The sequence below is a fragment of the Nicrophorus vespilloides genome, unplaced genomic scaffold (genome assembly GCF_001412225.1).
Source record: "Nicrophorus vespilloides isolate i.1.1-1 unplaced genomic scaffold, Nicve_v1.0, whole genome shotgun sequence".
Lineage (NCBI taxonomy): Eukaryota > Metazoa > Arthropoda > Insecta > Coleoptera > Silphidae > Nicrophorus > Nicrophorus vespilloides.
The window spans coordinates 16891-79699 of NW_017099077.1; the positions used below are offsets into that span (position 1 = coordinate 16891).

At 31.6% G+C, this 62809-nt stretch overlaps 7 protein-coding genes and 1 long non-coding RNA gene across 9 annotated transcripts; 6 read left to right on the plus strand and 2 right to left on the minus strand.

The window, feature by feature from the left end:
• The first annotated feature begins 11660 nt into the window (after positions 1-11660).
• LOC108563961 (vesicle-associated membrane protein-associated protein B) lies at positions 11661-19523 on the plus strand. The gene is made up of 4 exons (XM_017922805.1): positions 11661-12185; positions 18398-18550; positions 18633-18937; positions 19160-19523. Exons 1-4 carry the CDS (start codon positions 12125-12127, stop codon positions 19379-19381), a joined length of 741 nt encoding a protein of 246 aa, XP_017778294.1. The 5' UTR covers positions 11661-12124; the 3' UTR covers positions 19382-19523.
• A 4608-nt stretch (positions 19524-24131) lies between these two features.
• Positions 24132-25381, plus strand: LOC108563960 (type 2 phosphatidylinositol 4,5-bisphosphate 4-phosphatase). The gene is made up of 4 exons (XM_017922804.1): positions 24132-24370; positions 24484-24662; positions 24723-24932; positions 24991-25381. Exons 1-4 carry the CDS (start codon positions 24295-24297, stop codon positions 25270-25272), a joined length of 747 nt encoding a protein of 248 aa, XP_017778293.1. The 5' UTR covers positions 24132-24294; the 3' UTR covers positions 25273-25381.
• A 3659-nt stretch (positions 25382-29040) lies between these two features.
• LOC108563963 (TPPP family protein CG45057-like) lies at positions 29041-29612 on the plus strand. The gene is made up of 2 exons (XM_017922809.1): positions 29041-29326; positions 29398-29612. Exons 1-2 carry the CDS (start codon positions 29142-29144, stop codon positions 29570-29572), a joined length of 360 nt encoding a protein of 119 aa, XP_017778298.1. The 5' UTR covers positions 29041-29141; the 3' UTR covers positions 29573-29612.
• Positions 29613-29695: 83 nt separating this feature from the next.
• On the plus strand, positions 29696-38763 carry LOC108563962 (TPPP family protein CG45057-like). Of its 2 annotated transcripts, none has more exons than XM_017922806.1 (3): positions 29696-29794; positions 37574-37895; positions 38321-38758. In XM_017922806.1, the coding sequence occupies exons 2-3, from the start codon at positions 37578-37580 to the stop codon at positions 38498-38500; spliced, it is 498 nt and encodes a 165-aa protein (XP_017778295.1). In that variant the 5' UTR covers positions 29696-29794; positions 37574-37577; the 3' UTR covers positions 38501-38758. The 2 variants fall into 2 exon arrangements, with proteins under 2 accessions (XP_017778295.1, XP_017778297.1); XM_017922808.1 differs by lacking the exon at positions 29696-29794 and adding an exon at positions 32387-32478 and having other exon boundaries at positions 38321-38763.
• A 1402-nt stretch (positions 38764-40165) lies between these two features.
• LOC108563958 lies at positions 40166-41344 on the plus strand. Its single transcript, XR_001891116.1, has 4 exons — positions 40166-40329; positions 40618-40666; positions 40865-40913; positions 41109-41344. It is a non-coding gene; the product is annotated as an uncharacterized LOC108563958 (long non-coding RNA).
• A 380-nt stretch (positions 41345-41724) lies between these two features.
• LOC108563956 lies at positions 41725-43563 on the minus strand. Its single transcript, XM_017922802.1, has 2 exons — positions 42467-43563; positions 41725-42245 (listed from the first exon to the last, which is right to left on the minus strand). Exons 1-2 carry the CDS (start codon positions 43475-43477, stop codon positions 41805-41807), a joined length of 1452 nt encoding a protein of 483 aa, XP_017778291.1. The 5' UTR covers positions 43478-43563; the 3' UTR covers positions 41725-41804.
• A 2639-nt stretch (positions 43564-46202) lies between these two features.
• On the plus strand, positions 46203-47286 carry LOC108563957 (cleavage and polyadenylation specificity factor subunit 4). The gene is made up of 2 exons (XM_017922803.1): positions 46203-46402; positions 46474-47286. The coding sequence occupies exons 1-2, from the start codon at positions 46300-46302 to the stop codon at positions 47220-47222; spliced, it is 852 nt and encodes a 283-aa protein (XP_017778292.1). The 5' UTR covers positions 46203-46299; the 3' UTR covers positions 47223-47286.
• Positions 47287-50374: 3088 nt separating this feature from the next.
• LOC108563955 (regulating synaptic membrane exocytosis protein 1-like) lies at positions 50375-58315 on the minus strand (the record flags this gene model as incomplete). The annotated part of the gene is made up of 5 exons (XM_017922801.1): positions 50375-52060; positions 53381-54060; positions 54715-54896; positions 57840-57898; positions 57989-58315. Coding segments are annotated over 5 exons (1799 nt in total), but the record flags the coding sequence as incomplete, so codon positions are not given.
• Positions 58316-62809: the final 4494 nt, after the last annotated feature.

The window sequence follows — 62809 nt, forward strand, 5'->3', positions numbered from 1 at the left end:
CAAAAAAACACGTGTACATCAAGTTTAGTACTTTAAAAATGCACACATTTCAACGAGTCTATTCAGATTTTACGTAATATTTACGCGGTATAGCTTCAATAAAGTTCGAACGAAATTGTAATTCTGTTTTCAACGACTATATTAAAATTTACGAATATCCAAACAAATTCATTTAAACATAAATATTATAAAACATACCAAATTATATAATAATCGTGACGTATTACAACTCAATTTATGTGATGAATTTCACTGTTTTTGGTCAAAAAATTTTAATAGTTAATTTGGTAAAATTTTGACTAATTTTGTTGGAAATTTGGATATAAAAAAATAAGTTTATAAAATTGATTTTTTTTTCATACAACAATAAAAATATTCATGTTAATTATGAAAATTCTAAACTACAAAGACGTATTTTTGCAATTAAGTTATTATTCTATATACACATCTTTTAAAAACTAAGTTTAAAACAAAAATCATTAATATATATTTATTTATTTTAAACACCCGTACTTAATTATACGGCTATTTCTGTTCTAATTACTTTCAACTAACCGTAATTACTTTGAAACTTGCAACAATTACTTAAATTGCGTTTCTTGTCCTCGAAAAGTACAAGAAAGAAGAGAGAGAGAGAACAAAATAATTCGGGAAAAAAGAAAACGAAATGGAAATTTCGTGTCTGAATTTTTAAACAATTATTATTCCGTTAATGTGTATACGCTTCGTCTCGTTTTCCGTTTTAATTCTCCTTTATTTTTTTGAACCTCCTCGAAAGGGCTCGAAGTAAATCATGAAACCATAAAACCTATGACCAGTTAGCATTTGCCAAGGAAAAATGTTGCGTGCCTTCCAATCGGATCGCACAATCAGCTGACTCCATCCGCTGTTTTGCACAATAAATATTAATAAAGAAAAAAAGAAAGAAATGTGTATATTTTTTTCATACACTGGGGGGAGGTGGGTAGAAAACGCATACGATTATCGGTGTAATACCTTAAATCGAGAAAACGAGAAATTAATATGTTTAATTTCGAAGTTTTTAATTCCTTGCAAAATATTTGTATAGATCGAAAGTTTATATAATTCCAACTCATTGAATAACTGATTTCAATTGATTTTTGTTACTGTTTCTCAATAAATCCGAAAAATAAAGGAATTTAATTAAATTTAACTTAACACTTTGTATACTTTTTTTATATGATGTTAATAATCAAAAAACACTGAATCATTTTTAACAAACTTTTCATTTCTATTTTCGTTTTCTTATTAACAAATTGCAATTATATGGCTTCTAAAGTAATCAATATTAGTTTTCTTTTTGCTAGTTAAATCAACTTCATTTATGCCTCAAATGGAGAAAACGAGAAAATAATAGATTTAATTTCTCAGTTTTTGCTTCCATGCAAAATATTTGTAAGATCAAAAGTTTACTTAATTACAACTCATTTAATAACTGATTTTAATTCATTTTAATAAATCCAAAAAATAACGTAATTTAATTAAGTTTAACTTAATTTAAATCGAAACATTATGTATAATTTTCGTTTATGCTATGAAAATATAAATTGTTATTGATTATTTTCAATGTATTTTCAAAGGAATTCAAAAAGTTAACTTGTAAAAATTAGTTATGTGTACATTTTCTATCTGATTAATCAACTAACTAACTAACTTAACTAACTTTAATTTACTTTTTCTTATTAACAAATTGCAATTATATTGATTTCAACACTTCAAATATAACAATGATATTCTTTGATTTCTTTTTACTTCTAATATAATCAATATATGTTTTCTTTTTTGCTAGTTAAGTCAACTTCATATATTGTCTTTATTGACAAATAATAAGTCTTATTATGAAACAGTTTCGCATTTTAACATTGAATTATTTAACAATTATTATTATTTATTTGATTTTATTAAACATTACAAATTAATTTAGAAAAATTACCTTTAATTATTCAAATTTGAATGATTTTATAGTAATAACTAAACACGATTTTTTTTATTTGGTTATTTTGAACAAGAACAAGAAAATTGAATAAGACTCATTCATCAAATTAATAACTTTCTAGTTTATTGCTTCTCTCCAAAAAAATCGATAACAGGAAGTTATGATTATATAACCTGTTTATACCAATTTTAGTTAATTTAATTCTGCGAGAAGAATCACAGAATTCATTGAAAAGTATTTTTTTATTTAATTGATTGTAAATAATTCAATCACTCATATTTTAATTCAATTTGTATCTAAAATAAACTTTCAATCTTTATTAGCTTTTTTCTTCACTTTTTCTGATTGTATACACACAATTTAAGGACCAATTTTTATTAATGTTATTGAAAAAACAGTATGTTTATTGTGGTTCTTTTTAAGACTTTCAAGAATTTGTAACTCATTAAAGTTTTTAATAAGTTGCATTTCCTTTTTTAACTGTTTTAAAAATAATTATCAGTATAAAGGTCAAGATTTTACTTCAGATTAAACATTCTATAATCAAAATAATAATTTGTTCAACAGTAAGAAATTTCAGTAATTTCTTTTATAAATAATTTAACTTCAGATTATAAAGAATATTGGACTTACTGGCTGAGGTTCTTGTCGGTGGAGCCTGGAATTTCGTGGTGCCTCCTCTCCTTGTGGACGATGCCCATGAGCTTCATCCAGGCGTTGTTCTTCCCCCCGTGCCCCCCCATCCCGCTCTGCCACATCGTCATGGCTGAAGAGCATCACCTTAAGACCCAGACCGATGGAGAAAACGGACGGGACCGGTTCAGGGTCCCCTTTATTAATTTACTTCCTCTCCTTCTACTTCCTTTCTTATTATATTCTTCTTTTTTTTTTTCGTTACTTTCACTCCCTCTCGTCTAACGAAATCCCCCACGTCAGAAAGGCATTCTCGCGATCACTAGGCACACTCTCCACGAACACTTTGGAATTACTTAACTGTTCTCTATTAAATAAATGTTGGTTTTCTTTTGTTAAATTCAATTAAATTTTCCGATCGATTATATATATATACAGTGTAAAAAAGTTAAAGCATTTTTTATTCCGAAATTCTCGCGACGCTTTTATAATAACACTACTCGGTACGTATGTATATATTTATTTATAGATATTGGTATTAATAGGCTTTTGCTTTTACTTTAAATTATTATTTTGTTGTTGTTGTTATTAGTTTTTTAATAATTATTATTATTATAGGTAAAATTGCGCTGTTTATTTATTTATTTATTTACTTTCAATAACCTAAGACTAGTAAAATCTTTTCGCTCTTCTCGTTTTCGTTTTAATAGTCTAAAAATTTGTAAATTCTAAATGGCCTTCGTTCTTACTTTAGTAATTATTTGTTTATTTTATTTATTATATATTATATAAAATGGAAGATTGGTAAATTAGCAAAATCTAACTACGTTTATTTATTTATATTATTATTTGTTGAGCAAAAATGGGAAATGACTTTTATTTACTTTACGGTTAATATATAATTTCACTATTATGTTTTAGTGGTTCCGATTAAATTGACTATAACTCTATTAATAAATTGCGGACTTTTTTTTTATTTGTTTACTATTGTTGTTTTTCTTCTTCGGAATATGGAGTGGAATTCGTGTGATTAATGCGGTGTTTTTTGGTGTCGGTTTGTGTTTCTGGCTGCGGTTTATAAATTTTTATTATAATTATTGTTATTATTATTATTAATGTTTAGATGTTGTTGTTTTTTTCTTTCTTTTTGGTGTTGTTTCTCGAGTTTTAGTTATTGTTTCGTGAGGAGTAGTTGATGAGTAGTTAGTATCACTTGGAGCCACAGATCCATTTTGGTGTGTCGAAGCACTCGCCGAGGATGATGTAGCCGGGCCGTGGTGGAGTCATCGTCCAACAGGTTGGATAGCGTTGGCGCGCGTAGCACTGAGTGGGGCACTGAGCGGGGCCGGAGGGCCGCCGGTTTTGCGGGGGCGGCGGTGCGCAAACTCGGCCACACTGCGGATCACCTGGACGGGGGTCCCGCGACTCACTCGGCTCCGGGTCCGACCCGGTCGACGGAGATCCAACGCACTGCAGGGCGCATCCACCAACCGCCACCGGCCGATTATCTGCAATACCAGCTTTCGGGTCGGCTGGCCCTTCCTTCCTTCCGTCCTTCCTTGCCTCTCCGTCTCCTCCTCCACCACCTCTTCCTACTGCCTCTGGACGCGACGGCGAAGACGCGACGCCGACGACACGCGCTATGCGGCTTCTGCTGCCGCCTCCATAGTCAAAGCCATCGCCATCCCCAATAAGGGTACGCGCCCTGCCGCAGCGCTCTGACGCACGAGACACACGGATGCGCGATGCTTCATTAACAACAATTACCCATAATTATATCAATCACATAGACACCTACATTTCCTCCGCATCTTTTTATTTCAACCACCCAGCCCCGCAACATATCAAACACGCTACATCATTTCACACACATATTACCTATGCAGGTAAAGTCTTTCACTTGGTAGCATCAATGCTATATTTTAACAGAATTTCTACTCACTCAATCAAATAATTCTGGATTGTATAAGGCTCAATTAGTTGTAATCTCCTCATAAACAAAATTTAAGATATAAAAGCAATAATTCTAGAAAAAATAAATTAATTAGCACATTAACCCTTTGTCGTCTGACTGTACATATAAGTAATTTAAATAAAGACATAAATGTGGCGGTATTTATGTCTTTATTTAAATTACAAAAAGTCTTACAACAGATCTAAATATTTGTTGGTATTTTAATGTAATCTTTATATTCTATACAAACATGATTTGTTTTGCAAGTGGGTACAAACTTACATTCAAGTAATACTTAACTGTATTGGTTATTTTTTTATGTTGTAATGAAAAGAAAAATTGTATAGCAGAATACCATGAAATAAGTTTATAAAATAATATTGTTACTAAATATATACACTCGGTCCTCTTTTTATGAGTACTCTTTTGAAGTTATGCGGTTTTTATTTTAAGAAGGCCATTTTACACGTTTTGACACAAATTGGCAAACCATTTTATCGAAAAAGATCAAGTTTCAACTCGAGCTTCAGAATTGCATTTCTGGATATCAGGAATTGTACAAAAAAATAGCAAAGCCATCGCAAAGTTTAATCACTGATTATATTGTCAAAGGGAAAAAATCAACATGCGAAGTTGAGACTAATTTTACTTGTGAAGAATCATTATCTTCAGGACATAGATCTGATATGCTGACTATCTCTTCTAGTGATGAAAGTGATGTCGAACCAGTTAGCAAATTATGCCGAACACTTTCATATAGCGACGATAATTCTAAAGAAAAAAATGTGTATAAATTTAGAAGGAATATGTTAAGATTATATTTTTGTGAAATTTAATAAACTTGTCTATGATTGTTAACGTTTTTATAAAATTATGAATAAACATTTCAGAAAGAATATAGTAAGACTAATTATTTTTCTGAAATTTAATAAACCCTTTTTTATGCGATTTTCGGTATATTGTAACTCATTGATTTAGTTTTATGTGGTTTTAAACAAATTATGGAACGTATCCTTTATTTTTATACGTGTGTCTAGTTCTTTTTTGTGCAATATATTTTTATGCGTTTTCCTGTGTATCTACCGCATAAAAAGTGAACCAAGTGCATATGAAAATTGATCAGCTTAAAATTGCTCGACTTTAACAAAAATAGCACTTTTTTTTTTCATTGAAAATATTTCTGAAATTTAATAAACATTTATAGGCAACTTAATTTTAATGTGTTTTAAAAGAAAACCAAAGAAAACTTCAGGTAAATTTTGATGTTGTAAATATAAAACCATATATTATAATGAGAGAAAATTTCACGAAAACCTACTTTTTTTGTATAATTAAAATGAAAATCTTTAATTGATATTCATTTACATAAAATTAATTTCTCACTATTTGACTACACTAAGTTATATGTATATATTAATTCAGTGTGCGGCAGAAGTAAATCTCGAATATGAAAAGAGAATAGACAAAAATGGTACGAAGTATAACCAAAAACTTTGTAATTCCCAAATGTAGATATAAAAAAGTTTTTTTTTACTTCATAATTATATTCAAAATTTTACTAAAATTGTTCCATTAGCTAAGTCTTTCTGCTATCAATAACTCATTTGTTAATCTGTTTTTTTTTTATTTCATACTTTTTGTTTGCATTATTTTATATAAGTAAATGATTAAAATAAATATTGTCATATTATAACAGTTAATATTAATATAAAATTGAATTAAATACTTAGCGGATCGTCTGATGCACACTTTTGCACTATGCTCGTTGACTTTTATTGTAAATACAATTTATAGTCGCACGTTTTTAAGTGATTTACAGTTGCGAACTCGGACTACGAGTACGAACGTCAATAAACGAAATAAACGTCAGTAATTTATCGGAAACATCATGTATTATTCCATCAAAATAATTGCGAGCAGTGAAGGGATGTGTAAAGGGGGGTGATTGAAGGGTCGAGGATCTGGTAACTGGCTGAAATTGCAAAGAAAATCATGATCTAAATTTATGAAATATTCATGGACGCCCAGTAATATTGGAAATCCGCGGTGGATGCGCCGGGCTAAGCCCCATTGATTGACACTAGAATTTCCACATTCATAATTTTATTTGTCGTCGGGATTAGCTTCGATTACGACACGGAATAATCGTTAATGAATTAACAGGATTAATTTAAACATCGTGAAGCAAAGATTATATTAAATTTATAAAAAAAAATGACCATATAAAATGGATTGATTTAATGGTACAAAAAGGATTACCGTTGATTCAATTGTATGCATTAGCTGCACATATAGTGTGCAATGCACTAACTATTGGCAGGGTCTTATCTGATTGTCTAAACACAAGACTATCCATGGGATAAGCACGTTTGCACGCCAAATTTTCCAAGCACGTCCCTCTTTATTTACAAAGACACAATATGGTCAGATAATTCTCCAATTTGCTCACATTAGCCGAAATAACACGGAAAAAACAAATATGATAAAATAATCATTACATACTAATTACATTATTTTCTGCTGCATCCGCTAATACGTGACAGTATTATCATCTGTAGTTGATGACAAAATCCAATGAGAATCTGTCACTCACATGTAATATGCTGTTATGTGCACCAACTTAAATAAATGTATGTTACTATATAAAGTTACTGCCGTTTTGGGGAATTATTTTTTTTATGTTATATCAAGGCAGCATTCAAATAACATTATTCTAAACATGTTTCTCTCATAACAAACATTTTTATACCTTTAGATAAAAGAACAGATAAAAGGTGAGAGTCTAAAAATAAATACGTCTTGTGTCTGTCGGAAAACTTGAGCAATTTGAAGTTTCCGTTTGTAACAACTATTCGCTTTGGTAAGAAACTACAGAACATTTTAAGTAACGCGGCGATACCGGATGGAAACTATTGGGAAAAGGACGCAACTTTGCTGTTTAAATATTCAAGTTTTAATCCAGTGTCCGACCCTTTTTCAGACACCCTTCAGGTGTATCAGATTTCAGGACAAAACACGATTTTCCAATTATATTCAGGTATTATGGTAAATTATGCAATGTAGGATGACAAAAATATAGTATTATACTCATAATGTATTAAATATTGGCAGATGAATCTACCATCATTTGTATATTTAATGTAGTTTTTGTTTTCTTAATATTAATTTTTTTTATAAATATTTATTTATTAACGACTAGTGACGTCTTTCAATTACTTGATGTTTAACAGTTTATGAAAGTTAAGCGACGTTGCTTGACAGATGAATCTACCATCATGTCAATTACTTGATGTTTGACAGCTTATGAAAGTTAAGCAGCGTTGCTTGGCATGTGACAGATGAATCTTCCATAATTTCTTTATTTGGTATAATTTTTGTTTTCTTAATATTAAAATGTTCTATAAGGATTTGTTTATTAACGCCAAGTGACGTCTTGTAATTACTTCATATTTGACAGCTTATGAAAGTTAAGCAGCGTTGCTTAACAGATGAATCTACCATAATTTCTTTATTTGGTGTAATTTTTGTTTTCTTAATATTAAAATGTTATATAAGTATTTGTTTATTAACGCCAAGTGACATCTTTCAATTACTTGATGTTTGACAGCTTATGAAAGTTAACCAACGTTGATGGACAGATGACAGATGAATCTACCATCATTTGTTTATTTCTTGTAGTTTTTGTTTTATTAATATCAAAAATATTATATAAATATTTGTTTGTTAGGGTCAAGTGATGTCATTCAATTACTTAATGTTTGACAGCTTATAAAAGTTAAGCAGCTTTGCTTAACAGGTGAATCTATCATAATTTCTTTATTTGGTATAATTTTTGTTTTCTTAATATTAAAATGTTATATAAGTATTTGTTTATTAACGCCAAGTGACATCTTTCAATTACTTGACGTTTGACAGCTTATGAAATTTATGCAGCGTTGATTAACAGATGATATAATTTCTTCATTTCGTATAGTTTTTGTTTTCTTAATATTAAAATGCTCTATAAGTATTTGTTTATTAATGTCAAATGACGTTTTGTAATTACTTCATATTTGACAGTTTATGAAAGTTAAGCAGCGTTGTTTACAAATGAATCTACCATAATTTCATTATTTGGTGTAATTTTTGTTCTCTTAATATCAAAAATGTTATATAAGTATTTGTTTATTAACGCCAAGTGACATCTTTCAATTACTTGATGTTTGACAGCTTATGAATCTTCCATAATTTCTTTATTTCGTATAATTTTTGTTTTCTTAATATTAAAATGCTCTATAAGTATTTGTTTATTAACGTCAAGTGACGTTTTGTAATTACTTCATATTTGACAGCTTATGAAAGTTAAGCAGCGTTGCTTAACAGGTGAATCTACCATAATTTCTTTATTTGGTGTAATTTGACAGTTTATGAAACTTAAGCAACGTTGCTCGACAGATGAATCTACCATCATTTGTTTATTTCGTGTAGTTTTTGTTTTCTTAATATAGAAATTTTTGATTGAAATATGAGAACAAATCTGGAAGATGAATTACAGTTGCTTTGCTTTATCACTTTTGAAGATACATAATGCATCTTGGTAACTTCGCTGCACGATGAAGAGGGAGACTCCTACTTCCCGGAAAATCCCCCGGAAATGAGTTGAGGACACCCTCATCCTTCGCAGCACGCCAATTTCGCGTACCCAGAAATATTGCGGCAAGAAAAAAGCAAATAAACGAGACAGGCCTAAAGGAAGGACGATGATGCGCAGAGCGAAAGCAGTAAATCGGATAATTTATTACCGCCGCAGATTTTTGCCTCTCGAAAAAACAAATATTCTTGTAATCCCGACGATAGTTTACCCGTCGTTTATAGATTACGACCTATTCAATGGCCCCTATCTTCAATGGCGACGTTGTTTATGCAACTTCGGATTTACAGTTGGCAACGAGCCATCAGAATTTCACCTACTTTCCTCGCGGGAACTGAACCTGCACCACTCATTGTTGGATGCCACTAGGATTGAAGGATAATTCCAAACACGACAACAACTCATACTCTCTTCTATTTTTTGTTTTGTATTATTTTTTAATTCAACGACCGCGTTACCTCACCTCCTTCATATTTCCCACATTTTTTTTACTCAATGTCTGTTTTTTTAATCATTACTATAAACGTATATATTTTATAACCAATCCATATTGATATATTTACACTAACAAATGTATGTACAAACTATATATTAAATTACGCCAAAAGCGTAAAATTTAGTTAAATGTTTACATTTACTTTATTTTTGAACAAATATATACAAATTTCTATGTTGGATAATATCTAACATTTATATAATTATAAAGTAAATTTATCAATAATTAAACATTTACTAATGAATCTGGTAATAAACTAAAACTAAAGCAGGTTTCCAATTAAATTTATTTATATTAGTAACATTTATAATTTCATTGTTTATTTTCATAACTTACTTGACGCATTTACAGAACAGATCAATTTGTTTCCTATCATAAGTTATGTTTAATTTCTATAATATATGAATAAAATTATTGAAAATATCTGAATAATTGAATATAATATTGAGTGTAATAATTTTCTATTTTCTTTATAAATATTATTTATGAAGAATGAACATTTTTGTAGAACAAATTTCCTTATATATTTTCAGTAGATTTAACGTCGACTTTTCAGTTTATCATATGGTGGAAATGTTGCCAAGCAGGTCCACATTTAAGATGATTAATTCATTCCAGTTACGACCGTATTTATTTGTCAGCCTTTTTTGGGTCAACGATTCCAAACTTCAGTTTATTCTTCGCTGAATCTTCAATACTTTGCCAAAGTTCGTGCACTTGGAAAATTGCAATTATTTCCAATTTTTGTATAAGAGATTTCGAGTTAACCTATTTATCCCCTACAATTTATATGTTTATTAATTGTAATGCTTTAAATTAGTTTAAATTATCTTTGTTTAATTATTACCTAAGTTTATTTATATGATAATATAAAATTGCTTTGTTATATGTATTTATTTTCAATTTTAAATAAAATTTATAAAAATGTTTACAAAAAAATTAAATAAAAAAAAAATTCTAATTATTAATAATAACTATTACTAGATAGACTAAAGGTCTTTTTTTGCTTAATTTTGTACAAATTATATTGCAATACAAAAGTTTATGTTTTAACAGTAAGATTTGTAGATTTTATTTATTTGTATTAAAATGTCATACAAATAAATTTTATAAATATTTTGTATAATAAAATAATTTCTAATAGTTAAAATTCTATTAAATCTAATTAGCAAGTCGAGAATATTGCACTTCTTAAGTTTCCATGGTAACATATAGTTTCAAGTTTCGATTTCTCTTCATGTAAAAGTCTTAAATTTTATATTAGACAGTTAATGACAGAAAATATGTTTGATATTACGTTTAATAAATAATTATGTCAATGTCTCAATTCACAAATAATCTTCCAATAAATTTGTAAAGTTATAGCACGTTACTTTTTGTTAAGCTTTTAATAATGTATGTTTAGGGGAACTGCGGATCGATACATTTGGAAACGCAACCAAACAAACATTTTGGTTGAAAATGATTAGTTTATATTTAGTAGAAGATTTTAATAAAATTATAAAATGTTATGTCTATATTGTAATAATATTGTTTGTTATATAATATTGCTAAAATTGAAATATTATAATTAAATTTGAAGTAGAAAAGTAGGGAATTTATAAAATATGTTAATATGTACCAATTGATTTGATTATTGAACGTGAATTAGATTTAATTAATAATTAAATGAATATTAATATTTTTATGTAATTATTTAGAAATAGTGTTATTAAGTGTGATTGGGAGATGGCGTATTAATCGATTGATTATAGAAACTTTAGAAAACGTTACGTTATAGGTTGTTAAACTTTAATGGTATTATTATCTTAACGTTTTGGAAAGTTTCAATGGTTTATTGTAAATCGTATTGGATCGTGTGTTGTTACCAACGTGGAAGGAAATTCGTGGTGCCACCTGTTGATGAATCGCCGGATTTCAGACAATAGTTCGTGCTGTCATTGTTTGGTGTCGCCTCTGTGACAGGATTAGGGCCATTTTGGTTTCGGGAGTTTGCGCAGTCGGTGGTGTCTCATAATCCGGGAACTGTCATTGTGCAAAAGCTAAAAATTTACTCTTTTTTTTTCCGCACATTGGAAGGAAAAAAAACCCGCAACGCCAGGCGTCTGTAGTGAACGGTGTCACATCGCACGTTGCCCTTTTGTTGCCGTATAAAATTTGCGTGTCATTTTGGTCGGACCTTCTGCGGGAAGCGAGGCAAACAACTGCGAATCGCACCGGGGCCCGACGACCGGAAGAAGACTTCCATGAGAATCGACGGAATACCATAATAATAATAAAACAACAGCGAGAAAAAGGAAGAAGGAAAGAGAATAAGTAAAACAACAGCAGCTCGGCTTCTGTTCATCCACGACGAAGACGCATCCGTCGCCGTCTCCTCCTACACCCGTCTTGTGTTATTAGTGAGTGATTAGCATCGATAAAGTGGAGTCGTCTCCAAGCAAACCCACCGAAATGGCTAGTAAAAACGAGCAAGTGTTGATCATCGAGCCCGAGGCTGAGCTCAAATTCATAGGTGAGTCTCTCCAATTTTGATCCAAAAGAATTTCGAAAAGAGATCTATCATCTGATGCTGCTGCTGGTTGCTTGTCCATCCACCCGCTGCCGTCCATCCTGAGGACCCATCCAAGGACGGGAGTGGGGCTTAACCTTAAAACGATATTATTGAACGTATTATTAGCTCGGAGGCTGATTCATCGCAACCCCGACGATTCGCAATTGATGTTCCCGACCACTTGACGTTTTCGCTGCAATCGTTGTTAGCATTGCCAACTTGGCTTATCAAACATACACGAAATATCCTGAAGCCTCCTACCAAAAAAAAACAGATGCCCCCCGGTTTCCTCAACAGAAATGTGCATTGTCATTACTGTCACTGCGTGGACAGAACCACCCTCGATCGTTCCACATTGATCATAATCTGTAACCCACCTTTCTTTTTAACCCTTGTACTGACCTATATATTATTACAAAGCCATCTTGTTTCGTTCCAATAATATCAAATTATTGCGGGGCCCCTTTCTCAAAATTACCATTGCATGTGCAGTACTCCTCTGGGAGTAATTTCTCCAAATGTTCCTTCCTAAATGTCAGTTTTAGTTCATTGTCCTTGCTGACCCACTTACTATTTGCTTAGTAATGGTGTGAATTTTATAAAATCATTATTTAATTATCCTCCACTGAAATTTCCTACACCGCATTTTTACGTGTCATTCTATTGATTCCAATCGCTCGTTGCATTTACTTGGACATTTTTATTGGAACGCAAATTAGAAACAAAACATATGTTCCTTGTTTTGTACTTTAATACAAAGTGCATTATACAGACTGAATATTCTAGAAACTGCTAATAAACTATTCAACATAGGACGTCAAGTGTTATGCAATCATGATATATTTATTTACCATCATATCTAAAACTACACATGACAATTTCGTTTATAGTTTAATACCTTATTAAATATTTATTCATGTAACTATACTTATGTTATTCATATAAAATATGGTAAATCATCTTCAAATATAGAAATATGAAATTTAATAACTATAAAAAAATCAAAACTTATTTTTCTAAATTTTATTAGCAACAATGATAAACTGATTGTATTAAATTTATTGTAGTGACAGTTTTTTTTTCTGTTGGTTCATTGCGATTAAAGTATTTCTATTTGATTAAGACCAGGGGTGTCCAACTTTTTAGCTTCCCTAGGCCACACATATAATACATAAACACTAACCATAGCTGATAAGCAAAAAAATGGTATTTTTAGTGGTAAGGTTACGATTTTGTATTGTGTCACATTCATCGCCGACCTGGGCTAAAAGAGGCCCGCGGATTGTCCAAGTCTGCCTTAATCCTTTCGCCATTTAATAACTTATTGCAATTGATTAGGATTACTTTCAAATTGATTGCGTTGAAGCTTCTTTACTTCAAATTAAAACAATCTCTAAGCATACTTATTTAATTATATAATTAATATAAACTATGTAATATTAATTCTTAATAAACGATATGAATCAGGAAGTAATTGATTGGATTGTTCTAAAAACGTTGAATTGCTTCATTAATTTTTTGTAATTACTTGAAATATGCTTTGATGTAATTGTTAATCAAATTCTCGAAATATGATTATATTGTTGCTTTCGAGTCCATTCTGTTTCAATTCAATTGTTGCGAAATCTTATCTGTACGATATCGTCATATGATCGATATGTTAAAGGGTTCGAAGATTAAAGCACTAATGAATCATTATTGATTCCAGTTTATTGATGTCACATAATTATTGATTTAATTGATAGCAATGCATCATTATAATCTACAAATTAAAATAAAATTATATTTAAAAAACAATAAATTATCTTAAGTATAGGTAAACAAATGAACTGAATTTCTTATCGATAATCCCAGTTTGATTTCATTCCTATAAGTTTTAATATGTTTGAAAAGTAAACTTGATTGGTATTTTTAATTCGTGTTGTAACAGCTTGTACATTATAAACATGTTTTCGTGAAATCTTTAAAAAAAATGCATATTACTACATTATAAAATGTGTTTGTAGAATCAAAATGAAAAATAAGGTCTCATCTATCTTCATACATAATTCTTGTGAGAACTGTTTTGATCAATGGGACGCACTTAAGATGAATTGATTTATCGTTGGAGATTTATCTATGTCTACGATGTTATTTGTTTTCCTGTTTGTTTTAATCTATCTGCTTAAGAAAATATTTGCAAAGTTTAACTGATTCTGTAATCTAAACTGCATATAAAGAGAATTGTAACGTTCCAAGTATAAGCTAAATGAAATTTCATGCATTTTTAGAAATTTACATATTTTCAACTTATAACAATTTTTATTGAATTATATAGACTTTTTTATAATTATATTTTCTATAAAGGTATGCAATTATAAATATAAATTAAAGTTTTATCATTAAAACACAGATGTGTATAATTTAACTATCGTATAAAATGATAATTATTTTCATAAACAATTATAATTAGTTTTTTTTTCTAATTGATACTATTGAATAATACAGTATTATGTAAAATTATAATTTAAACAGTTTTCTACTAGTTTACTTTCTTTTGATGCCAGTTCTATTCAAATATGTAAATTCTAAAAACTTGTATTTAAATTGCTTCCACTATGATATTACGTCATCTTCATCATTATACCAATCTGACATCAGAACAGGTCTACTTTCGATGTTACATTAAATCTGTTCTTAAGTTACTTTTTTTTATTGGATTTTTGTTTATTCATTACAAGTCCGAGATGCGGTAAATATTGTTGCGAATGCTTTAAATTCTCGAACGTTGCAGAAAATTAAACGGTTTTTCTCAATCATTAACTTATCAGTTACAGCAATAACTTTTTTGCATCATTACTTTTTCTAGGAACTATATTTATCTTCTTGGCAAGTACGCGGAGAAATGAAATGTGCAAACTTATTTCAATGTAAACTTAATAACAATCTTTTGAATTATGGTTAAAATTAAGTTACTTTTTACTATTATGTAAGAATAACAGTTATATAATTCCATAAGATAATATTTACCACGGTTGTCATAAATATTTGAAATACACACTCACTTTTTGACAATTCACCGGTTTCTGTTAAACAAATAAATTTGTGGTTTTTCACTACATTTTTAATATTTATTTGAATTTATTATGAATTGTTCAAATATAAATCTGCTACTTCCTTATTTGTATTTAAAAAAAACTGTTTTATCATTATTTAAAACAAATTAAGCTATGCATTCTGTTATTAATACATTTATTGCAGCGCATTGTGTTTTGTTCAATTATATAGACAATCTTCTAAGTAACTTAAGTTATCTACGTGAGTCTTTACTCACCGAATAACAATTGTATTGTCGCATTTGCATTGTAGCAAAACAATTGTTGATTGTTATTTGAACCTCGGACATTTGAACAAATTAAATGTGTATTTCCTACATTAATCAGTAAACTTGTTTTGTTAGTTTGTAGCATAATTGTGTTTTTCTTTATATTTTTACAATCATATTTTTGAAAATCATGTTTAGGCTTCTAAAACATTTCACACGACAGAAATTAAAAAGTGATTTTGAAAAAAAAAACGGTTTCCGCATTTATCAAATATTATCACGATTATCACTCAAAGCACATTTTTTCTCTATTTCTGCATAACAAAGTTTCTCCACGTAGCCTCAAACACTTTATTGGCTGGCAATTATGCATGGTTTTAATACAATTTTAATTAATGTGCTATATTGGAAAGGTATCCTATTAACTTTGTCTTCTTTTAATTATTATATTTTAATTAGTATTTTCATACTTGAGTCGCTTCAATTACTGTTAAATAAGTTTCTAATCCTAACTTTTAGTTCCTAGATTATGGAAATTCATTTTTATTCATGTTTCAAATTAAATAATAATGAATTAGATTAGAAACAATATTATTTCAACTATAATTTTCTTTGATTATTAGTTTGCACTTTTGTGTTAATACTTGAAATAAAAACTTAATGAAGCCGATTACGTACCAGTAATTGGGATCATTAAATGCTAAAAATAATCTTTGATAGTGAAAAGTACAATAGAATTAAGCTATAAAATAAAATCTTATCTAAATTGCTGTAATGATAAATGAACAAATATTTCATTGAAATGGTCATGTATTTTGCTTTGTATAGTCCACCTTTAAGGATTATAATTTGATAATGAGAACATGCATGGAAAACTGTATAATATCTGATTATTATTTTATACTTTTTTTTCTTAACCTATCGACAATTCTTATAATTAAACGTAAATAATATTCAATTTGTTACTGAATTGATTAGTAAATGAAATGACTATTTAAATTTACAAATACAAAAATTTGTGAAAGTTGTACGTTAGTTAGTACGTTGAAGTTTTAGTGTTAAATGTCTTTAAAACACCAATAGTGTTATATACTTAGAATTTAATGCACATAGAAAATGTGTATGGTGTGTTATGCGTTCAAAGTCGACGCTGTCTTCAATTCGATGGAATTTTAATGTAAATATTTTCGTTCCGATGAGGTCAGAACGTCAATATTTCACCCGGAGAGAAAAAAAACGTGGGCCCGGTATGGATCTGACATAACACCCTATTCGTGACTTCCTTTCCTCGCTCGGGGTGTATTTATTAGGTTAGTGCAGGTGAAAATGCTGAGGGATGGACGAGTCACATTCGGTTCACGTTCCGCAATCGCGTGACTCCCCCCATTCCGAGATGCATGTATTCATAATGAAGTCGGACAGTGGAGCATTCTTAATATACCGGCGTGTAGAATGTATAACAATTAAATCCAACATTCCCATCAATTACATACGCGGCCGATGGATGGTCAGCTTTACAATTTATTTATACCATCGAGCACTGGGATTCGCACTGGTTTCCTTACTCCGCGACCATACAATGGTCGATGGTATTATTATTGACTTTCGTGCGTGTTACATAACGACACCGCCGCCGCGGTCCTAGGCAGTGGCTTAGGATCAGAATTGCAAGTTGCGCGTGTATTTATAAATGGGAACTATTTATAAAGTCTGCTTTACACGATCGAAGCCGCCGCCGTCTTCTAGCCTCTATCTCTCTCGCTCCCTCTCGATGCATATTTCTGATAAGAGCCTTCCTATAACGGCGACGCGACAGTAAACGGGGTTACCGTCAATTGGCTTATGTAGATTCACACCAAGGACGACGCTTTAATAAGAAATGTTTATTTCCTTGTCATCCTTAATGTTAGGCATTCGCACTTCGTCATCTTTCTCGAAATAACATAGAACAGCATCATCATCATCTATGTTCATTTCAGCTCTATATCAATAGCTTTCTTTATACTAGTATAATCATCATCAGACAAAAAAAGAACAATCGTTTAAAGATTTCTTATATTTCCTGGTAATTTAAATAAACGTTTCAATTTATCAACGTAGGAATGTTGCGATTGTTCAAAAAATCTTATCCTAATTTTCAATGTGAACTGCTTGAACGTGCCTACTAATTAAATATCGCTTTGAATAATAGTTTTTCATAAAATGGAAATGTATTGCATCTACAAATATGCCACAATTTGAGCAACAACAAATTGTAGTGATACAAAATAATGTTGTTATTAACATCTATGAATAGTTTTGTATATTTTTAAAAATTGTACGGATCAATGTCAAAAATAACGCATTATTTACAACAAACAAAAATAAGTATTGTTTAGACTGCAGACGTACGTTAAAGAATTTGGCGCATTTCGTGTTCTCTTATGATATATAGCTTGACACATCATTAGGATACATTACCACTATTCGCAAATTATATTTATAGAACATTACTAATGAAAAAAAAAAACTTGATTTTTCTTGAATCGTTCAAGTTAAAATAATGGTTTTTAAGTTCTACTTGATGTGGTTAAGAGTAATTGTGGATTGAATTGAGATCAAAATTATTTTCTTTTATAGCCCAATAGGTTCGAGTTTGTTACACAATTGGAGGTTATTCAAAGAATTAAATATAGTTTATACTAAATAAGTGGTCTGGAAACAAATTAAAATCTCTATCATTAAATACTTTTCAGTTTTTGTATTTCTAGGATATTACGTTTTTAATATTGTATTGCATATATACTTTGCATTAATAAGTTCATATAGAACTGATCAATTACTTGAAATATTCCGTTTTCTTTACATTAATATAATTTGTTTTTTGCAGGACCTTTCACTACTTCGAACACAATCAAAATGACGCTTACGAACCCCTCCAAAAAGACGGTCGTATTCAAAATAAAAACTACGGCACCCAAGAAGTACTGCGTCAGGCCGAATTCCGGTCTTCTGCTACCGAGCGCGAGCGTCGAATTGGGGAGTAAGTCTCATCAATAGATTTTTTTTGTTGTATTTTTCGTACTTTAATGTTCACAATTAACCAATTTCTTCTATGTATCCAGTCTGTTTGCAGCCATTCTATTATGATCCTGCCGAGAAGAACAAGCACAAGTTCATGGTGCAGAGCATGTTCGTACCCGATGGCCAAGTCAACTTGGAACAGGTATGGAAGGAATGCACACCGGAACAGCTGATGGACTCCAAGTTGAGGTGCGTCTTCGAGCTTCCGGAACCGGCAAATGCAACCGAAGAGAGCGAGACTCGTTTCAACACGTTCACCCCAACCAAGGTTCCAGCACTCGCAGCTTCAAATGAACCTGCCGTCACGCAGAATGAAGAAGGCGAACTTCAGGAAGCTGAACATGAAGTAATTACATTAAGCTAATCAATATGATATATTAGAAATTCTCACATGATGGATGACGCAATTTAGGATGCGAATAACTTAATTAAATAATACTTATTAATAGTATATCAGTCACGAAATCGATTTGCAAAACCTTTAAGTAATTAGAAATGACCACCTGGTGTATGACATCTTTATTTTAGCTCAAAAACTGAGTTTAATTTGTTATTTTCTGTGTTTTAGATCCAGAGGTTGGAGAATCACTCTCTGAAACTGGTGACCGAAAATCTGCGACTGAAAGAGATGTTGCTGAAATGCACGTGCAACAACGCGCCCGACGCGAAAAAGGCCTCATCCAAGTATGCTCCGCCTGCCGTGGAGGAGACCGAGATCCCGATGATGCGTTTCATTTTTAGTCTACTCATAGTTATCTTTGGAATCGTGATCGGCAAATACGTGCTCTGAACCCTTTCCGAAAGCCACAATCCACAGCAAAGCAGCAAAGAAAACACACAATATCCACTACTGAAAAAATTTACCATGACAGCCTGCATAACGGAAAAAATATTATTATTAAACTAGTAAAAAACGAGAATATTACAAATAAAAAAAAAGGTATAATAATATTACAAAAAAAAATAATAATATATATAAATAAATAAAACAGGAATTTCAAACGCAAAATCTGTATATTAAATAACATTTGAGTATAAATAAACAAGAAGTATATTGTATGTAAAAATAATATAATAATATTTTAAAGAAAATAATAATAACGGAATTCACTTAACAGAAGAAGAAAAACTATATGTTCATGTGCTACTCGTGTGTTAATTTCTTCTTCTCTTTATTATTTAACAATTGTATTTCATCGCGTTTCGTTTCTTTAACCGACTGGATCTTCGCTTGGTTTCGCCGTACTCTGTAGATCAGTCAAGGATCGAGCGAACGTCCGTATTTATTTGAAGATTTTATTTGGAAAATACTTGAAACGAAAGCGAGAGAATTAGTTTCCTTTTTCTTTAGTGTGCATTGAATTAGTTATGGATATGAAAAAAAAAACGAAGAACAGTGTATATTTTATTTTTTAAATTTTTCTTTGTGTAGCTCTGTATTCTTAATTTTTTGTTGTTGTTTTAATTATCTATAATTATTAATTTCTGTTTATTTTTTTTTTTTTTCGTTCAAAGGATGTGCATTTTTTCTTATTATTTTTTTTTAAATTTTAAAGTTTATGGTGTATTTAAATGAATAATAAACAATACAGAAAATTCAACAAAAAAAAACACGTATATATATATAAAATAATAATGATATAAATGATACTGTTTAAGTAGGAAGACGCACTCGCCAAGGTTAAACTAGTTTTACTATGATGAATATTTTTTTTTTATCGAACCTGAAAATATATAGATTTAACAAAGTAATAACGATTGTTGTTTTCTGTGTCGGTTTGTTCGTACGATTGCTTTTCTTTTTCTTTTAAATGTCCGAAATCTGTTGATTTAGATTTAGTACAGTTTTCTTTTATTTCATGTAGAGTTTAAGGTAAGAGTACCGAGGGGATTTAGCTGATGATAATCTGAGCTGTAAACGTGGTGAGAGGAGAAGATTGTCGTCCTCTTCCGCTTTATGGTCGGCCGCTCTTGAGGAATAATCGAGAGTGCGAAATAAAAAATAAACGGGGGGTGATAAGAGGATGATACAAAGAGGAGAGAATTATTTGACTAAGAAATCTGCGTTGTTTATGTAAATAAAGGAGGAAAAACGAGCGAATTGAAATATGAACGACTAAACGCGGTTGCAGAATTGTATTTGAAATATATTAGTGTCTCAGTCTTCTTATGCCGAACGAAGAAGTAAAATGTTTTTTTTTGCTCGCTGTGTTTGTGTGTGTATGTAATAACTTTGGTTTGTTCCTCTCTCATTATTATTTTTAATTAATTAATTTTTAAATAAAATGCATTTTCCTTTTACTATTTAATACTTCTATACAATACAAACGGAACTTGGCTTGGTGCGATTGTTTATATGTATATTATTATTATTTAACACTTAATATGTTATATGCTGTTTAGGTACTAAGTGTAATTTCATTGAATAAACTACATACATATAACAAGCAAATGACTCTTATTGATTGATTCTGTTTAATTGTATATGTAATCAATAGCACCAAAATCCATATTACCCATGTTTTTTTTTTGTTTTCCAATACCTCGCATAGTGCGGTTCCGTCAATATGTTTGTAACCTGACTAATGGAGAAACTAAATAAAATAAACCGCACTGTATAAAGTTTTACAATTTATTTTTATTTATCTCAATTAAAATATGTGATTTGAAATTTTCGAACTGAAATGTATCGAATCCGGACTATTCGAAACCGCACTTGCGAGGTATTGCTGTACAAGAAACCTTTTCCTTGTCGATTTTATTCCATTTAATTCGTAACTACCAATGGTCAAAATGACCCGTTTATTAAATGTTTAAATAAAAATAGAACAAAATATAAATGTTTACAAAAAACACTAATTATTTAATGAATTTGATATTATTTAAAACTTATTTTATTGCCCAAAACAGTCTGGACAATCTCGTTTTTGAGTAAGTGATACAAATTGGTCTTTCCTATATGTTACAAAACGTTGCTGTTTTATTGTCGCTCTTGCTTGGACAAAAACAAACTCCCATAATTAAATTACAATAAAATGTGAATGAAAACAAATATCATGTGGGTCATTCAGACCCATTCGTAGTACCTAAATTATCCGAAAATTGTAATTAATATGAATTTATTTTTGTTCTTTGTAAACAGTACAAAATTCATTTCGTACTTTCCACCTTTGATACATATTAGGGCCAATAAAATAAGGCTGGACAATCTCTTTTTTGAGTAAGTGATACAAATTGGTCTTTTGTGTATGTCACAAAACGTTGCTGTTTTATTGTTGTTTATGCTTGGACAAAAACAAACTCCCATAATTAAATTACAATATAATGCGAATGAAGACAAATATTAGGTGGGTCATTCTGACCCATCCGTAGTACTTAAACTATCCAGAAATTGTAATCTACAATAATGATTGATTCTATTTGTTAGTTTTTACTAATATAATTTCTTTTAAACAAGTTCATGAAATGTCTTTGTACAGTTTTCTCTGATTGGATCAACTAACTTTGTAAATATGATGTGATTGTATATATATATATAATTGATCGTACTGCGTATAAAATAGCACGGATCGATGTGTGCTATGAAGGCCGGAAATAATGGAGACGTATTCCCCTTAATATCTGTGAAACATGGATTTCCACCGAAAGAAATAAAACAGTGTGATTTATGATGTCAAATCATCATCAAATTTTAACAAGCCATAATTCCTAACATTTCAGTAATATTGTTGTTATTATTAATATAGTGTATTAACGAACTAGAGACATCCACGGCGTCTCTTAGTCGGCTTATAAACATATACATCAGCATAAAGGAATTTCCACTGTGATCCCAATTCGATACACTTAATATAAATAAAGGGGACCAAGCGTAAACATTCCCATTGATACTCCTATACCTTTACTCCGAATTCAAGTTCTTATTATAAACACATAATAATCATTACACGTACAATCGTAATCAATCATCTCTTACATATATACAAATACATAGGATTTTGTCCCGGTCTTATAATAAACAAAACCATCAACGCTAAATCCCGTGGGAACACTTAATCATCAATATATACAAACCCTACTCCCGATCACAACTCCCACACCGTATTAATAAGAATTAACTTTGTAAGTAGAATTAGTATTTAGAATTAGTCTCATAAAAACCTAAGACGACAATAGTCTCAGTAAAACCTTCAAAGACGAATATATTTTCAACGGATAACCAAGTAAGGAATAAAGTTATGTAAAACCAAACGAATTTCATTAGATTCCCAACAACTGAGATTCCACAACGACAACACCAAACAATATTCCACTGTGTCCAGAATTCCATCCCTGGGACACGACAATATTAACTTTAATTCTTATATTAAATTGCTACATCAACAATCTATGGTTCAAAAATCCAATGTATTTGTATGAAAATATACATTTACTCTATGTTATTTGTCTTATTACCTTTGTTAAATATAATAATTTTGTATTCTAATATAACATATTTATTATTTTTAAGTACATGATAACAATTGACCAATTACACTGTGTCTACTATGTCGTGTCCCAGGGATGGAATTCTGGACACAGTAGAATATTGTCTGGTGTTGTCGTTGTGGAGTCTCAGTAGTTGGGAATTAAATAATTCAATTGGTTTAAAACAAATTTATTATAATTGGTACTCTTGGGGTCCTTTTCCAAGACAAGGTAATTACTTCAATAGGTTGACTAAAACTCTATCTGTTTTTGAAGGTTTTACTGAGACTAATTCTAAATAGTTATTCTACTTCCAAAGTTAATTCTTATTAATACAGGGTGGGAGTTGTGATCGGGAGTAGGGTTTCATTATATTGATGACTAAGCGTTCCCACGGGAATCGGCCTCGGTGGTTTTGTTTATTATAAGACCGGGACAAATTCCTATGCATTTCTTTATATGAAAAAGATGATCAATTACGATTGTACATGTAACGATCTTTATGTGTTTATAATAAGGACTTGAATTCGGTATAAGGGTATAGGAGTATCGATGAGAACGTTTATATTAAAGTGTATCGAACTGGAATCAACGTAGAGATTCGTTTATGCTAATGTTTATATAATAATGCGACTAAGAGACGCTTTGGATGTCTCTAGTTCGTTAATACACTATGCTAATAATAACAATTACAATAATAATGGTTGGACACAACAACTAATTCATGATAATTTAAACATTAAATATGAAATAAAAAAAATAGTCTTAATGATTGATGATAAATGTATTCATATAAATTTCATATAAATGTATTACACATTTTAAGGGCGCAAAGACAGCGCCTTTTGTATGTATGCAGAAAGATTTAGGATTTATGTGTGTTTTGAATATAAATAATAATTTCATGACAACTAGATTATAATAATTTGATAATTAGGTTTTAATTGGAGAGTTAAAAATAGTATAGAATTCGGTTGCATATATGATTGTATCTCTCTCTATATATATATATATTAATAGAGACAATTATAGAACATATTTTGTTTGTTGTTTTCTGTTGACAGCTGATTTATGAGTGGTGGCAGCACTGGCTATTAAAAACACCGCAGAAACTGTCAAAGTTGGACGAAATCTGCGGCGAAAGAATCTTCTCAGCGGTAGAGGAAGGAATTTTTTGGTTGGTGCCGTTCGTGTTTGTGCAAGTTTTACAAGGAAGGATTTTTCTGGATCATCATCATGGGAGACGGCAACGAAGGCGAGAAGCAGCCGCTCCTGAAGGACAAGAAGGCCAAACACAACGGGGACACCGATAGTACGTGATACATCTTTGTCTCTAACAAAACTGTGACTCATCTCCACTGCATCACATACTATTATCAATAAATGAACTAATAATGTTTAATATTCACTAACATTTTTCAACAGCCAACCAGACTACGACTGTCTCACCAATCGGTCCAGATGAACTGCCACCAGCCTTTTACCAGAGTCCTCCTGGTGCTGGTACCCCTATGGTCACTTGCAGAGTGTGCCAGGCCATGATTGATATATCCGGCAAGAGGGATCAGCATGTCGTTAAATGCTGCCAATGCAATGAAGCAACTGTAAGTGGTGATGAAATATGCATATTTTTTTTAATTGATAATACTAATTTCAATTTGCAGCCAATCAGAAATGCTCCACCTGGAAAGAAATATGTTAGGTGTCCATGCAATTGCCTCTTGATTTGCAAGAGCTCTTCTCAGAGGATTGCTTGCCCCAGGCCCAATTGCAAGAGGATCATCAATTTGGCCCCATCACCTGTTACACCTCCAGTTCCATCTATGCCAGGCATGTGCAGAGTGACTTGTGGCCATTGTCATGACACTTTCTTGGTAATTATCTTTTGGCCACTGATACTGACATTATCTTAATGTATCTCTCTTTTTGCAGTTTAATACATTAAATAACGCCCTAGCTAGATGTCCGCACTGCCGAAAGGTGTCGAGCGTGGGTCCGGATTACTCGAAGGGACGTGGTAATGTTTTTATAACTTTGAGTTTAATTTTCTTGGCCATCGGCGTCGGCGTGACGGCCGGGACGTACATGTACGCCCGCAATCACAGCGGAATCTACGTTGCGTACGTCGGTGCTTTCATAATTGCCATACTTCTTTTCTTGCGAAGTATCTACTATTACACTATGAAAGTGAGCGCTATAGATGGACCAATGTAAGTGGTGCAGTGCAGACAAATACGGGGCAAAGATATATTGTGTTAAAAGATTAAAAAAAAAAAACTTAGGTGTAGCTTGTAGAATTTTATATTTACTACCTAAATGTAAGGATAAAAAAATATGCTATGCGGAAAGCCTTCATATATATATTCACTAGGTGATTTTTTTATTCAATTAATTAGTTTATGTTTACTACATATAAGCTTTACAACTTCCTTTTCCCCAATTTACAAACAACTCATATTATTATTTTTTAATTTGCACATATCTATATATTTTTTTATCGGATTCGCTTTTAAATAAATTATTATTATTATTACTATTATTTTCTAGTGATTGTATAGCAAAGAAATATATGTTTATCGATTGAGAATTTATGTTGTTATTTTCTTTCGCCGCAAAAGTAAAATTCTACAAGCGACCACCGATGGCTGTGTGCACTCTATGCTAATACTTGGTTTAATGTTGGACGCGTCTCCCGAAGTGCACGAATTTCTATTATAATATTATTATTTTTTTTTGCTATTACGATTTACTATACTATCTTCATCATTAGAAAATACTATATATACATACACATGCGAGGTGATTGATTTGGAAACGCAATTCGATCAAAACCCGAAGAATGGTATATTTTTATTATCTGCATCGGAAATGAATGATTTTGGACAAAGTACAGTATGTGATAAAAACCATTGGCATGGAGGAGGAGAGAAGCAACTATAATTGAAAATATAACCAACTAATCGAATCTTGACTCGTACAATATTCTAAAAGAATGAATTAAATAATAATTGGCAATTAGGCAACTGAAAGTGCATTGTATTCTAATTAAGCGAGAAAACACGAATCAAAGCAACAGTAACTTTTATATACTCGATAAAATTACTAAGACTTGATTCCTCGTATAGAAAACGAACAATAAATGTGCTTTAATTAAACAAAATTGTAGCGTTTCATTACTATTATTATATTTAATTGAAAGCATTGAATTTCGTTGCTGAACCGATAATAATGATGAAAGTATCAAATTTTGCGATGTTTATTATTAAAACCATGACACACAACAAAACCAAATGTACGAGCTTAGCAGATTTTTTACACCTCGTCGGTGATGATGATTATTAATATTCGTTTTCTTATGATATATTATATTAATCTTTGCGTTTAGTTATAACATGAAATTATATATGCCACATTCCGTAAATGGAAATTTCTTTCTTAATTTTTTTTTTGTAGTTTGACTGATTTTTTTTTAATTATCACTTGTGTTGTTTCTGTTTCGTTCTTTTTTTTTTTTGATCTTAAGATTGGAACCACTTTTGTGATTTGTATATAAGAATAAATAAACCAAAAAAAAAAAACATAAATTAATAAATAAATAAAATGTAACAAATTTGTATGGACAGATTCTATATGTATAATATCGTGCGGGGGAGTTTAGTATTGTGTATTCAAACAACATTTTTTTTTGTAACATTACTCTGTATAACTATGTAAGATCAAATGTGATCGATGAAATATATTGTACAATATTTTTCATGACTTCATTTCATTTTTTACTCATTTAAAAGTTAAGAAAAAATATGGGACATATAGTGGTCAGTTAACGAACTATTCGGATTACGATCGCTTTTTCAAAACACGCTAAAGATTTTTTGTGTTCAAACAATATAATCCATATATACAGGGTGACCCAATTGAACTGCAATCAACTTAAAACTGCTATAACTTTCGAACCGCTGGCAACGCTGTGTCCATATTTCGCCTAATGATAGCTGATTTTGTTGTTTACAAGCCTGGGGAAGCATTTGCATCTCAGTTTTTTTAGAAAAAAAATATCCGTGATAGAATTCAAACGTAATAGTGTGATAGCCCAATATTTGAGCAGAAAACCGAAAGTGGCTATTGTTAGAGCCCTCGGAATAGTTTAATGTGAATAAATCTTTTGTGTCTCGAACCATAACAAGTAATTGTATTGAACTTTCTACTTCTGGAAGCTAACGCTAGTGGTGTTATGAAACTTAAAACACTTCTTAAATCGATGATAGGTTAACGAACAATTCATGTAGTTTTTGAATGTATTTTGTTAACTGTATATCGTACACTTTTCGACTTTGTACTATGAAACAGTATTCATATTTGATCAGTATATTTTCAAATAAGTTAGATCCAGATCCAGGTAAGTATGATGATTATAAGAATGTGGACACTTATTAAAGTAATTCAAATTGCTACTGCTCATAATCATGAAGTAATCATTTAACTCTTTAAGGGGCGTTGGTACACGCATTGTGTCACCTTTTGAACATACCTAGTAGTGGGGCTTTATTATAATTTTCTAGAAAATGTACAGAAAAAGAAGAATTACCCTTTAATTTGATTGGTATGTCAAGGTATGAATTTTTATAGTCTGATCCCGAAAAACCTGATACTTACAATTTGTGGGGGCTGATAAACCCGAAAAGGGGTAGAAATAGAGCCAAAGAGAATTTAATCAATAACAATTTGGTATAAATCTCTTTATTAAAAAAAATATAATAAAAAGTTGTCTGATTCAGTTGTCTAGAAATTTGTTTGTAGGAGCGTTTCTCAACTTGTTTGTTGCGCGACCCAACATATTTGTTTGTACTTGTATTGTGTGACACAATCACCAATTCCTCGATTTGACACATCGTGACAGCTGTCATTTATCATAGGTTGAGAAACGCTGCTCTATAGTTTTGAGTCATTAAACTGTTAAATACAAAACTGTTGATGTACTTGGACTTAACATCAATTAACATTACTTTTTTTAATAAAAATTTATTGTGTTAATGACATTATATACAATTATTTACAATTTGATAATTATATTTCGATTTTGAAATGTAATTATTGCATTTATATAAAAAATAAAATACGAAGAATTTCATCTTATACTTTTATTGATGTCCCCAAGATTCCTCCTACACCAATATAAATTAGTGATTGAATTATATATGAGCATTTTCGTAGACACATTAGTCTGCGTTAAACCCCAGCTTTTAAATTATTCTCTACAAAATTAGTCTTGCACTTAAATTATCCACGAGCTGAAATTCTGGGGTTGAAAATTACGTTGACGATGGTTTTTTAATGAAGATACACCTAATTCGTTTGCTGCATAAAAAAATGTTTACAGTGCAAATGAAGACGAATGAGACATTATTTAAAATAAATTGAATTTATAATATAACTATTTTCTAAATGCTTTTTTATGGATTAATATAAAAAATTAAAAAATATCAAATGCTTATTTTCTTGGAGGATTTAAAGAAGTGCAAAATAGAGAAATTTGCTGCATACTTATTATTAGTATTAGTGCAATAATATTTAAATGTAAGAAACTACTGAATCTTTTATAAATTACATCTTAAATACGTTTAAATCTAAACTAAAATGAGCTAAAAAAAAGACTAAACAGAAAAATTATTTTCATTCAACTATGAACTAGTTTGTGGTCAATATATGTTGTGTATTAAGATTTAGTAACTTTCAATTTTAAAATTAAGAATCGATTTAATAAATGAGATTTTAAAATATTCAAGAAATGTGCTAGTTTCAATTATTTACCTCTCCAAGTTTTAGCGTAGTTAATGGGATATTTTTAAAATTCATGCATTCTAAAGCTTTTAGTGTAAATTTTAAATTTGAATGATGATTCATTTGTAGAAGTCTAATCCAAAATTTGAGATTAATCATTTTAGAGTTTACATCATAGTCAGCTGTAAGATTGTGACTGTTCAATTAGTATAATGACAATTGAACTGTGGCTTAAGTTGTGACTAGGAGACGGAGTTTGTTATTGATCATTTGTTGTGTCATCGATTGTCATCATCGTCATCATAATGTCGACATCAAAATTGTTAGTGATGCAAGAGCAGTTCGTGCTGTTCTCGAAGTTCGGGGATCCAAGGTCTGATGGAAGAACGATCACGCTGACCCAGAGCGACAAGTGGATGAAGCAGGCCCTGGTGCTGGACGGCAAGAAGGTCACCCTCACCGATACCGGAGTCTGCTTCAACAAATTCAAGTAGACATTCAGACTTTGTGAATTCTCGTAAAACGACAACATCATCAACAAACCAAGGTTTCTGATTTCAGATCTCGGACAATAAACTATCAGGACTTCATGCGATATATCGACGATTTGGCCAAGGAGAAGGGTATGGACACGGATGAGCTGAAGCATATGATGCTGACGTGCGGACCTCCCGGTACCAGCAAGATCACGTCTGGAGCCGTGGCCGGATCAAAGACGGAAGTCCACAAGAGCTAGAGGAAGGAATCTCGGCAAGGATGGATCTCTTTTCTAGGTCAATAAATAGCCTATAGCTGGAAATAGGAACGCGATAAAGTGCGTGTAAGGCGCGCAGGACCGACGCCGATGGTTTCCGTTCGTTCGCTCAGCGTTGTTAGTTCGTTCATGTTCACGCGATTTAGTGGAATCCGCGACGCGAATTAGTTAACAGACAAAAAAAATACATACACAAGCTACAAGGTAAGATATTTACTTACTAATCTTTACATTTTGCGATAACCAACAATTATATTTAACCATTGCTGAACCAGATAAGAACACTCAAACTTCTCGAAAACAAACAAAGCAATAATAGCTGAAAATTAAATATTTGCTTTTAATTCAATGTAAAACATTAATCTTATGAAGTAAATAATAATATTTACCAAAACATATAGAAAAACTTCGATTGAATTGATATAAAAACATATACAGTGAAACCTCGCTTAACGAGCATCTCACATAATGAGCATTTCGCTTAACGAGCAAAATTAATTGTAAGAAAAATGACTCGTTTCGTATAACGAGTGATGATGAGAAGAGAAGTCCCAGATTGCGCGCCTTCTACATCATTTTTATATGTTTCAATATATGAGTAAAAATCCGGAAATAAATATAAATTTGCAATATAAATGTGGTGTGTATCTTTCAAACTAAAAAGAAATATGATAATTTTTGTTACTTAAAATTGATGTTAAAACAAACTCGTAAGTCTAAACTAATTGAAAGTAATTAAAATTATGTAAATTTTATTTTGTTTTGCTTGATTCGCATTTATTTTTTGTGCTTCCGTAATATCCGCATCAGAAGGATGACTCATCCCGGATGAAAATAGGAAGGAAATGAATTTGAAATTACTTAGGGTAGGGCCAGAAAGCGAGAGGGGTGGGACGAAGTTATTAGGCGCGAAACATTAAAATCCGGTCACCCGAAATGCGAGTGTGAGCAAACACACGCACGCAGAAAAAGGACAACGAATAAATAACAACAAAAAAAACGACAATTGAAAAGCATGACATCATCGATAATAAATTAAAAAAATAGACGTCGTTAATCAACGTTTAGATAAAGTGTGCATATTCGAAATGTCAATGTTGCGGACACATATTTTTTTTTATATGTATATATAATTCGTGTTACAATTTCCTTATACATATGCACTACTGTTTTTTTTTTGTTTCAATTTGAATCACCTAAATCTGTATTTGGGGACTGTTGTTTAATAAGTAGAGAATTATAAATTATTGTTTTTTTTCTTTGTTACAATTTGAAACGTTCAATTCTGTATTTGGATCTGTCGTTTATTAAGTATAGAATTCTAAATAAATTCTTACATTTTTTTTTCTCTGCACTTTGATTAATTAAATCATTTTTATACACTTATGTAATTCAAAATAAATTCTTCCTGTTTTTCATTTCGATTGAATTTTGCAGTCGATTTTTTTTGTCAATTTTGAATTATTCAAGATATTTTTCTTTTCAAACTGAATCATTTGAAATCGTTGTTTAATAACTTTTCAAAAGAAATTCTGTTCTGTTAAATTTGAAACTGTCGTTTGATAAATATGAAATTCACAATACATATTTTTTCTTTTCAACTTAATCATTTCATTCTGTATTTATTATGGAACTGTCATAAGTAGAGATATTTCAATAAATTCTTATCAATCTTTGAATAATTGAAATTATTTTCAATATTTACTTTTTTCACATAAAGAAACAACATTTTGATATTTCTTTAATAAGTTTGGAAAATTCTAATTGAATTCACACAATGAACCCTGCAAATTAATTCGTGAAGGCATTTTGTCAATTGAGAATTAAAGCTTCAGAAATACTTTTTTCACATAAAGAAACAACATTTGGATCTTTCCTTAATAAGTTTGGAAAACTCTAAATGAATTCTCATAAAGAGCGCTGCAAATTAATTCGTGAAGGCATTTTGTCAATTGAGAATTAAAGCTTCAGAAATACTTTTTTAACATAAAAAACAACATATTCTCACGATTTATGTAAATATGTACTTATTCCATTTATTCAATCTATTTGTAATTATATAACATAACATCTTTCAATAACTTAACTTTATTACTGTACTAAATTCGTGTATAAATATAAAATTTAAAAGTGAATAAAAATTAGAAAAGAGAAAAGTTTAAATACTTAACTTTCCTCTTTTCTAATTAAAACGGAATTGAAATAAATGAATTAAAGTAATTGAATTTAATTAGAAAATATGTAAATATTACGTCTCCATTTTTTATTCACATTATATCGTTTAATTATGATTTTTTTTTGTTAGATATATCTAGAATTTATTTAAGCTCATGAAACTGTGTCAAATATTATCTGATATTTCTGTTCGATGAGTCCCTCATCTCTACAAATTCTCATAAAACACTCAAATTTAATGTTAGGTATTATGTCATGGGATGAAAATAAACGCGCGATGATGAACTATCTCTCCTTCTTTCTCTTTGGCATCATATGTGTACACATGCATATATCTTCGTGTTGCTGCTTTTTTTTTTTTTGTTTTGTCCTTTCTCTCTATATATTTTCTCGTCTCCCCTCTATATAAATATCTTCTTTCTTTTTTCTTCACGCACATGCAAACAATTTTTGTTTAATGTGCCAGAAGCTTGCATGCGCATGTTAATCGATCGTCCGTCGTCCCCGTTTCGAACGGTACAATGGACAAGTGTAATTAAAATTTGCTCAGAAACTTACGGAATTACATCACAGCACGAATAATTCGGAGCGTAGATTGGTTATTGTGTACTTTTTACTGGGTCAATGATGTAATAATTGATGTTTACAAACTCAAAAACTTACCAATAAATAATAGATATAAGATGTAAAGGGAGCTGCAAAACGAGAAGAAGGTAAAAGTAAATTGTTGGAAATTATTTGTTATTGAAGATATTGGAATTATGTATCTTTTAATTGATTTATTAGCTTAATTTTTACCCTTTGATACCTGACCATAGTTAAAATAAAGAAATTAAAATGTTTCTTTTGATTTCTATTAAAACACATTAAAATAAAGTTGCCTATAAATTTTTATTAAATCGTATAATAAGTGAATTATAGTGATTTAGATTACAAAAAACGGATCAATTTTCATATATATATATATATTTAGTAATAATATTATTATATAAACTTATTTCATGGTAATCTGCTATACAATGTTTATTTTCGTTACAACATAAAAACATCTGTACAGAAGTGACAAGTATTACTTGAATGTAGGTTTATACTAACTTGGTGTTTCCAATTGCAAAGCAAATCATTTAGTATAGAATATAAAGATTACATTTAAGTACCAACAAGTATTTAAGTCTGCTTCATATATCTTGATAATTTAAATAGTGACATAAATGTGTCGGTCAAAGGGTTAAAGAAAAATTAGAGAAAATAGTAATTATGAATAAACTTTAAGGAGTTTAAGACTTTATAGAAGATTATCCCTCAAAATTATCTTTGATTATTTTGAATTTTATGTAATACTAATTCAAAAGTATACTTCATAATAATTTTTATAACATTCATGATTCTTCACTATTTATCTACACGCCGTCTATTGAAAGTAATTAAAGATTGTATTTTTTATTAATAGAAATAATTAGTAAGTATTTCAATACATAAAATCTATTAATTTCAAAATACTTAAAAATAAATATAAATGTTAGTAAAAGAAAGATTATCATTTTACGAACCAGTTTTGCTAAATCAGAGTTATTCAACCTTTTTCAACTTACTACACACTTAAACCTATAGTTAAACTTCCGCGACACACTTAAATTATAATTTTGTTTTTTTCATTTCTAGACTTATTGAGCTCTGTACTTCTTGGGATTATAATTTAAAAATATTACTCAGTGCACCGGTTGAAAATCTAAATTCTAAATCATGATCTTGTCTGAAATTAGATTAATTCAATACTGTTATTAGGTCTTAAAGAATGAACGTGAAGAACGATTGTGAACTAAAAATTTGGTTTATTATATCTCAAAGTACAAGAAGTAGTATAATTAACCATAGTATGTGTCAAAGGCGTTTTTTACAGTTCTGCTAACCTTACTGATATTTCACTTGTAGTTTGAGGTGTATTCGCTTCCACTGCAGCATTCACTTCATAATTTTGAAGATCAAAATCTCCAGACCTAATCTTTTGAAACTAGCTACGTACTGTGCGTTCACTAGCCTTATCCTTGCCTAAAACTTCATTGATACTTTGAGTTCACTGCGCTGCATTGGTATTTGATAGAACTCGTATTTGAAAAATAAAACGCTAATTTGACGCAATTTGAGAGATAATCACAAACCGAAACGTATAAGATTGATGAAGTACCTTTGCAATAAAGAAGAACTGTTAAAGTAAAATATCGGAGATATTGGGTATAAAAATTGATACTTCGGACATTTCATGCTTAATCTAGATTATCAGAATCAAGAAAAAATGTTATATTTTTGTAAATTGGTATAATCTATTGCATGTCACGTAGTAATAAAAGCTGCATAATAAATGGGAGAGCTTTAGAAATGTGGCATTGATGGATTAAATGGACGAAATGAAAGAAATAATCTCATAGTAATTCGCTTGAGTGATTAAGAGTAAATCAGATTAAAGTCTTTGAAATCGTCTAGGAAAATTGATATTCATAATTTAATTACTTTCATTTTCATTGTAAATAAAAATATTTATTGTAGTTAAAAAATAATCATGACCAAATTGTTTACTTTTAACATCTTGTGTTTTATAATAATCAAATACAAATCATTAAATCTTAAAAAAAATATATAATTGTTATGAAGATTTGGGGTCATTGAGATATTACTTTCTACTAAATTTATTGCTATATGTGTGACACTTAAGTTGTTGTTGTTATACGTCTGTTTCTTTTCGTAACTTTCTTTGCCTTTTCAATTTGAAGGTACAACATCTATTTTCTTATTTGCGAAGTATCTTTTCAATTAGAATCTTAACACTTAACAGTTTTCCAATGTTGATTTAAATGTATTGAAATACCCGTATAAAAAGGTATTCTGTTTCTAAGCTTAAGAGTTTAACAGAAAATCATGAATCATAAATATGATTTAAAAATTAGTATTTGTAAGAACTAAAGTTTTTGTTAATAATTCTATTTTTAATATGAAAGAAGAAAAATTGAGTAGCAAAAAATATTGTGAAAAATAAACAGAATCAATGTATGTTACAAAACTACTGGAATCATCGTTTGTTCATCGATCGTTCAAACAGATTACACACAAGAGGACAACGGAAAGCGAAGCAGTTTATCGCAATCGTCGACAGTTCCCCTCCTTAGACAATTATAATGGGATTCGATGCAACATCTCCCTTTGCTCTCACTATTTTTAGAGCAATCAATAAAACCCGAGCATTTTTATTCCTCTGCATGTAATAAATATCGTTCTCCTATATTTCCAACACATTTTTTCATTTTCATGCTTCGTATGAGATTTTGCAATGTATTTTTGAAGCGCCTTAAACTAAACTCTTGTTATAAATAAGCCAGAAGCTTCGGCGTTTCCGTAAATATTTACAATCATTCTAATACGAAACGTTTGAAAACCAATGAAAACATATATTAAACACTAAATACAGTGGTCGATTAGTTAACGAACGTACATCTTGACGTTACTTTTTGAAGCTGGAGGTGATATTAAACTTAAGACGCTTATTAAATCGATTTTCGGTTTACGAACAATTCGGTTAACGAACATCATCTTTAAAGGGATTACTTTTGTAGAACTTTGTTGTGAATTGAAAACTTCGTATATTCGTGTTTTTTTTATAAAACGTTAATTTGTGAAAAGTTAAACATTACATTATTATTATTATTGTTATCGTCGACCGCAGCCGTTGTTTATCTATTGATACCAGATTTATCTTTCCATTAGCTACATACATAATTATAGATAAAGTCATTTTATTTGTTTATCAACGCTGTTGCCTAATTACTACAACGATATTTTTCTCTTATTGTTTTAATTATATTGGTTCACCTTGTTTATTTATAACTTAGTTTTTGTTATATCAAGATAAAAAAGAAATTCGAAATATAAGTTATAGTGTGTACATAATTATACAATTTTCAACTGTATATTATTGCAATTTTCGTTTAAAATATTTAGAAAATACACAATAGTTTGCGTATGCGTTTAATTCTCACTTTTTAACAATTTATATGACTGAAGAAACGTTTTTTGAGTGCTAAAGTTGCAAAATTCTTGAGCTAACTTGGTTGCGAAATAGTCTCTCTTTATAACGAATATTCTGGTTTAAATGTGTCATTACGAGAACAAATTATACAACAAATTCATTGTTGAGTAACCAAATTATAGCTAAATATTCACTCTTTATAAAAAGTGCTATAATTATATCATTTAGTCGTAATACACTGTCAAACTCAAAGAAACGTTTATGGAAGTTTCTTTATATTTTTGCTTAAATCGCGAAAAGTATGAGCGAGAAATCGATTGCTGAGCAATTAAATTAAATCTAAATATTTAGTGTATCGTTTGTCATTTAGCCATAATTCTCTTGTTTAACTAGAAAAAAAGTTTATGTAAGTTTTAAAAAATCAGTTTCTTTCCATTTTTGTTTATATCTCTAAAAGTATGTGCTACACATGTAATATTGAGCAACCAAATTAAAACTAAATATGTGTGAACTGGTATTGTATCGTTTTTCATTTAGCCGAAATTTACTGTCAAACTTGAAGAAACTTGTATGTTTAAGTACATTTTCTTATAACATATTCAAAATTGAACACAATGTTTCAAACATTTACACCAGACAATAAAAAATATTAATTAACTATTGAAAAAGCTATATTCCTTTTTATTTAATGAATTAATATTAATCTATGTATTGATACTACTTTATATTTTGTATCAGATTTTCATATTTTTGGTTACACAATTTCAAGGATTAATAAAAAATATCAACATTCAATAAATTTAAAAATTAGTCACTTTATTCAAATCTGAGTACAATCAGCATATTTGAATAATTAGAAATGAGATGTTTCATTCATAATAGGTAATAAATTATGAGTTTCTTCATCGGAACAATCAATAAAATCCTATATATTCTTAAACTTTTTCTTGTTATTTATCGCTGTTTCTTTCTATAACTTCTTTTGGCTCTTCACCAACTAGTTTCTTATCTGTTTTTCAACTAGAGCCTTTGGATAATTTATGTTTTACAGTTTTTTTTTTATATTTTCGTAGTAACAGTTACCAAAACTTAATTTTAAATGAATGTACTGGAGCTCCTTTTGTCTCCTAATTACAGTTAATTGTATCAATTACTTTTGTAATTGATCAATATGTTTTTTTAAATAAACGTTTATATAAATAGCAATTGAGCAATCTCTTAATTCGATGATGTCAATGCTTTCTCTATGATATCATTTGATTGAGAACTTAATGAGTTTTATGTGCGAGCAATATCAATGCCAACTACGATAATAATAATAATTATATAACGAATTCGAATTTATATTTTTAAGGTCAAGCTTGTTACCACCTATTGCAGCAGCAAGAATCATCGCTATTAATAGGAAGTTGCGTTTTAACTCCATACTGAATAACAATTTTACTTGAGGATAGAAAAGCAATGTTCTTTTTTTGTATGGAGAAAAAAGAAACGCTTGCGTTTAAAAATAACCTTCTCAATATTCATCGAGTATCACTTCTATTTCTAGAATTATGAATTCGTGCTTCGGGTGATAAGAATATATATTTCTTCATATTACTTATGATTTTTTTTTTATTCTATTCGAACGTTGTTTATTTGCTTTTTAAAGTGAAATATTAATAGTATCAATGATGATTTTTGTTACTTATGTAGTTTAATGGTGAAGAAATTCGTTCGTTTCGTAACACTGAAATTGCTTCGTGAATTTCCCAATCTCGCTGATACTGATTGAATTTTGTTCGTTCCAGAATCATGGAAGCGGAAAATTCAACGATGACTTTCGAGGAGGCCTTCAAGGCGTTCTCCAAATTCGGTGACATCAAATCCGACGGAAAGAGCATCTCCCTTTCCCAAAGCGATAAATGGATGAAGCAGGCGAAAGTGATCGACGGCAAGACCATCACCACCACCGACACCGGCATCTACTTCAAGAAGCTAAAGTCCCTGAAGGTTTCCCTTCCCGATTACAACAAATTCCTGGAGGATTTGGCCAAGGCGAAGAAGCAGACCGTCGAAGACATGAAGACGAAGATGACTTCGTGCGGAGCTCCAGGTTTCAGCGGAACCGGCGTAAGTTAATTACATGATATTGCCTTCTTTACTAAAACTTTGTAACACGACGGGTGAGATCGTCTGCTTCCGGTTGGGCGTGTGTCCCTGACGTGGGAAAGTTCTGGGCGCCATTTCCTTTTGTTGAGACGAAGAATTTGCTCTCCTCAAAGCAGCAAACTTCTTCTCCTACAATAGGCCTTGGCTCCTCTAGAGCACCAACACAGTCTTCTTGGAGCACACTTATCTACCGGAGCCCTTCGCGGTTCCAGACTCACACTAATATATAAATCTCTTCTCTACTGCAGACCTCAACCGTCTTCTTTCACGGTTCGATCTGATCTCTCCGCAATTCTGGAGTGATAATTGTACGAAGGATCGTAGTTTACAATGTTGATAACTTTACAACGTTACAACTTAATTACTAATGTTAAATAATTTTTTAGGTGGCCAAAGGCAACAGCACCGTTAACAGGTTGACAGACACCTCGAAGTACACCGGAACCCACAAGCAGCGCTTCGACGATTCCGGAAAGGGCAAAGGCATCGCCGGAAGAGTGGAGCAGGTCGACGGTTCCGGTTACGTTTCCGGATACCAGAACAAAGACTCCTTCGGCAAAGCCTAAACGATTTACACGAATAGTGCACAAACCGAATTTTGTTAAGTGCGGATGAGAGTTTGAGAACGTGGATGTTTTCAAAATTTATATTTTTAGGTGGAATTGTATAAAAGAGAATATGTATACAACGTTTGGGGGGATGCAGCTTTAACGCCTACTATTTAACTACTTTACTTTTAAATCTTAAAGCTTTGTCAATTTTTTCAGTAGACTGCGTTTGTAAATTCAAATTTTTCAATAATAAATTAAGCAATTTGAACACATTTAGATTATGATAGTTTGTCTGCACTGAGGATTAGTTATTTTGTAATCCTCGTTTCACGTAGATTTATTTATTGCCATTTTTATTGTAATTTTTAAAATCAATAAATATACTATTATTTTGTTTACTTACATCCTACCTTTTTCATAATAAATATGTTCCTTTCCTATATTTTGTATTTAGTTGTAATTTACACAAATCTTTCATAATTATGATCAGAAAATTACATCAAAGAACGTTCAACATTAAAATACAATATTATAAGATTTAATCAATCCCGACAATCAAATTTCAAACCGACAACTATAATCCCGACAATATCAAAATTCCGAACATTTTTGCACATTTTTGTAATCTTTCATCTCAATTCGTGAAACACATTCAACTTTATTACTGCCTTTTTGTGACGAAATTATTTCGCAAATTTTTATTTTTGCAAAGATTTTAATTAAGTCCGATAAAACACAGGTTTTACTCTAAACAATATAGAAAATTGATACTGTCGAGATTATGGTTGGCGGGATTCGACTGTTGGGATTTTGATCCTAACCGATACAAAGAAACCTAGAAATAATTCTTCAATGTCAGTATGAAATTGATACAATTATTAAAATTTACAACAACTTTACTAATTTTATTGCATTCCGGAATGTTTTTTTATTACGAAAATACAAAATAAGTGTTTGTTTGTTATATAACAACAATGGGTTGTTAAATTCATAACAGATAAGTAGAACAACGTACAAATAATATAATGATAAAAACGAAAAAATTAAACATAAAAATAATATCAAATCAAAATGTAAAAAATAATTTTTAAAAATATCTTCGAAAAACTAAACTAAATTGCATCGAAAAACTAGATTTTAAATTAAATTTTTTATTGAGTTCTTAAGTTTTTGAATCGTTCAAATCGCGCCCAAAACTAAGTCACCAGGAGAGTATCAAACGCAGGAGGTGTAACGGTTCTCCGTGCAATGTTTACATCAAAAGTTGATGACCTCTTCGAACTCGTGCTCTCCCGGTAGTAAAGTTTTTGAAAATCCCATTTAACACCATGTATTTGCAAATCCAAATTCGTTGTTAAACCAAAATATTTCAAATTTCAAGGTTATCTATCTAAAACATTTCAATTATACACTAAAATTGCATTAATTTTCAACAAAATCTCCATTAATATAGAATTAAAAACGAACTAATATTAAATTTATTTATATACATTAAATATTAACAACAAATATTACATTATGTATTATATAAATAATGTTTTTTTTTTAAATAAACCAATGATTAATACTTGGAAATAATTAATACGTAAATAATTTATAATAATACTAATAACTATATGTTATGAAACAATTATATAATTTAAACAAAATATTGAAGATGTATTAATTTTATAGCTGCCATCTATTATCGAATCATGCAAAGTATAATTAAAGTTGTTGAGCATGCGTTAGAAGTACTTCCTTTTCCTGCCTCCATTTTTCCAATTCGTTTTCCTTTCACTCTTGTGCCATGGCGATGAGTGGTTGTAAATAATATTTCTCTTAAAAGTTACGAAACACTTGAGGTATGTACAAATAACATAATTTACTCAATGCAATATTGCATAACTTGCAAGGATTCAGTGTATACACACCATTAATTTCAATTTGAAGAATGTACAAAACCTAACCACGTGGTTTTTGTATAAATTTTGTTTTGTATGATGATCAATCATGACGGTCTTCTGATACATACCTGATGAGAACCCCTTTCTCTAAACCCAATTACAATATCTGATAAAACTATTGCAATCCAGTATTCAATTTATTATTCTGTATTATCATGTGTATTAACGTAATATTTTTCATTGCAGATTGTTGACGAGCTCAGAAAGTTGGTAATGTTTCAAGGCGATAACTGATGTAAGTATAGCTCAATTGCTTGTATATAAGTTATAAATTTATCAATTATAATGATGATCAAACATGACGGTCTTCTGACACATATGTGATGAAAACCATTCATTCTAAACCCAATTTCTTGTCTGATTTACTAAAAAAATATATTATCTTTTTATAAATTTAAAAACGGTATTTTATAATCTTTATTCTTTGTTACAGGTCACTTGTTTAATAGACGCCGCTATTGTTGGAAAAATCTTTTTTTTTTGTAAGTATTTTAATTATGAATACAACTATTTGGATAAATATTTGCATTCAATTAATATGATTATATCATATACAAGACGAGTGTTCTATGAAGACAACTTTGTATAAGGCAGACTATGACAATTTTGCTGTTTAATATTTAATACGAAATTTCGTAAAGCATAGAAGCTAATGAACGTTTTTATTCCTATTTCAGACCACAACCAAATGGCGTTCTTATTTTTATCTATACTGACTTAGACGTGAATGTAAGTGTATTATTGGACAAAACAAAATAGAATTCCCATTACCCTCAATATGATTATATCATATACAATACGAGTTTTCAATGACGACAACTTTGTATAAGGCAGACTATGACTATTTGTCTCCTATCACATATAATTTTTGTTTGTATGGATGGAATTTAATTAGAAAATGTTATTTACAGAATACAGCCAATTTATTGACTCAATCACTGACTGACTGAATTATGATTTGAAGTAAGTTTTAATAGATTGATTGACGTAATTATTGTAGTTTCTTTTATATGATTATATCATATACAATACGAGTTTTCAATGACGACAACTTTGTATAAGGCAGACTATGACTTTTAACGTGAATAATCTAAAACAAATTGTTTGTAAGACGTTTTGCTAAATTATTGCTTTTTTTTTTTGCAGAGGTTCGTGGACGTCCCTATTGGTCTGTGGATGGTCTTTTGTTAATATTGACAACTCCATACTGATGAGCTCCATAAGAGCGAAACCAATCAATGTTATTGTTACTATTGTATAAATAAATATTTTATTTTTAGAAACTAATGAGTATTTTTTTTAAACATAAATATAATACGTTATTATAATAAAGTTCCCACATTATTTGTTTTGTGGGCATTGTATGGCGTTCACTAATAATCTACAGGTTCCTCCTTTACGAATACACCATTCGGATCTTCCGCCAAATTTCTTTTATCCGTTCGTCCTTTACCTACGTTGCACAAGTAAGCTTGCCATGCTCCACTCAGTTCATTCGAATATGACTGTTCTTTGGTATCCTCTGCAGATACGGTTGCAGAGTGCGACGCATTCATTTCGTTGATACGCACTGAATATCTGTCGAGGTTGCCCTGACGAGCTTCGAAGAAAATATCGTTTATTGCCTTCTTCGCGAACAACTGCTGATCCGGATTCAATCTCTTGAACTCCATCGCCCAACTTTTTCCCAAAATATTCGCTTCATCGTCGCAATCCGTTTTATCATAGTTTTCTTCTGTTGTGGATATTTCGAGACATCTGCTTTGAACTGCCGGACTCTTTGTTTGCGTATCCATCTGCACCTGATGAATTACCTGCAAATGATTCAGAGTTACTTAAAAAATCTTTGGAAATTTGTGAAGACATATATAAATAAATAATAAAAAAACATCAAAAAGTGTTGTTTTATAAAACATAATATAGAAGAAAACTTTGCTATCTGAAAGTGAGTTAAAGGCATAAGTAGAAGAATGGAGAGAGATGTTATTGTTTGTAAATGTAAAAGGGTGTCCAATTGCATAAAACTATTACATACTGTCTTTCTTGGGTTTTCTCTCTTCTTTGTAAGTGTATTATCATCACTCGATTCTAGTTCAGACATATTAGACCATTGATTCACTAAAACCCTGTCTGAATGTATTTGCCTATCATTCAAAATGCCTCTGAAGTGAGACACCACACTGTCACTGAAAAGGTTTATGAGACTGTTTGCTACTTCTTTGTCAGGATGATATCTTTCCACAAAACTTTGCACTTGACACCATTTCTCACACATTTCATAGATAAAAGAACTAGGAACATCCTCCCTTTCATCATCTACCTCTGAAGATGTTTCCTGCACCTCCATTTTTAACTGCTCCCTCTGAATCTGTTCCAGTTCTTCAGTGCTAAGATCTTTCCTGAACACATCAGCTTTTTCAACATTCAAGTGACAACTCTTTCCTACAACAACATCATCGATAACATCTGAAGGCTCAGTCTTAATGTTCTGAATGTTTCTATCATCTGCAAAGTCAGGCCACAATTTCTTCCAGGCATAGTCACTGAAATCTTCCACATAATTCTCAGCAACTTCTTTGTTTGCACTTGCAGCAGTCTCTCTAGATATGCCACTTCTCCTCTTAAATTTCTGGAACCAACCTTTGCTAGCTTTGAACACCTCAGTGTCAGCACTTGTGGCTGGGTCTTTCTTTAACAGATCGTCGCTTAATTGCCTCGCTTTCTCACAAATCATACCCTCAGAAACTCTATCACCAGCCAACTGCTTCTCATTTATCCAAATTAGCAATAATTTTTCCACTTGTTCAAGCATCTTTGGTCTCTGTTTGGTAAGTACTTTCACACCTTTTGCAACATCAGCTTCCTTGATTGCCACTTTATTTTTTAGTATTGTGCAGACCGTCGATTTCGGCATACCGAACTGCAAAGCCAGATCCGAAACGCGAACGCCGCGTTCGTGTTCGGATATTATTACTTTTTTCACCTCTATCGTAGTTCTAACAGTTTTCCTTTTTACTTTGTTAACACTATCCTTTTTCGGTTCCATTACTGCTTGATTTATACCGTAAGAAAGTGTACAGCAAATTCGAGCAGGCTACGATAAAACTGACGCTCTCCGTTACACGTCGTACGTTTCAGGTATCTGATTACCAGCTTGCCTGTTCGGGAACCGAAATTCAGTTCGGGAACCGACGCCTCAAAATGACGTGAACGGAATTCAAATATAATTGATCCATCATTGTGTATTTGTACTTATATTCAGTACGTTACTTCAGAGGAGCGTAAATAATCAAGTAAGTTTAAACAAAAGCGAAATGATATGGATAATATATATATCTTATACAACTCACCGATTCTTCAGCTATGGTATTGTTCTGATCACATAGATTTGCACATTGTTCTGGCACTTTATCATTGAGGAAATCCATGTATTTGAAATACCAAAGTTTCGATTTAAACTTTTTCCGCGCACCTGAATCCACGTGCGCTTTCATCTTCTTCAATTCCCGCCTGTGATTCGACCGAATAACATTTATTTCCTTTTTAACCATCTTTTTGTTTGCTAAACTATTTTTCTCTTTCAGCTTATTCACCATCACATTGTATGCCTGATTCTTCAAGCGGGAGTTCTTGTATTTCTGGCTATTCAACATCCATATCTCTGGCAGACTCTGGTAAAGTAGGATAAATTCCTTCCAAAATTTTTTTTCAGAGATGGACGTGATTTCATTCATCGTAACTGATATAGTCGTCGCAGTAGCTTTGTTTTGGTTTATACTTAGATGCAGAGACCAAACACAATGCTCATGGCACCAATGCAAAAATACTATTGTATACTATATGATACTATCTTTGACCACTGTGGCGGCGTAACCATCGAATCGAATAGTTCAAAGGCATACCGTAGCGAAGCGCTAAATAATTTACATTTTGAAAATTTCAGTTTAACTATTATTAACATATGGATAGTTATTTATAAATGGTCTTTAAAATAAATAAGATATTCTAATTATTTACATTTGGATAATTTCTAGGTAAATTATAAATTTATTATATAAATACAACTTGGAACATTTTTTGTTCTTCCTCCTGCTTCTTCTAGGAAGAGCCTATACCAATTTGTTCATTTAAATTAGGCAAATAATAACTAGTTTCTCTTCAATCAATTCTCAGAACAGTGTTTTTCAACTTTTTTTTAATTATTGCGCTATCTTTTGGTAATTTGCTGATTTATTGTCACCACTTGCTATGGTAGGCAATGTTCGGTACAGGGGTATCTCAATTGATGCATCTGTTCTAGACATTTTGTTTTAATCACAAACGATTGGTATACTTCGGATGCCTCTGTAAAGAGAAAAGAAGAATTTTCGTTTGAATTCGAATGAATTCGGTATCATTCGGAACCTTTCAAATTTTTATTTTGCGAAAAACAAAATTTGATGGTAGTTTTTTTTTAATTTGTTATTAACAATTGAAAATTTCGACATACAAAGTTAAATATTTACACCAATTTTCGACATTGAGAAGATTGCAGACGAACAGTAGCAAGTAAGTAATATTTGTATAATATATATAATAATTGTAATATTAATGGACTGCTAGGTAATTAATCTATTGCTTGAATTAATATAATTGAACCGTAATTAATAAATGTATACTTTTCAGATTGGGAACATCAGACACGAGGAAACGTGGATAATCTACGAGAAAGATGTATTAAACACAAGTAAACATGGACCATGTACGAGAAAGATGGATTAAACACAAGTAAACATGGATATTCTACGAGAAAGATGGATTAAACACAAGTAAACATGGATCATGTACGAGAAAGATGGATTAAACACAAGTAAACATGGATCATCTACGAGAAAGATGGATTAAACACAAGTAAACATGGACCATCTACGAGGAATATGGATTATACACGATGGAACGTAGACCATCTACATCCTACAACGTGGACAATACAATTTGTTAATATTATTCACAAATAAAAACATTTTTGTATTTATATATAATGTTTATACATACACACGCACTCGGAACTATTTGAAATGATTATTTCCGTTTGTTTCATGATAACAAAACTTTTCAAGTTATCCGTGATTATGCGTAAGTTTGTTTTATTTCGCCCATTTTTGTTTCGCTATTGTCAAGAACACAAGCAAGTAAGTAACATTTCTATTATTATTTTTATATGTATGTTTCTAAGTACAATTTAATTGTAATTTTAATTAGAATGGTTTATAATCAATGTTATTTCTTTAAACTCGATGGATCATACACAAGTAAACGTGAACCATCTATGAGTAGAGAGCATGTGGACAACATTGGAGAGGTAATTAATCTATTGTTCAATACATGTAAATCACAACTAATCAATGTCATTTCTTTAGACTCGATGGATCAAACATGAGTAAACGTGAACCATCTATGAGAATGAAGTACAGGACGTGGACCATCTATGATGATGAAGTATGTGCACCTTGGACATCTGTGAAGATGGAGTATGTGCAGAAGGACTATCTATGATGTAATATTCTTAAATATAAACATTTTTTATTTAAATTTTGTTTTATTTATTATTATTTATTTAACGTTGGTGTTAAAGTAATTATTTTTCTTGTTCCCCCCAACGTCGAATTTATTAACTGCGTATGCATGTGTAAAATATTTATTTTCTTAACGTTGGCAGAGAGCAGGTAACGCTCTTGCGATTTTTTTTTTATCAAGTTACTGAGCTACCCCAAGCTACCCCTGGTAGGCAATGTTCGGTACATCAACAAAACATAACCTCTAGTTTTTATTTGAAGCTGTTTATAATTTAACTAGTTTTTAGTCTATAAGTTAATAATATATAGAATAATGGAGTGCGTCTTGGCAAACGTCGAGAACATCAGGTTCGACATCGAAGTAGCGTTGGATGAGCAATATGGGGCTCTACCATTGCCTTTTCCTGGGATGGATAGTAAGTGTTTTCTTTTGAGTAACAGACTTAAGTGTTTAAAGCTTGATTTATATAATCCGTATCCTTTACAGAATCTATTGCTGCTGTATGTCAATTTTATGCCTCTCCATTGGGGTGCCAGAAGGGCCAGCATTGCCCATTCCGCCATGTCAGAGGAGATAGAACAATTGTGTGCAAACATTGGTTGCGTGGCTTGTGCAAGAAAGGAGATCAATGTGAATTCCTTCATGAATATGATATGACCAAGATGCCTGAGTGCTATTTCTACTCTCGCTTTAATGCATGCCACAACAAGGAATGTCCATTCCTCCACATCGACCCAGAGAGCAAAATCAAAGACTGTCCATGGTATGATAGGGGCTTCTGCAGGCATGGACCTCACTGCAGACACAGGCATGTGAGGAGAGTGCTGTGCACGAATTACATAGCCGGTTTTTGCCCAGACGGACCAGAGTGTAAATTCATGCATCCTAGATTTGAATTGCCTGCACCGCCCGACCAGAATCTCAAGGACATGAAGAAACCACCTGTTATTATTTGCCACTTCTGCGGTGAGCATGGGCACAAGGCTATCCACTGCGGGAAAATGTGCGTCGATTCCAACAATATCCCATTGGAGAACAACCATATGCACAACAAGAACGGCCATCAGTTGGACGGACAGAATCCGCAGCTCTTCCAGAGAGTTATGCCGAAGAAGTTGGAAGATGTGACTTGCTACAAGTGCGGCAACAAAGGTCATTATGCGAACAGGTGTCCAAAGGGTCACCTGGCGTTCCTCTCTCAGGCCAAGGCGCTGCAGGATCATCAAGACAATTGAATTTATATTATACAAGCATTTATGAAACTGTAGATAGTGGAGGGTGTATAATAAATTATTTTTTATTTAGTCTTTATCATATATATATACTTTTTTTCTTCATTTATTTGTTTTTTTCTTCTTTCTTGCATTTACATTCATTGTACATTACATTTATGGTTATTCACGAAAAATAATTCGGTTAATACAATTCTCTTTATATTTATATAATATATAAATATGCACAATTTGTTTTCAAAAAATATCTCATAAGCTACTTAGTAGAGTTCACATCTTTCAGACAGACTAGAGTTACAGTTTGTGTGTTGAGTATACACTTAAATCATTCGAAATATTAACAATATAAACCTAAAACAACGGCTTCATTATAATGAAAATAAGCTACACAATTATCACAGTCGTACAAAAATGTTAAATACAATAAATATTAAAAAGTAATTTAATTGTTAAATGAAGTCTATAAAATACTGATAGCAAAATCGGAAATTAGTGTAGTTTGGAAGCGGAAAGGAAAGTATACTTATTGTGTTTTCAATTTTACTAATGACAAATTTATGATTTCATACATATTGATTCATTTAGTACACAATATTTATATTATATTTGCACATAGAATTATACGATTATTTTGTATTATTTAAAAAAAAATACATTTTGGAATTGATAATATTGATTCGATTGTTTAACTCGCAAGATATATTATCCTGAAATACACTCGGTCCTCTTTTTATGCTGTTTTGAAGTTATGCGGTTTTTATTTCAAAAAGCATTTTTTTAAATAACTATTTTAGGCCATTTTGACACGTTTTGTCAAACCATTTCATCGAAAAAGATGATAATTCTGAACGAGCATTCAAGTTTCAACGCGTGCTTCAGAATTGAATTTCTGGATATCAGGAATTGTACAATAAAATAGCAAAGTTTAATCACTGATTTTATTGTCAAAGGGAAAAAATCAACATGCGAAGTTGAGACTAATTTTACTTGTGAAGAATCATTATCTTCAGGACATACATCTGATATGCTGACTATCTCTTCTAGTGATGAAAGTGATTTCGAACCAGTTTGCAAATTATGCCGAACACTCTCATATAGCGACGATAATTCTAAAGAAAAAAATGTGAAGAAAGATTAACTTTCATAAACATTTTCTGTATTTTTTTTTTGTAAAATTTTTCTGTATAAATTTAAAAGGAATATGTTAAGATTATATTTTTCTAAAATTTAATAAACTTGTCCATGATTGTTAACGTTTTTATAAAATTATGAATAAATATTTCAAAAAAAATATAGTAAGACTAATTATTTTTCTGAAATTTAATAAACCCTTTTTTAAGCGATTTTCGGTATATTGTAACTCATTGATTTAGTTTCATGCGGTTTTAAAAAATTATGGAACGTATCCTTTATTTTTAGACGTGTGTCTAGTCCTTTTTTGTGCGATTTATTTTTATACGTTTTCCTGTGGAACGTATCTACCGCATAAAAAGAGAACCAAGTGTATAACATTTATAAGTAATTGATAATATCTTTATCACCTTTTCAAATATCTCCAAAAAGTCAAAGATATCTTAATACATTCTTATATTATAATTGTTAAATTAATTTATTTAAGAAGACAAGAAAAACAGATGTTTCTTGAATAATTTTCTAACTGAATGTCATTTTTTATATTTAGGTACGTTAGATTGTCAGTGATATAAACTGTGATTTACGAATCATTTGCAAAATCGGTAAATTTTACTTTCCAACATAAAAAATAACAGCACATTAACTATTTCATCCTCCGAGCTAACCAGATTAAGGACATATCATCAATTCCTGAAATGCCGGAGGTTTAATTCCTGGTCTGCACGGCTCTGAGTTATTTTAGTGCGCGTCTGAGTAGATCGTTTAATTTGGAGGATAGTTTCAGTGTAATAGCTACATTCAACCTGGAAGTGGATGCTATCAATTTATTGTACGGACAACTATTACAACAATCGTATTTCCGTTTCTTAAAGACCAATAAACGCTCTGTAAATAGAAACTGTAGTATTGGTTCTCGTTCCTCGAACTCATTATACTGTACGAACCTTTTGTATCTTGTGTATATCTCTGTAGTGTAATTATCCATGATTTACCCAAATAAACATATAATCGAGCATCTTCAAAACATAATAATTACAATAAAATTTCGTTTTAAACAAATTCTGAATGAAAATTTGTGCGTTTCCATCATAAATTTGTCATCTTGCTTCGAATATATCGATGTAGATTTGTTATCTTCGATTAAATTGAGAATTAGTACCAGTTGAAACGAGATCCAGTGAACTCTACTTACAAAGTAAAAATTAGCTTTTTTTTGGTATCGTTTTAAGTAATATGCCAACGGCATAGTTAATAGTAATAACATAGACTTTTTTTTATATATTAATAATAAATATACAACGAACATCTTGAAGTAGATTAGTTTCTCGAAAGTTGAGGCAAAGTCTCCGGACAGTAGGCGCGTTTGAGCATAGAATTATTGCTGTATTAATGTAATTATTATTTGGACATCAAGTTGTTTCTGCAACGACGACGACGTCGAAGAGGAATTGCGTAAAGCTACCTCGAGCTACGTTAAATGGGACATCCAACTTTCGAGAAATACGTCTTCGCAGATTATAATAATATGTTTCATCACATGAACAGATTGTCTCTAGCTATATAAAGTTAGGGGATATGTGACACAAACATTATTATTATTATTTCCTTTTAAATTATCCACATTACATTTGCTTCAAATTTATATACCTTACATTCATGGTTAAAATTACCATTAAACATGATTATAGAAACCCGAAGGAGAAATATAGTGAAATAGGTAAGTAGATAAACAGAGTAAGAGAACAACATTTATCTCAAGTACATACAATGATTTCCTCTATCGTTTCATCCACTATATACGATTTTTTTTTATATTCTTATTAAAGTTACAATAGAGATTGTCGCGTTTTCAATGTTAGGCCATTGATTATATATTTTTTCTTTCTTTCTTCAGAACAAGCTAGGAAATGTTAAAATTTTATCCATTCCACATCTACAAATAGGTATACATATTATATATAGATTCATATAATATTATCAATATTCTTCAAAATATACTGTATATATATATAGTCTGCACTATTAATTCTTGTATCAAAAATTGTATGTATCTCATTTGATCGACTCGCAAAAATATGTCATGAGTAAAAACAAATTAAAAACCAAACAAGTTTCCAAAAAGATCTCAAACTATATTTCTTATTACATTTTGAGGGGAGGAAGGAATTCAGTCTCATCGCGTTTTGCATCAATTCATCATTTTCCATGAGCATTCAACTAAACATCCCCTACGTTCTTTCTTTATATCTTTACATTCTTTACTGAATCCTATTAAATAAAAATTGATAATACTAAGTTGATCATAACTGAAATCTAATTGAACGTTCCTATTTTTGATTTGCAACTGTAGTTTCTTGTAGTAAACAAGATTTTTCTGGTATTTGGATATTGGACATTGGAAAACAAAAATATTGAAAGAAACATATGTTGTTGATATATTTTTTGAAATTGATTATTTTGGTTTGGATGTAATGATTGTTTTTAAGAATATATAGATAGAATCAAGTATGTATACATGCAAAGCACACCAAACACATTTAAGAGTTCCAATGATGACATGAGAGCTGATTGAAAACAGTTTTGATTGAAGAGTGCAGTAGTATGAAAATATCTTATCAATAGCTTGTTTAGTTCACAACAATTTGAGATTACATTTTACATATATATATTTGTTTAAATCTATATACATTGGTGTATATCGTCTTGTTTTCTTGACACATTTAACACATCAAATACATTTAGTTTTCTTATTTTTTGTTGTTGCTCTTTGTACCACACAAACATTTAGTTAAATAATGATTATTGGTATTGATCATCCCATCAAACTAATGATTATGGCCCAGAAATTGTTTCATCATTTGAGGTTGTTTTCGCCCAAACGGAAAAGCGCTTTGGTCCATACTCCTTATATATTTTTTCTTTTGGTATTTTTTTTTTGAAAATATAATATATTTATGTATATATATATTTATCTCTTAAACCTTTTTCAACTACGCGAATCACATAAAAGTTTGTTATAAATATCTTCGCTATGCTAAATATAATTTGATGATTTTCTTCAGTGGTGTAAATAAAATCTTTTTTTGTCTTCTGCTCTTTACTTGTTTCAACTTGTTTATACATCCAAGAATACGAACGTTGCGCGAAGTGAAGAGCTTACGGGGAGTCATTGGAGTCTGATCCAAGGGAATGGATGGGGAAGAGCGGATACCAGCCGTTGGTGATGGTGGTTAGGGTGATCAGATCCAAAGAGATCTCGGCTCCTCCGATTCCTTGGTTGTGCTCGAAACCGCCCTGCCTCTCCCACAGCATGATGACCAGACTCCTGCCGAGGACGTCGCTCGCCTGGTACCTGAGGGTCTGCCGGAACTGCGGCTCGCAAGTATGCCTTACCACTCTGGTTTTCTTCTTCTGCAGCCATCGGTCGCCGATGCGAAGGTAGCACTTAACGTAGGTGTCCGGTGGGATCTCTCTGGGTGCTATGTGTCTGGCGCAGACGACCTCCACCTCGAGTTGACCTTTGGACATGAACAGGCCCAATTTCAGCTCCACCGGTCTCGTGCTGGACAACCGGAAGCCGCGCGGCTTTATCTGTCCCGGTCCTAGGTGCGGGGGCGACGTGCGCTCCGGACTCGACGGCGGAGACTCCCTCGTTTCCGGCACTTCCTTCACGCTGTCCTTCCTCGTCGTCGAAATGCTGGACGCCCCTACAAAACAAAGCATGTTAACATTGAATCGGCAGAATCGCATCATCGTGAAAACATCTTTCCTCTATCCAATTCTCTCTACAACTATTATGTAAATGATCTAGCATGGTCTCGTTTAATCCATAAGATAAATAAATGTATGTATATGTGTTCATATCTAAATATTGAACCGCATGATTTCATGAACTCTACATTCTCTAAAACTACCATCTATTTGACAAAAAAAAACACGTGAGTCTATTTCTTTGTTAATTATTTTTACCAATTAATTTTAACTAAGGATGCAACGAATGAAATTTTTATATAAGAAGTATTGCTAAGTTTTTGTCTTAAGAGATTGTTTGTGTGTTATACTTTACAAGTTTTATTAGATGAATTAGTTTCAAACTAATACACATTTGTTAGCACCATCTAAACCAAATAAACTAATACTACAACTATATTAATCTACATGTCTATTGGTGGTGACCAATAATAAACAATTATTTATATAACATTGGAAACCGTTAAATTTACCACCATATTTGCGTTTTTGTTAAGCAAATTGTAAATTATTTGATAAAAGTTGCCGTTGCATCCCTAATTTCAATTTGATCTAGAAATTTAGTAGATCGCTTATACTAAGAACACAAAATTACCTCCCTCCAAATAAAAATGTCATCGACATTTGTAAGATGAGGAAATAAATAAAAAAAAGAATACGAACGAAATGAAATATGTATGATTACATAAATTTGTTTTTTTTTTGTTAATGAAGAAATTTTGGAATTTTCTAATGCTGGCTGCTCGTTTTATTGCGAAACAGTTCATTTACATTTAAATGAAGTGCTGTTCAACAAAGAGAAGCGCGTACACTGACAGTAGTTGTAAAGGGAAGTCTCTTTGATGTGTTTGAGTGAGCAAACGAGAAACGGTGTCTAGGAAAGAGACAGAGAGAGAGAGAGTGGATGAGGATGCGGTAGGTGCATATCCGAGGATTGAGAATCAGAGATGTATGTTATATGCATAGTCAATGCATGGCGAAGTTATAAAATTAATTCAGACATCTATGTAACAATAATAATAATTAGGCAACATTAGGCGACAGCACGTGCTCACAAATTGGAAATCTTACCGGACGATTTATAGATCCGCTAGAGGTGAATAAAGAGTGTGAGAAGAGAAAGGGTATATCATTAGAAAAAGAGTGATACACATACACACAGAGAACAAACAAACACGGACGACGGTAACAAGAATTATAACAACAAGAGTAAGTGAGAAACCAAAAAGGGCATCTGAAGAGGAATTCGCCTCGAGGTAAGGAAAAGGGTTACTTACTTCTCTGCCTCTTCTCGGCGGTTAAGCTCATCGTTCTTCCGAGCTCGCCTTTGACCGCCTTCAGACTCTTCAGGATCTCGTCCGGATCCCTGAGCATCCTTGTGCAACTGCTCCTGCGTCTGTCACGGCTGTAGGAGCTCGGCGGCGGAACGGCCGGCACTTCCTGCTCCTGTTCCTGTGCAGACTGGAACGATGACCTCCTGGAGCCAGGCAAAGAACGTGAAAAGTCCTTTCCAAGTTGGTAGACCTCGACCTCGAGCTGTTCGGATTGCGAGGATCCTCTGCGCGAACCCCAGGCGTGATCTGGATGCAGGAGGCTGGCGCATTCTCCGATGGAGTCGACGTCGTCGGACACGCTTCTCTGGATGCCAAATTCGCCTCTTCTGCCGACTCCGGCGATCGATCCCCGTGGGGACGTGTGAGGTGAACGGCCCCGTAACTGTCTGGGATCCTCCAGTCGACACCAGACCGCACGATCATCCAGGAAAGCCTTCTGCAGCTCCACCGAGCACTCACCCAGAAAGGCGTGCTCGTTGTGTGGGATCAGATCCCACAGCGTGACGTCGAGGATGCGTTCCATCAGCTCGTCGCCCGGAACCCCTGGGAATGAGAGGTTGGCATTCCAAATTGGATTCTGGCTTGCAGGTGCCACCTCTGTTTGCAGACAATGCAGTTCCGTTCTGAAAACATACACATGTTCTATATAATATTACCAAGTACACACATCATATGTATATGTAACATACATAACTTATGATCTAATAGTTTAGTATAATCGCTGATACTGTCGAAATGTGTAATAGACATAAATTGAATTCCAAATGTTAAAATTTACATTTGGCTTATTTTATTTAATTATAGAAATTTTTGTTATGATTAGTATGAAATTGATTTACTTAGAAAATGTTATTTCTTTTATTCATATACTTTGATTTTATTTTGGATGTATTGTTATGTTTATATTTTTTTTTGTAAACTTATTACTTATTTTATTTAGGTTTAATACTTTATAGAAAATATTGGATATAATTTGTAGGGAACTGTAGGATATTTAGGTCGTTTCTAAACCCCACAAATTTCTAGAGAACTAGAGAACAACTTCGTCAACTGAATGGTAAGAACATCTAATGGTATGGCCTATCAAGATTCGTTCTTTGACATACCAACCAAATTAAAGGGTAATTTCTCTTTCCTGAACATTTCCTAGAAAATTATAATAACGCCCCACTAGGCATGTTAAAAAATAGTTAAGAATTAGTATTTTCGACAAATCCGGAGATGTCCTCATGCTCAATATGAAATGTTTGTTATATAAAACTAAAAACATGACTTACGTTAATGGCATCAAACAGATCCTGGCGTAGGCTTCAGGAAGACACCCGAATCCCAGAGTCTCGTCTCTTGGAGCCAAATCATCTGCAGCGAGGACCGCGACAACCAATTCCCTCCTCTCATCGTGGTACCAAACCTGCAGCTGCACTCTCCCCGAAACCGTCCTCTCGCGTGCAATCTGTTCCTGTTCGATTTCCAAATAAATTAAAACGTGTCACAAATACCTTTTTGTACAAACAACGAACAAACAGACAATAATTCAGGAAGCAACGAACACATGCTAGGATATATGAATCGAGGCACACTTTACACAGAGTCTAAAAAAAAGCGTCAAAGCTTCTATTCAGCAAAAATAAGTTCATGTACGTTTATATTCGTTCAAGACAGAGACATACACAGCGACAGAAAATAAGATTGTTTTTTTTTAAAGTGTGTGACCAAGTTTGAAAAAAGGAAATTAAAAACAAGAGAAAATGATGGATAATAATAATAATAGATCGAAATTAAAGATACATTTTGTATATTTGTATATATTAAATAGTCAGAGAAATAAATATAAATAAAAGGAAAACGAATGAAAGATGAAATAATAAAATAAAATAGTAAAAGTAAGAATCGTGCCAGTTGGGACAGAGCGGGATTCGCGTACCTAGAGAGTTTATTCCCGCGTAGTCCGCAGCTAGAGAGAAAAAGTAATAAAAAAAAAGTAGGGAAGTGTAGGGCTGCTCAAAGACCATGTATGTTAGTTTCTGTTAGTAGTTATTATTAATATATTAATATTATAAGTATTTTTTTTTGTTCTTTAATTGGGCACTAGTTACATAGACGGCACCTAGATATACATATGTACGTAAGTGGACTAATCTGTCCCAGCTGACACCAGAAAACGACGATACAACAGACGCACCGGACCGACATCACCATTACATATAGCATCACACATAGATCAATGGTGATTTCGATTTTGCGTCCCTAATTTAATATACAATGAAACACAACTAAAGATAAATAAGGAAACACACGGAACCAAGAACCAAAAAACGAAAGAAACAAACCATAAAACTATAAATATATATGTGTTATTATTATTATTAGTATATTTCTTGGATTATCTTTGAACAGTTTTAGCGTACGTATTTTCTTTCGATATTGTCTCCCACCAAAGCCGCTTGGGATCTCTTAAAGCCATCCTGAAGACAAAACTTCGGACGACAGTTTAACCCCAAACAAAGTATTCTTTTTAATATACTTTTCATTGTTTATATCCAATCTCTAATAGTTATTTACATCTGGTTATTATTTTTTTTATATAAATGAATTACACTGATTGTATACTTTGATATGTCCTAAACATATAGAGGATATTGGACAGCTTACAACTTCTTTTATCTCAAACAATGTAGCAAAGTAGCAAAAATCAGAAATCATAAGCAGCAAACACCCTGTATATTAATATATTTTTTGTATATTTCATCTTTTTTTTTAATCCAATAACATTTCATACATACTTAGCCTGGACAACTAGTTTCTTTCCTTTATTTATATTATTATTATTTGTTTTTTATATATGTATAAGTATATAACTAGCTACAACAATTTAATATATCTACAATATCTTATCCCAAAGGACATATTTACAAACACTATTTGCGAAAATTATAATACAACTACTTCATAACAAAAACATTGAACAAACACACAAGGGTTTCATCAACATATATATATTTTTCATTTTCTATGCTTTCTATTATTTCCCTCTTATGTACAGCGATGCTTTTGCTTTGTCCCGACTGCAACTGAGAGGCGAAAAAGGAATACAGTCCATCTTGATGATGGGCTCTAAATTTAAAGTTGAATGAAATTCAGGAAAGGCGAGAGATTGCCGTGTTTTATAAAAAGGTTTAGTTTTTTTTTGAATGCAACGTAAAATAATATCACAGAAATTTAGATCAGAGAAGACACACGTAAGCCAAGCAATTTTGTCATTATAACGAATCAAGTTTCAGTTTGAGACAAGTACGACAAATCAAGAGAAAGTCAGAGAATCGTTCATTTTATATTCGACTGGTGTTTTTTCATTCAATCGACTTAATCTAATCACCTACAGAGTAGAAAATGTGTTATACAAGTTTAGTTACATTTTACTTTTAGTATTATCATTTTAGTTACAATTTTTTCTACACATTGAATTATTTAGTTATGTGATTAATTACAACAAACACCGAAAACAATTACCATTTTTATCATCACCATCAAGGAAATCATGAAGAAAATGATTTTATCATATTTTTCTCTACAACATTATTTAATTTAGCTTTTAGTTTAGTCAATTAATAGTGGTATTTATTATATGCTTAATCCAATGAATTAGATTCATATTTTAACTAATTAAATACATCATTTACAATTTTCAAGTTAAATTAATTTAAGGTACAGAAATAATTTCTTTGTGATTTCCCATTTAACATTTTTTCTGATGATTGTTTATTATTATATAAAGCGTTTTACTTATTGTTGGTTATTTTTTTTTGTAAGGATTAGCATTTTTTGCAATTTAAATTTTGTAGTTTTATATTGTATGATTTTGAATGAAATGTAAACCATTTTCGTGTGATATGTTGAACTCGTTTCAATGTTGATCTTAGTATATGAATCCTTAAATGTTTTGTTTATAAAAAATCTAGCAAAAGCGTACATTTAGTCATATACATATATAGATATAGATATTTAAATATTATTATTATCATCAATATAAATGGTAATAATTCAGTCAGCGTTCAAGAAGTATGCTTTATTTCCAAAATGTGAATTCCCATTTAGATTTTTGTTCAGAAGGAAGGAGGAAACGAGGAACGAGACGTTCGAACACACTCACTAGTCTCGTTCCTCGTAATTTGCTGTTGTTTTTCATTTTAATTTTGTCTTCGGAGATTTTTGTTGTTGTTGTTGTAGTCATAGAAAAATATATTTACAGTCAACTAAGTGAAGTGTTTTAGAAATAGTTTCTCAGATAGAATATATTGATGTGGCGTATTGTGTCTGGATCGCATTGCTCTCTCGCTTTGATTGTACGTAAGTAAAGAACTAGTTGCATACAGAACGAGATTAGCTAGTTAGTTATTTATACCGGTGTCTTTGGGAGTTTCCTTCTCGTCGGCGACGATGGCGCCTTGTCCGTTTCCGGTTCTGCAAGAGGATAAGCAGGTGATGATCCAATTCAAAAAGATCGTATTGTTCGTTTTTGGTTGTTCAATATTGTTTTGCTTGTTCACTTACCGACGTGCAAAGCCGTGATGGCCGCGTCCGATGGCTTCCGGTTGATGCTCGGAGGAGGAAGCGGGTCGTCCAGAAGGTCGCACATCCTAAGATCCGTTGCGTGCTCCACCATGAGTTCGACCATGTCTCCGGTTCTGTCCATTATCGAGCATACTTCCTCGAAGGAACGGTCTATCAAGGAGACGCCTCCCCATTCGAGGACCTTATCCCCTTGCTGCAGACCACCCTTCTCTGCCGGACCACCGGGAACGGTCCAAACTATGTAGGCGAAGAGGCGACCGTCGGGCGCGGTTTTCCCACCTACAACTCGCATCCCGAAGCCACGGGCTGCAACAAACAAAAACGGAAATAAACTTCCACACGTTTCCAGATTAAGCGAGCGAAGTAATTACGCTTCCACTAATAAGATAATAATCTATTGATGTGAGAAACTTTCGCCACTCCGAACAAAAGAACCAAAGTTAAGATTCTGACACTAAATGGATGCCGCAGCGTGTTCGATGGAGAGGAAGCTCGAAGAAAATATTATTATGTACGAGAGAACAGTCAGAAAAACAAACATTTATTAATAGACGTCTGTTGTCTACTTCATCAAACAATTATAAGTTAACAATCTACTTTGGCTTATTCTAAATATTTTCAATAACAAAGTAAGTATAAGCTGTCAATTTCATGATATATGATTGTAAAGCTGCATGCACACTATCTATATATGACAACGTAATGATGACACGGATAAACGTCAGATTTTGACGTCTGTCATTCTAAATCAATGACATTGCGTTAAATGTTAAATGTTTTGAAGAATGTACATTTATATAGCTATTTTACTTTTCTTAAAAGGTGACAAAAAAAAGTTTGAAAACCTATGTTCTAAATCTTCATTATCGTCCATAAAAGATTACCATAATAAAATAAATAAGTATACAGTAGTGGTTGACAGTTTGCAGGATGACAGATGATATATAATATAGCCTACTTGTTATTCTCAATGCTATAAGTATCTGCCAATTACTACTAAATTAAGTTAGAAATATGCCCAAAGAAAAGTCACCTGAATCAGTTCAAATCAAGATAAATGTACAGGATTATATCTCCTCATTTTCATCTCAGACGCAATATAAATTGGGGGTTTAAGTTTTGCAGAGTATTAAAGAGTAGGAGTGAGTGGAGGGTTTTTCGCTGTTTGAAAAATGAAGGGAGACTAATTTTTCATTTCGAGAGTGTGAGAAGACGGCGTTTCGTTTGCATAGTTTATGGGTTCTAATAATGTGATAGAAGGAGGTGGGAAATTGTTATGGATCGTCCGATGTTAGTTTAGATTCGAGTGCCGGGGTCCGGGAAATAAGCTTAAAAACTTTCGGCGATTCATCATCGTCCTCCGTGAAATTTCCTCCACCGTTGTGGACCGAAAGCCAATTATTAAAAGATCGAGTGCCGACGTCGGAAAAGTTTTCGTTCGGCCGAGATTAGAATAATAGATTGTTTGTTTGCCTTTTGGGCATTACCAAATTTTGCTATTTAGTAACAAACAATATATTCACTTAATTTTTATATTAATATAGATAAAAGTTCTTGTAAAAACTCTGCTATATATTAAAAATTAAAACGAATATTCCAAATTCAATTTTAGCTACACAATTTCAATATTTAAATATATAATCTAATTAATTTATTTTTATAACTTAATATAAAACATAAAGTCTTTTGATCACAGTTTTTCTACCCTGACTATAAGATTTAACATATTTTAACATTCAGAAATGAGATATGTTGATTATATATATATTTTGTATATAAGTAATATTTCTTAGTCAAATTTCAATTACAAATGTTCTCAAGTTTATCTCTCCATTACATGTTTCTCCACATTTATCATTTATACTGTTTCCTCCATTCTCGCATTCTAATCTCGACCCAACAGTATAGTTTCGTGGTCTCCACATATTTGCATACATTATTATCCCAGTTCCGTTTGTATATACGTTCACTAATCTTCATATTTTCAGCACTTCATGTGACCTCAACAATATACAAAATCGGTTCTCTATTTCAGTTCATTGCCCCTTCTTATATACTTCAATTATAGATATATTGATACCCTGTAATACTATTTGTTTATACCTTAATATTATGAATTATAATTTGTATTTAATATATTTATTTAACGAACATTTTATTAATATTTTGTTTCATTTCATATATTTTTATTTAGAAGATTCAGAAACATTTTTTTCCTAATAAATTATTGTACTTAATTGGAAACTTAGAAAAAATATTATTAGTTTACTTTAGTTAAAAGTAACTTAAATTATTGATAACTTTCTTAGAATTTTATAATTTTAATACTTTGGTTTGAATGTTAATGAATATGATTAGTGAATATATAATAACAGTTTCATCAAGACTTACAAAGCTATAGATTACAGCAATACCTTGATTCAGTGAGTGCGGATTCACTATAGTCAAGTTTGAACATTTCAAATAAACTTAATTTTTCAATAAGCAAAAATTAATTGTAAAAAAATGATACACAAAATTATTATTTATACATATTTGATTGGTTTTCTTTCCTCTAAACAATCTCCTTTGTGCTGTTATAAAGTCCTCGATCAGTGCGGTTCTTAATAGTGGAACCAATTAGCTGCACTATTCGAGGTATTTTGTATTATACAGTGGTGCCTCACACAACGAACTTAATTCGTTCCAGGAGCAAGTTCGTTCGCTGTGCGAGGCGTTCGTTATGCGAGGCACCACTGTATATGAAATGTTATTTTGTAATGTATTTTTCGATAATTTATCAAAATTGTTTGTAAAATCCAAATATTTGTGTTTTGGAACATTTCCATTTAATCAAGTTTTCACATCTATTGATTATTCTATATGGAAAGGTATTATTTTATGGCTTTTAGTGAGTTTTGCAACGCTGTACTTTCGGACCATTCATGCACATTATTCATCTGCATCAGTAGAGTGGATTGAGCAATTGTTGATGAACATGCTGACTGTGCGATAAACTGTTAGTATTGATGGAGAGCGTGCTCAATGCGACAAAGCAACATTCGCGTTTGATGGATTATCCTTGTGTGATTGGATCCGGCCGATGCGAACCAGGTCTAATTAGGTGGGGCGGCAATGATGTAATTACATCAAGATGAATTCGGAGCGGCGCGGATTTCCGGGAGTTTATTTGGAGACGGCGGACATGATTAATCGTTCATTTAAGTATGAGGTGAGGTGAGGTGAGGGCCGTTTAGCGGCAGAAGATGTTCGTCTGGAATGGGTTGAAGGGTGTCCTACGGAGGTTTTGAGGCCGGAGAAGTTGCGGGGGCGCCAACGACGGTGGCGGCGGCGGCGATGGAAAATATAAATGGGATCGACCGGATGGATCGTTGCGGCCTATCGATCCGGAATACATGTACAACCGTACCATCTTCTCATCCCATCAGAGCCCAGACGTGAACACCATTCGCCGCCGCCGTCCTTTACAGTCAAAACCACCGCCCACCTCCCCTCAGCAGACGGCTAATTTATGAATGTGCAGGATTGACCTGTTGCGAACGAAACGCGAGACCTGTTGAGTTCGCTAATTTACCACCGATAGACGTCGACGATTATGTACACACGTATTAAAGATAATGCGAAACCGACATGTAATTCGTTATACTTAATCTTTATCAAAGCCGAAACATGGCCCAGGCGACACCAGACCCTCATAGAATCTAACACCATTAACGCTCTCTTCGCATTCAACATAACTTGCAGACTTCCTCATAAAACTTTCATGCTACACCCAAATTTATATTACATATCGAATTTCTATCTCAACTATCAAAATTTGATACATAAGTAAAATCATAAGACACTGTAAGAAGATAGACTCATATATTTCCTGGTTGTATACTAAAGAAAATTTTCTACAGAAATACCATGGTATTTCACTATATTCTATAGATAGTTTACTAATAAAGAAAATAACACATTTTTAAATATTTTACTATATGTGGGTGGATGCAATAGTATGAGGATAAAAATTATTTGTTAAATTCATCTACGAATATAAAATAAGATATGTTGTAATATCACCTAATACAGAAAACTTACAGATTTCTTACTCAATTTTAATGAAATAATAACTGAAACAATAAAATTAACTAAAAAAATGGTTAAAAAAGTAATTTTCACTTTCTGTTAACATTTTTGGGGAAATTTATATTTTCTTTGCACAAAATTACTCTTAGCGCTGTAACTAAAATTTTTAATGATTTTGTACATAAAAAATGAGCTATTTAGATATTCATAAATATCGAGAAGTTTTTGTCTGGAGAACCGTGTCAAGGTGAAGAAAAAGTGGACGTAACAAAAAATCACGAGTGATTTATAGGAAATATAAAATAGAGACAAAATGAACCGTACGGATCTCAGTCGGGCTTTAGCTTTGTCACATTGAATCCTTGTCAGTTATATTAATGTCTTTTAAAAGAAATTCCTTTTGCCTCTGGATCGAGACTTCAAAACAAAAAGTTGTTTCATAAATCAATTTAATTAATATTTAGACGTTTACGGTAATACCACCAAGTTATTGATTTTAAATCCAATATTTTTTTTTATAAATAGACATTTACGTCATTCATTCATATTCACATATTTGTTTATAACAAAAGAAATCTAAATGAAAATCCATAATTGACTAATTACTATTGACAACTTGTAACAATCTAGTTTTTTTTTTAGAAAGTTTCTTTTGGAAATATACCAAAATCATGTTATTTTCAATGGAAAAGTATGATTTTATTCTCAAATATATCTAGTATTTAGTAC

Excerpts from the sequence above, each read along its gene's own strand:
- LOC108563961 (XM_017922805.1), top strand. The coding sequence starts at position 12,125 with ATGGCTAGTAAAAACGAGCAAGTGTTGATCATCGAGCCCGAGGCTGAG. Across the intron at positions 18,551-18,632 it reads CGCGAGCGTCGAATTGGGGA|TCTGTTTGCAGCCATTCTAT; the intron begins GTAAGTCTCATC and ends CTATGTATCCAG. Across the intron at positions 18,938-19,159 it reads TTCAGGAAGCTGAACATGAA|ATCCAGAGGTTGGAGAATCA; the intron begins GTAATTACATTA and ends TCTGTGTTTTAG.
- LOC108563960 (XM_017922804.1), top strand. The coding sequence starts at position 24,295 with ATGGGAGACGGCAACGAAGGCGAGAAGCAGCCGCTCCTGAAGGACAAG. Across the intron at positions 24,371-24,483 it reads ACACAACGGGGACACCGATA|CCAACCAGACTACGACTGTC; the intron begins GTACGTGATACA and ends ATTTTTCAACAG. Across the intron at positions 24,933-24,990 it reads ATTGTCATGACACTTTCTTG|TTTAATACATTAAATAACGC; the intron begins GTAATTATCTTT and ends CTCTTTTTGCAG.
- LOC108563963 (XM_017922809.1), top strand. The coding sequence starts at position 29,142 with ATGTCGACATCAAAATTGTTAGTGATGCAAGAGCAGTTCGTGCTGTTC. Across the intron at positions 29,327-29,397 it reads GTCTGCTTCAACAAATTCAA|ATCTCGGACAATAAACTATC; the intron begins GTAGACATTCAG and ends TTCTGATTTCAG.
- LOC108563962 (XM_017922806.1), top strand. The coding sequence starts at position 37,578 with ATGGAAGCGGAAAATTCAACGATGACTTTCGAGGAGGCCTTCAAGGCG. Across the intron at positions 37,896-38,320 it reads CAGGTTTCAGCGGAACCGGC|GTGGCCAAAGGCAACAGCAC; the intron begins GTAAGTTAATTA and ends ATAATTTTTTAG.
- LOC108563956 (XM_017922802.1), bottom strand. The coding sequence starts at position 43,477 with ATGGAACCGAAAAAGGATAGTGTTAACAAAGTAAAAAGGAAAACTGTT. Across the intron at positions 42,246-42,466 it reads GAGAAAACCCAAGAAAGACA|GTAATTCATCAGGTGCAGAT; the intron begins GTATGTAATAGT and ends AATCATTTGCAG.
- LOC108563957 (XM_017922803.1), top strand. The coding sequence starts at position 46,300 with ATGGAGTGCGTCTTGGCAAACGTCGAGAACATCAGGTTCGACATCGAA. Across the intron at positions 46,403-46,473 it reads GCCTTTTCCTGGGATGGATA|AATCTATTGCTGCTGTATGT; the intron begins GTAAGTGTTTTC and ends TATCCTTTACAG.